Raw genomic sequence first — 72,089 nt, 5'->3', positions numbered from 1 at the left:
CTTTCTCCTCACCTCCAGCCTAAACTTCCTCTGGCACACCACTACCCCCTGGTTGGTAGTGGTGCTCTTCTTCAGTGCCATGATTTTGATAACAATCTTCATCAGTTTCATGGTACTGAAGATTGAAACTACTGAAGACCTTTTGGTCTTAAGTTTTGACACAGAATGGTTGTATGTCCTGCATGTGGCAAGAAAAGACTGACAAGTAGAGACAAGTAAGAACAGTAAAAATCTTTAATAAGGTATCTGGCTTATAGTAGAAATAGAGCTATTCGTTGACATTATGTCTATAAAAGACAGTTGAAACAAGTGTGGACCGTTTAGCTGTAAAGGTGAATGCCACAAGTGTTCACCTGTGGATAAAATGAAATCTCAAGATGGAAAGCTATAGTATTATTTTAAAGGAGAACTATCATGGTATAAGCTATTAATATTAAATTGGTGAAGATCTGTTAAAGGAAGTTGTCAGAATGTAATTTCCTTGAGGTAATTTTTATTATTTTTTTAAAAAGAGACCTTATTTAACAGATCAAAGGGGGTGATTCCACCCCCCTCTACTCCCTTCTGGTGAGACCCCACCTGGAGTACTGCATCCAGTTCTGGAGCCCCTATTTCGTGATGAATCTGTACATGCTGGAACATGTCCAGAGAAGGGCCGTGAGGATGATGAGAGGGCTGGAGCTCCTCTGCTATGAGGACAGACTGAGGGACTTGGGGCTGTTCAGTCTGGAGAAGAGAAGGCTCTGAAGAGACCTTGTTGTGGCCTTCCAGTATTTGAAGGGGGCCCTGGAGGCTCTGGAAGCTAAGCAAGGGAGATGACTCAATATGCCAATAACATGCAACCATTGCTGCTTCCACTCAGATGAGAAATGCATCACAATAACTTCAAGAAAGCTGGGGAGGAACTTTTTAGGGTGTCAGGTAAGGATAGGTCTAGGGGGAATGGAAAGAAAATAGAAATGGGTAGATTCACAGGGCTGAATAATAATTTTGACTTTCTCTTCCTGGCATTCTTCACTGCAAACTCGGCAGATACGTCTTTGTTCAAGTCAGAGTCAGAGGTAGATTTCTACTTTGGCATCCTGCGGGAAACTCAGATGTGAACATGTTAAGAGATGGACAGATGTCTTCTGTACAAGTCACAGATTCAAGACCTAGTGAAAGGTGATCCCATTGATATCGCCAAAAGAGCACATATTAAACTGAAAATCTGGTAAGTTACAAAGAAACAAAAAGCCTAAATAAATAGGCACTTTTTTTTTGTTTTAATGACTGAAATAGTCATCTAAAAAGTAAAAACTGACCACACACTCTTAATTGCTGGTGATGATTGGTGCCAAACACCAAATTTTGTGCATTTTGTGTCAGCTTGTCATTAAGCCATTTATTTGGTCACGATGAACTTGAGAATTAGAGGCAGACTGTTTCCAAACAGCGCACAGGCAAAGAATATGGAAACAGTTTATTTTAAGATTATCAATGTCTGGGTCAGCTTCCATAGAAAACTGTCCTCCTCATTATTCACTTAGAAATTATTTGGGTATAAAGTAGAGGTGCTTGAGGAGAGAAGGAATACGAGGCAATATTGAGTCAGTATTAGTCGTGAATGTAAAGTGGTCTTAGATACCTACTGTAATGGCTGTTAAATGAGTCTGAAGTTCTCTGCAAATCTGCTGCTGTTCTGCTTATTTGTACACTTGCCAGAAATCCCTATTCGAATGCACATGGTGTCTGAAGAGCGAGATAAGGTCAGGCTGAACAGTCGCTCCAAATTCTACTGAAACCTGATCTGTGTGGGAGAAGGAGATATCACAGTGCATAAAGAGCAGAGCTGATAACATCCTCTCTGAAAATGAGGCTGCCTGGATTTGCTCCTTAATAGAGATGGATGCAAATGAAAACTCCAGATTTGCCTCAGAGTTCAGAGCTCTAAGTAGGAAACTCAAGTTTATGTTAAAGGTTTTTGTTGCTGCTCATTATGAAAGTATGAAATTTAAAATGATCTGTAACATTTTCCCCTGTTCTGCATTCCTATTATTCATTCCACTTCCTTTTGTTTTTTATATATCTATTAAAGCTATTAAATCTATTGAGTTGGAACATTTTCCATCATTGTCTTTCATACTGCAGTAGATTACACTGAAGAGGAGGAAAGGGGGGGGGGGGGGGAAGAGAAAAAAGAAGTTTAAGCTTCTAGTTCTAATCCTGACTCCTTAAGCTCAGACACCAGTCAAAGATGCAATCCAAATAAAAATCTTGAGATTTCCTAGACTGAAAGAGTTCATTAAAAATACCTGATCTCAACTAAGTGCTCTAAAGAGGAATACTTAGTAGTAACTAAGTCATGGTTAAAATCTGTGCAGACAAAAGATGAATGCATTTTTCATGGAAGTCATGGCAACTTTGTTGGAATCTGTGGTTTTAGTTTGGGGATTTTGCTTCATTACCAATTATAGTCCACTGATGAACTCTAATATTATTTTCCTTTGCAGGTGAGGAGCTCTATTATATTCCACTGATGAACTCTAATATTAGTTTCATTTGCAGGTGAGGAGCTCTACAGTAGTAACATGAAAAGCAACAGATATAAGTAGACAACCCATTAATATTCCCTGTGTTAGTGGATGCTTTCTATGTGTTGCAGAGATGGAAAGATAAGAGGTAAGTTAAAGCAGAATACATAGCAGTGACCATACAAATTGCATTCTGATCGCTTGGCACATCATCATCAGTAAGATAAAGATAAATTATTTCAGTATAAATGAAGTAAATATTCAGTAGGTAAACAGCCTTCTAAATCTTAGCTACTGGTAATGCTCTCAAATGTGTTCTTTTTCTAGTCTTGACACTACTCCAAGCAAGTGTTTTCCCTGAAACACAATTACAATCTTGCCTACATGATTCGGTGCAATAATATCAATGAATGCTAGATGAGATTGTAATTTTCTGTTGCCTCTCTCACAAATATTTTGCACTCTTCAAAATCTGAATTTTTTTTTGCATATCCCTTTGCAATGAAATGCTGCTCTGCAAATTTACAAAGAGTGATTACTTCTTCGAAAAATATGTAATGAGAGACTTCCTAGGAAAAAGAGAAAAAGACTCTTCAAGTGGAAATGGAACTGTTTGCTCTTGAAATGTTTCCACACTAAATGGAATTTTCACAGGGCAGGAAGTTAAGCTTGTCTGTAATTTTTTTTGTCGGATTATAGTTCATAGATGCTGCTGGAGAAATTACTTTGGTGATATAGTACAGTTTTAATATGATATTTTGACTGTGAGAAAAGGACATTCTTTGAAAAAGCAGACTGAAAAGTGAGAATCTATAGCAGCTTATCCATTTGCAGCCATAATGAGTACATCATTTATTTGCCCTGAAGAGCTTCTGAGATGAGATGAACAAAAGAACGGAAAGTGACCTGTCGGTATTCATGCAGCAGGTCAATGCCAGAGAAGCAAAGAAAATTCAGAGTCCATTAGCCCGTGTTGCTTTGGAAAACCTTGTGTGTAATACATAAATGGACAAAGGATTAGGAATTTAAGGTGTCATTGTATGTTTTATATATATATATATATATATAAAATAAACGTAAGCCATTCTCTCTCTGTAGCACTAAAGATTTAACTTTTCTCTTTAAGTTTTGCCATAGTAGAAAATAGGCTGCAAGATGAACAGAACTTGTCATAAATCATTAAGGAAGCTATGCATTTTTGCCTCCTGAGAATTACAGCACATCTATATATAGAGAGAGGGAGAAAAAATAAGTAAATAGAATTTAGACTCTTAAAGGAAAAAAATACCACTATTACTTGAGTGTAGCTCCTGATGAAACTGTATCCGTAGATAACTTACATTTCAGTAGCAAAAATCATTTTCCACTTCTGTAGTTCAGCTTTGTTACCTGCTGCTTAAGAGTCTTAGGAGGGTTCTACAGGTCAGTGATTATCTCATGTCTGTCTGAAGTTTGTTTCCAGTCTGATCAGGTCCATAATGAAATGTTTCTTAACCTACCACATGTGAGGACATTCTTTGCAATAAATGTTCTCTCAGAACAATTAAAGGATCAGTTCCTTCACTAACAGTTAGTCACAACTTTTCTTGGGGAAAATGAAAAGAAAGGTGACACTTCTGTCTTTCTATTCCTTGAAAAAATAATAATAGTAAAACCCCACAATAATTCAGCTGTATTAACACTTACATAGGTAATAGGAATGGAGTAGATTGAATTTAGTGTATTTAGTCATACTCATTCCTAACTGAAACAACACGAAACTATATCCTCCATTTCTCTGGAGATTGCATCACATGCACAGTGCTCTATAAAAAGAGGTGCTTCTTATCAGTGGGATCCAGAGGGGGTTACTTGCTGAACTGGATAGAAGACCAAGCTCAGGCCTAGGTTCATTATGTGTCTTGAGACCCTCACAGTCCATATTTTGGAAGTCCTGTTGTCACTGTTCAACGCCGTAATGGCTCTGCATAACTTGTACTCAGGGAATACATCTGCAGGAAGCAAATCCTTGCTTCAGGGTTTCTTGCTGTAGAAATGTGCTTCCCTACTACTCAATGGTAAATAAGATGTGTTTGCAAAGCCGAACCCTTGCGGCACCAGCAGATAATCTCCTAATTCACATTGTTATTGAAGAATAAGATTCTATAGTGCTTCTTCAGCCAAATCATGGTCTACTCTCTGGACAAGCAGCTGAGGCAGAAAGCACTGTGGGGCCATACTGTCTGATGTTCCTGAACAGGAAATACTGTGATATGAAGTTTTAGTGCAAATCGCTGGTGTCCCCATTCTTCAGTGACAATTAGTGACTTAGTTCATTCACCTTAGCCTCTGTCAATGTCAGCCTCTGCAGTCTGGATGCTACTAATTCTTGTTGCTCAGTGGAAAATTGGTGCAAGTCCTTTAGGGGTAAGGATGAGAGAAATCAAAATAGACATCTGTCTTTGCCCCTGGAAACTTCTGCCCTTTATTTTTTTCCATCAGGAAAACTTTTACCCATCTCAACATATTGTAGGTTTTGCCTCCAGGTTGCAGAAAAGTCTTTTAAGAATGTCTAGGGACTGGGGTTTCTAAAACTTACTCTCTCTCTTTTGTTTGGTAACTCCTAGCCAGCCAAAAACCCAAAGTCAGATGATTAAGTAGAAGTTCTTAAAACTTAGTTCTGTAGCTTAATTCGGAACTTACATAGAACTGTACTTTTTCAGATGCACTCATGTGTTTCAGGAGCTTTCAGGTCTTCAGAGAAAAAACAAAACAAAACAAAAAACCCCAACAATTGTTTGGGGTGGTTGTTGTTGTTTTTACACACCTGTAGTTTATTATGTTGGCATAGAGATTCAAAAGAGTTCACCTTGTGTTTTTCATCTAAACCAGGATACTGCTCTGGAGTATCCAGCACCTTATGGGGATCCCCTCTTATGGGGATCCTCTTATGATATTTCCTTGTGATATTCTGTGCACAAAAACTTCATGTTTGTGTTTGCTTCTCTCACATGTTGGTGAACAACTGTGACTTCCTTGGCAGCTTGTGTAATTCTCAAGTAAGTTACTCCAAAATAATACTCCGTATTTTACAGTGGGGCAATGAGACATAACTCAGAAGTGCAGTAGCATGTCAAATGGTCTGCAAGGTTGTGAACTCTCCAAAGGTCAATTAGAATCTGAGTGACATATCTCAGGCTATCTAACTGCTGGTCATGTTCAAGGTATATAAGTGTAGAACCAAAACAAGTGGTTGTTCCTTCCATCTTCCTGCTCTGCTCTGTCCATATTCATTGAACATCACACAAAACACTCAGGCCATATGCATTCCATTCTCTTCTACATCAGTGCTTTTCACATTGCAATCCCTTCCAGAGTTTCTTTCACTGTACAGTCCTCACCTGTATGAAATATGTCTGTTCCCCTTCCAGACACCTTCTGCTCCTGTGTCTAAGTTGTGGAGGCAGCAATACCCCTGAAGTTTTGCATATTCTGCACTTGTATCCCAGTTTCACCTTGGCCTAAGGAAAACGGCTTGAAAAAATCAGAAATGCAGGCTGGAAATGGCAACACTCGGTCCTGGACTCTTATTTGAATAATTGGGAGTACAGGAACTAAGTGCTCGTTATTATGCAAATACTGTTCATTCTTAGCATAACCTTTGCATCCTCATGAGTGAATGAAACTCCCTATACCACATTTTAAAATGGATGATAATACATTCTCTGTGTGAATTGGATTATGAGGGTATATCATATTTCAAAAACAGTGTGTAGTTATGCAAAAAGATTAATTGGGGGAAATAAAAAAAACCAACAACTTTATAAACCAAGTATTGAACACTGAATCAAGCAGGTCATCTGAAATGTGAGCGGGTTTTCTGGCATGTAACACTACTATCTCCAAAAACACATACCCAAAATGATGGAAAATACCTCTCCAAGGTTGTACAATGACAATTTTGTATAACTCTCCATTTAAAAAAAACAAACCAAAACTCAAAAAATACCCAAAACAAAACCAAAACCAAGCAAACAACCCCCCAAAAACTTTCCAAAGATTTTCAAAACCAATTTCCTGATCTAGTGGCAGCCCGACTACCTTACTGCTAAGCTGCAAGTAGCAATCTGGTCTGCAGACAGAAAAACTGTCTACAAGTCAGCCTCTTCCCCCTCTCTCTTCCCCCTCTCTCTTCCCCCTCTCTCTTCCCCCTCTCTCTTCCCCCTCTCTCTTCCCCCTCTCTCTTCCCCCTCTCTCTTCCCCCTCTCTCTTCCCCCTCTCTCTTCCCCCTCTCTCTTCCCCCTCTCTCTTCCCCCTCTCTCTTCCCCCTCTCTCTTCCCCCTCTCTCTTCCCCCTCTCTCTTCCCCCTCTCTCTTCCCCCTCTCTCTTCCCCCTCTCTCTTCCCCCTCTCTCTTCCCCCTCTCTCTTCCCCCTCTCTCTTCCCCCTCTCTCTTCCCCCTCTCTCTTCCCCCTCTCTCTTCCCCCTCTCTCTTCCCCCTCTCTCTTCCCCCTCTCTCTTCCCCCTCTCTCTTCCCCCTCTCTCTTCCCCCCCTCTTCTTACATACACACGCCTTTTAATACCTTCATTTTGAAAGGTCAAAGCTGGGTTCAGCCTACCAGTGTTCTCTTATCAAAATAAATTCCCTAAGTCATGGTGAATGTTTTCAGACTAAACTGTTGAACTTATGATAAAAAATGTCAGTTGCCATCAACAATCAGGTACTCTGTACAAAGAGACAGGAGAATAAATGTTTGCAGCTTGACATGAGCTTGAAAACGCTGTGCACATCCCTTTCACAGCTCTAGAGTTCTGCACAGAGACAGACCTAAACAGGTGAATAAGCTGCTATTTTTATAGTGCATCATAGCAAAGAAGAAATGTTTTATAGGAAATAAACTACTTTTTAAAGTATTCAATAAGTAAAAGAAATTTTCAGGGAAAATATAATCAACTTTGCTCTGTCAGGCAAATAAATTTTACTTGGATGCCTGGAGAAAAAGCTTTAGGATATAGATGTTTTGCAGCAAATAGGAACACTTTAAATCAAAAAGTTGAAACAGAAAATGCAAATACTTCCCAACTAGATCACAGTGGATTTACCTGGACTCAGGCCTGCCTTTCCCATCTCAGCTGTAACATCACATTTTGCCGTTTGCTTTCCAATTTTGCTTTGAACGCAGCAAAGTTACTGAGAAAATGAAGTGTAGGATAGAAGAAATAACATTAGTGCAGTTCATGTCTTGACATTGCTACTACTTCTGGACACAACCTTCTAAACAATTACTCAAATATTGATTCAGTTACAAGGCTTAGCTCATACATCTTAAAAACCTTGGCCACAGATCCATAAAGGAATGTAGTGACTCACAGTGTTCTCCCTGAGCTTCTGCATCACAGCTGATTTCTTTGTGTATACCCTGTGAGAAGTACAGGGAATTAGTCACACCAGGGTGTGATGCACAATTTCCAGCATTTACATCAAGAGGTTGTGGGCTTAAAACATCATATATAGTACCAAGTCTAGTTGAGAAGTGTCCCTGCCCACAGCAGGGGGGTGGAACAGATGATGTCTGAGGTCCCTTCCAACCTAAGCTGTTCTGTGACACTTAAGAGCAGAGATCAAAACGCAGTCCAGCTCTTGGATGAGTGCCTTAATGGTAAGGCCTTTTTTCTCCCCATCCTTTAAAGTGAGAGACATATGAGGAAGTAATTGAAACATTCCCTGATGCTAAAACACGCTGACTAGTTTGTGTAGTGTGATGAGGATACATTCTATGCAGAAACAGGAAAGGAATGAAGTAGAGTCCCCCTCAGCCTTGTCTGAGTCCTTTCACTCCAGAGCTGCGGAAGAGAGGGCAATGGGTGCTGCCAGCAGCTTCCACTTGTGTAATGTCTTGGAAAGCTGTGTCCACCCTTGAGATCAGTGTGGATCTTGATCCAGCAGATGTGGTAGGAGAAGGACGACTGGAGCAGACGCGTTGGGCAAGGCAAGTGAAAGGCACAGTCTGTGCATTGCTGGGACACTGTGCTACTCAGATGACCAGATGTGTAGGCTCCTAATCAGAACTGTGCTGCTTAGAGAGATCTGAAGACACAGGAGTTTGATGTCTCCAGGCTTATGCAGCTGCAGAGAAGGGTTTAGGATATCTAATGATGGATTTGGTACCTAATGCCTTTGTGAGCAGGCCTCATTGCTAGCAATTAAATCTATATTGCATTTGATTTTTTTTAGATCCTTTTATTGTGATATCTTCCATGAAAATCAGGGATCTTTATGCTCTTTATGATACATATTCACCATGAAACTTTTTTCCTGGTGGATATGTATCACTTCTCTAGAAAAGTGCCTCCTTAGCATCAGACATCCTTAACCCTGGGTTATGAACCATCTGCTCTGATCATTTTTTCCATATTCTCACTATCTCTGAACAGACTGATTCTTTCCATAAAGAAATGTTATCTTCCACGTAGCTATGAGCATGACAGCAAATAAATATTCTGTCTAAGATCCCTTGTGAAATTTTGGGCTGGGAGAGTGCCAGGCATTTGATTCACTATTTTCTCCCAGTCCAGAGCTTTCATCTTCATGTTGACTTTGTCACATCAGTTGCTGAATACACGGCAGAATAGCTTTCTGAAATGCATCCAGAAGTTCCTATAATGGAGCAGATGCATATTTGATGCAACCAGCCACTTGAATTTCAGAGGTCCAGTTACCTGTATTCATTTGGTGAAAACAGTAAGATTCCACCAGTTTATTATATTCTTTTGAAAATTTTATACATCTGCCTGCTGGTTTTATTCTTTTTTTGTTTTAATTATTATTTTCAATGTTTCAGTCTTTAGCAGTCACTGGGAATTGCTTGGTGCTAAAGATTGCCCTAGAAATTGCCTGGGATTATTTTTACCATTAAAAAAAAATATCATCACAATTTTTAGCTAAAAGTCTGAATAGCTTTGACCAGTTATGATTCATAATCTTAGTGCTTTTCTCATAGAAAATATTATTTCTAGTAGAAATTCCGAGTTTTACAGAAATATGGAAATTTATCATGCCTGTGCTAGCTTTTCAGATGCTCTCATGAAAATATTTTCCTCACTGAATGCAGAGCACAAATGCCATCAAACATCGTGTCTTAGAAACAATAACAATAAAATAAACACCTTCTGTAATAGAGTTTCTCAAATATAAATGTAGCTTGTCAAGAAGTATAAATAGCCTATAGAAAATATAAAAATAGATGTGGTAAAGTACAAAGGAGAAACATCATCATAATAGAGGTAGCAGTACTCCTTTTTAATAGGGCCACAAGCGATGGGGAAAATATGATAAGAACAGAATACACAGAGGAGCAGGTGATGCAAAAGATAATTTAGAAAGGGAGATCAAAAAGTATCAAAATGGGTAGAACAGAGGAAATGATTGGGAGTAAATGAGTATTCTATAATTGTCACACATTGGAAAATATTTGAAGTGCTGATTGGAAACTTTATACACCTTCTCATAACGCTGAAGCATATGGCAATAGCTCTTGCTTCCCAATATGAATCTACAAATAGTGCAATTAGAGCAGAGTACAGTAGATGCTATATCACTGTATCTGAACCAGCTCAATGCTCTTGTTAACACTTCATAGGATCCTCTTTTGACACGTCCCAAAGAACAGTATCACAGTATAACTTAGGTTGGAAAGGACCTCGAGGATCATCAAGTCCAACCTATCAACACAGACCCCATGACTAGACCGTGGCACCAAGTGCCATGTCCAATCAGCTCTTGAACGCCTCCAGGGATGGTGACTCAACCACCTCCCTGGGCAACCCATTCCAATGACGAATGACTCGCTCGGTGAAGAACGTCCTCCTCACCTCAAGTCTAAACCTCCCCTGGCGCAGCTTGAGACTGTGTCCCCTTGTTCCGGTGCTGGTTACCTGGGAGAAGAGACCAACCCCTTCCCGGCCACAACCACCCCTCAGGTAGTTGTAGAGGGCAATGAGGTCACCCCTGAGCCTCCTCTTCTCCAGGCTAAACAATCCCAGCTCCCTCAGCCTCTCCTCATAGGGCTTGTGTTCAAGGCCTCTCCCCAGCCTTGTTGCCTTTCTCTGGACACCTTCAAGTGTTTCAATGTCCAACTTTGGCTTTTAAAACTCTAAGCAGTTTATGCAACACAGTTGCTTAATAGTCACAAATGCAATATACCACTGGTGCGTTTCAAGGATCTTGGGTGCAGATCTTCAACTAGAGGAAAGATGATTTTACCAAGTTTTCTGCCTAGGATGCATTCCTGTGAGGTCTGCTCTAGGTGATCCTGCTCTGGTAGTGGGGTTGGACTAGGTGATCTTTAAGGTCCCTTCCAACTCCTAACATTCTGTGAATTAGAACACAGCCCTGATAACAGGATCTGATACTACTAAACTGCTTACCGGAACTGGACAGCTTAACAACCCAAAAGGTCTTTAATTCTTTCAAACAGTTATTAAGGGAGTAATGACCTACTGACTGACCAGACCACACAGGGGGAATAGCAAATACTTTCATTCACAGAATGCAAGAAGCTTTAAATACATTTTATTACCATGCATTTTATGAATGTGGCTTTCCTGTGGATAACAATTCAAGCTTTGAATTTGCCTGTCAACGTTCATTTCAATCATGCACTCGGGGGGTAAATTGGCAAAATTGTATTGTCTCTGCAGTTTTAACAGTTGCTTCTAAATAGCTTGAAGCTGAATCAAATTTCAGTTTCATTAGTTTGATTTAAGTTATTTATGTTAATATATTTACACTGGAAACCAGCTTTATTACCCTTTTCTAAGATTATTCATATTCATGCTGCTGATGATGCTTAGGAATGCTGAGGAATCAATGTCTCCAGCCTTCTGCCCCACCCCCTCCCTTTTTGCCTTTTTCCTTAAGATATCATAAAACTGCTGACAGGACATCTGTTTGAATTATCTGGGAGAGAAGATTCTTATAGGTTTAATACAATTGGGTTTGGGCTTTATTTTATTACTTCTAGGTTGTACCTTGTGATCTCATATTGAAATTATCTGTAGCTATACTTATCAGATTTTATTTGACTCTTACCTTTATTAGTAATATCTTGTCATGTTCTGTGGCAACAGAAAAATCAGATTATTTAACTGAATTAAGCTTAGTTGAGATGGAATGTGGACAGAAGAGGCTTTTCAGAACAGTTATTGATTAGACTGGAATAACATTGGCTGCGTGCTGTCTCAGGCATTCTCCTTTAGGTTGTAATTACCATCTTATTTACAATCATTATCTGACATTTGAGCACCTATGTGTGTGTTATCATAATGGAATATAAAAAGCAACTGCAATGAAAGCAAGTACCTTGTGCAAGGTAATAGTCCCCCCTGCTAGTCCTTTTAGCAAGTTCAGTAAATTATATAAACAATGATATTTTACTGCTATGGATACAAGCTACCTGAATAGATTTCAGTTGGCATTATATCAGTCTTAATTGTCTTAAACACTTTTAATTGCATAGGTTATAGTCTCTAATATTTTTAAACTAAGGTCATAATATACATCTGTGTTTACCATTTCTGGCCCTGTTTCCTTTGTATAAGGATGACATTTATAAATCAAATTTATACAGAAGGGGAAAACAATCTAAAAATTTGAATTGTATCTTAGTTTGCCGAACACAATATGGAGAGAGAAGAGCAAAGAAAGTGACATTCTAGAGAGAAATATATGCCACTGAAAAAAGTCCCCTGGTTAGGACACAATTCTACAGGACCAGCTGAGAGCCCTGCTACTTTTCTGCCTATGATCTTTGGGTGAAAAACACCTGAAGAGACAAACTCATTTTGAAGCACTTACAAGCACTCAGGATTATAATGACTTGAAAGACCTGATGCCTTTTTAGCCCTAGGTAGCGCTATAAAATTGTACAAAATTTGTGTAAAGTTCCCTTATACTCAAACAGAATCATTACTTATGTATTTAAAATAGTAAGGTATCAAGTCTTAAACATTCATTGGGTCTGGAGAGAGATTGCAAGTTTCTGTCCTTCTTTCCAAGGGTCTTCACTTGGCAGTCCATCTCACTCTAAAAACTAGGAAGGAGAATTCAAAAAATGATAAAAAAATGTAGATGTAATTTCTTCAGTCAGAAGGTAGATTTGGATCAGCTGGGAGAAAACCAAGCCAAGAACACAAACAAAACCCAGAAAAACCCTCCATCCCACAAGTTTATTTGAAACTACAACAATCTTCACTATCTTTATAGTTTTACAAATCACTATATAATTTTAGTATTATGTTCTGGTAGCATTCTACAAGTCAGGTTTCTTTTAAAACGTCTTTGCTGCAAGGATGTGGCTTCATAGTCTGCTTTGACAAGCAGCAAATTTAGAATCACATTGTATTAACTACCCTAAAATGTTGATTCCACTCCAATATCCTATTCCTTATCTTCTATTCTCATCTAGATATGGTTGAAGTGACACTGAGATAAACTCTGTTACTAAACCACTTCCTCTATGATTCCATAGCATAAGAATTTCCAGGGTTTTTGTTTCTGCGGGGGCAGGAGGGTATTATTAGAGATCCTCTGCTTCATTTAGATTAAACAAAAAAACAACCAAACAAACAAACAAAAAAACCACTAAATAAGAAAAAAGAAAAATCTGATGGATTATCAGTTCTGTGGATTGATGTTATAATGTTGAATGATGAATTACTAGAGTTATCTAGATTGGTGATTTTGAGTAAGAACTTTTAGAAATCAGTTCTAAACCTTTTACAGATTTAACAGCAATACTTGGCTCTTCCTACAGAGTTGCAGTGGGAGAGAAAAATGATAAAAAGTGGGATCTGAGCTCCGAGGGGTTTTGCCATCATCCCTCAATCTACACACAAATGTTTTGCTCCAAGAAACATTTACATTTGTGCTGTGTTCTTCAAGGCAGGTATGACTGCAGAGTTCTGGGCTTTGCTTCTACTGGGAGGGCTTGTCTTTTTAAGATGTTTTCAGCTATCATTTTAAACCAGAGTTACCTTGTCTGTACAACTTCTCTTTCCTAAAGTAAATGGCAAATCCTTTATGACTGTGTTCAAGTTGAGTTTAATTCACTAGATCAAAAGGTATTTCTAGCTTTGCATATCACGAAGAATAGAGTGGCACCACTCCACAAACTGTGACAAGTAAGGAATATGTGCAACAGTAAAAGGAAGTGACAGCAAATGGCTCAGATTATTATGAGGAAGAAAGTGGTAAAGCAACAGATTTTTCTTTGTTGGTTTTTGGTTTGGTGTTTTTTATAATAATATGCAATTTAAACATTGTCAATATTGTCATTGTCATCTCAACATTACATATCCTATTGCACTTGGAAACAGAGATTTGCCAGATGTTATAACTAATTAGGCAGACACAGGGATTATTGATAACATCTAGAGGTTTGTTTTTTTCAACAGACAATTTCATTCCTTTCTCTCCCAGCTTCCTCCATTCTTTGTCCTGACCTTTATTCCTTCAACAAGGAAACAGCAGGGAACATTTTATTTACATATCTATCTTATTGATGTCAGGATCATTTAGTAGACTGGTAGCCACATGGACGTGAGAATAACTTTGCTTGATATTGTATTTGAAGTATATGAAAGTTCGGGGTATTTTTTATTGAAACAGAAAACGAGTTAAAACCCAAATCTATTGTCAGTCTAACTGAATCCATGGTTTCAATATAAAGATATTGCCCAAGTAAGACAAATTTCAAGCAAGAGAAATATAAAATTCCACCTTCACTGATACTGTGTCCAGTTCTGGAGCCCCTATTACAAGAGGGATGTGGAGGTGCTGGAACGTGTCCAGAGAAGGGCCACGAGGATGAGCAGAGGGCTGGAGCACCTCTCCTATGAGGACAGACTGAAGGAGTTGGGGCTGTTCAGTCTGCAGAAGAGAAGGCTCTGAGGTGACCTAATTGTGGCCTTCCAGTATCTGAAGGGGGCCTACAGGAAGGCTGGGGAAGGACTTCTCAGGATCTCAGGTAGTGATAGGACTAGCGGGAATGGAATGAAGCTGGAGGTGGGGAGATTCAGGCTGGATGTGAGGAGGAGGTTCTTCACCATGAGAGTGGTGAGACCCTGGAATGTGTTGTCCATGGAGGTGGTCGAGGCCCCATCCCTGGGGGTGTTTAAGCCCAGGCTGCATGAGGCTCTGGCCAGCCTGCTCTAGTGTGAGGTGTCCCTGCCCATGGCAGGGGTGTTGGAACTAGATGATCCTTGTGGTCCCCTTCCAACCCTGAATGAAACTATGAAACTATGATATGAGGATGCTCAGGCTCTGCACTTGTGATATTTGGTTCTCTGTTTCCAGTCTGTGTTTTCTTCTGTTGAGAAAACCAAGTAAGCTGACCGTAATTTTTTAGATAAAATGTACTTTCATGATGTGGATTTATGCACATTAAGAAATTAACCCAGACATAGAACTGCAACATCTCTGTTGCTATTACATAGCCTGAAGGAAAATTGGATGTTTTATTGACCTAAATATTGAATTTAACTCTGTCCTTGATTTACAAGGTAACCATTTCCAGTGGTAAAATGGGAGTAAATATGTTGATCTCAATTCTATAGTTCTGTGGTTCTTTTTTATATATGTATGAAGAGAATTACACTATGTAGGATTTGGCTGTGATTGGGAAAATATGTAGAAAAAAAGGATAAATTCTTTCCTGATCAGTTTTCATTATCTCCCTTCACCTTAAAACTGTAAGTAAGATGTCTTCATTTAGCAGGTCCTACAGTCTGCTGTCTGTTTCAAGCACTCTTATATTTGAATACCCTCCAACTGATTACAGCTTGGAGCTTCAGTGCCTGTTTGAGCAGATTTGTGTGTTCCATAACATACAAATGGTGATCCCTATGACAATTTATACAATAAGCTGCATCTCTGCATTTGAGAGTCCAATCCTATTGGTATCTCATTAGTGTGCCCTGAAAACACAAGCCATTAGTCATTTTTCAGAGATCCCTTCTGAGCCCTACCATTTTGTGATTCTGTAGTTTGTCCTAGGTCTGAGACCTGAGAATTCTGTGTCAGCATTGTCATATGTTAGATTCCTTTATCCTTCCTACCTTCTCCTTGTCTCACCTAGATCCTAACCTTAGAGGTTTATATTTGCTCTTCCTAGTGGGATCTGAAGTGATAGGTTAATATGAATGTTTCTCAGCTGACCTCACAAAAGTTTTTCGAAGTCTCAGACCTTTTGCGGGGCCTATTTGCATTCGGAATGCAAGTTTTGAGGCTAGCAAAGATAGCATTTGTCAGCTTTGAAGTTTAGAGTTGGTAATTCAAATTCCAGAGAATGCTTCCAATGTGACCTTCTCAAATTCCCTGCTCTCTTATTTTCCTCCCTCCCCTTAGACATTTGAAGCAGCATTTGCTGTGCAATTTTCTGTTCCTCTAGCTAACAGTAACTTAACTTGCCAGCACTGCATAGCCAGTTCCAACTTTTGCTGTAAATATTTTCTGAGCAAGTCAGTAATTAATGTTGCACTGATGACTGGTGGCATCTGCATGAGTTTATTGTCATCTGTGCTGAAGCACAATGCACAATGAAAACATGGGGACTCCAAAGAAAATGTCTAATAAATTTACATGAATTAACATTAGATTCAATTTGCCGCATGCCAACCAAACTGGTTCTAAAGCAGTTCTACGTCCTTTAAAATCTAAAATCTATAGATTTCTCCATTGTAGAATAGAACAGAACAGAATTAACCAGGTTGGAAAAAAACTTTAGCTTCTTCCCAGGCCTGACTGCTAGACTTATTGCAAGACTGTACTCTGTTTCTTTACCAAAAAACTTTCCACACATGGTGATTGGTTTATTGGGATTATTTCATTCTCATTGAGAAAAGGCAAACAAACAACACACAAGAGAAACAACCCACAAAAAAACCAAGCCAAAATCCCAAACCTAACCAAACCCCAGAGAACAGCAACAGATAATAATTTACCCACATGTATAACATAATAAAGAGAATAAATATGATGTCTTACTGCAATTTTCTCTCTTGCCCAAATATGAACAGGCACTGGAAAATTAATACTATGAAAGAAAAGTCTCATTTAATTTGTATTTATGTTAAAAACGTGACAGCACTGAAATTTAGAATCATAGAATCAATAAGGTTGGATAGTAATATTGGAATTGAACAGGGCACTGACAACTAGTAAAGAACTGTAAGGTTGACAGCCCCCCTGTAAAGGACTGTGTGGTGGCTTTTGCCATACTCCCAAAGCACTAAAGAGAGGAAATTAATAAAGATAATATGTTAGCACAGTTTGAATGATCATGGTGTCAATCAGTGTCCACATTTGACATGAAGTACATAGAATCAAAAGAAGATAGAGACAGAGAGCAGCAAGCATAACTTCTTATCAGAGAAGGTAGTTGTGTTTTAAAAGCTCGCAAGTGTATCTTTGCTGTTTATCAGACAAGTGGATGTGAAATTGAAGTCCAAACACAGGTCTCAGCATAGTCCATGCAGGCTTCCACTAAACTCTTGAAGTCTACTGGGTGTCTACTGGAAAAAAATACATCTAAAAAAATTTACATCGGTTTCCTGAACTTGCAGTTCTTTGGATAAAGGAACTTCTAGGAACCTGGCTTAAGTCAAATCTCCTATACCAGAGCATTAAAAACAATGGCATCAGGTTAATAGATTTTTTTTGTTTGTTTTTGAAGGATCTTTAGCTTGATCAACTGATCCCAGTGAAAAGCTGAGGAACTCACTCATATGTAGAAAAATATACTGACTGTAATCATCGGCTTTAAATCCTGGCAGGTACAGCTGGCTCCCTTCATGCACCTGGGGAGACACGCTCGGTGTAGCTGAGATGTCTCCTCACTAATGCCTAATGGTTTAGCTGCAGCTAGCGCTTCTGAGGCCATCTGAGTCTTTAGATCTCAAATACCAAGACTGTGCATAATCTCAGATAAAAAACTTTTTGGATGTAGTGTGTACCGAAACACTAGCTTGATTTTTACCATCTGTGCTGGAAGGGAGAGAGCATTTAAAAGCAGTTTTTCAGTGGTTACATTGGTTGCTACTCCTACTGGAGCTGATTTAGTAATTGAGAAAGAAAAATCAGCCAAAGAAAATATTTTCAAATACATACTATGCATTTACATAAAAGTGAACTGTTCACATTATTCTGGATCCACCATAGTTTGTGGCATATTTTGGTTGTCAGGTTGTTAACTCCATAGCGGCACACAGATGAAAGAAAAGTGGCTAGTCCAGCTATGTTAAAATTAATTTAACAATAAAATATAAAATTTCCTTTAACTCATGTTTATTTCACAGCTTGTCAAGGTATGTGGCTAAAAAGAAAATGATGAGATGATGACTGTTTATATAACACAAAAGGAAGGAAAGAGATTTCAAGAAAGGTGCGAGCAACACAACCTTTTCATCAGTCGTACGCCGTGTTATAGCAGATCACATTGGAAAGGAGACAAGCACTGTTGAGCCAGAAGTGTTTAGTGAGTATACTAAAATTGGATCTTCAATCTAAGAAACATGAGCAAAAGAGCAGAAAATGTAATTAATCACTTTTGTTTCTAAGGGTCTTAATTTACATAAGGATTTTCTAGTTTACCTATACTCTGTCCTTCCTTTTCTCCTTGCTTCTATCCCTTATTTTAAAAACTGAAGATGACAGTAAAGACTGGTTGGAAACAGGATGAGATTAATACAACCAACAAAGCATTTTAATGTGGTCATGAGCAAAGAGCACCTTTAGTAAGAAGAAATCTCCAATACTGAGAAGACGGAGCATCTGGGAAACTGGGTTTTGTTGTTTTGGTTTGGGTTTGATTTTTGTTTTGTTTGGGGTTTTGTTTGGGTTTTTTTGTAGTTGCTACCTTTTATTTTCATGTGTCTACAAGTACTTTGTTTCTGATGTATCAAGTAGCTGTATTGGAAAACAAGCATTTCAGAGTCTGGGGCAACTGCACCAGGGGAAGTATAGGCTCAAGGTGAGGAGAAAGTTCTTCACAGAGAGAGTTGTTAGCCAATGGAATGTGCTGCCCAGGGAGGTGGTGGAGTCCCCATCCCTGGAGGTGTTCAAGAGGGGATTGGACGTGGCACTTGGTGCCATGGTTTAGTAGTCATGAGGTGTTGGGTGACAGGTTGGACTTGATGGTCTTTGAGGTCTTTTCCAACCTCATGGATTCTATGATTCTATGCATACTGATTGCCAGTGTTCATTGTTTTGAAGTCCAGATTCTGACACCTGTGTGGAAAGAGATTTAACATGATTACTCCAGAAGTAAACATCTTTTTAGCACACAGACAGTTTTAACTCCCTGGATAGACTATAATTCTTCATATGAGTTTTATAGAGAAACTGTGATAATCTGGGGCTGACATAACAATGTTTCATGTTACTAAGTTGACTCTAGAGTAAAACCTGACCTTCTTCTCACCCTACATGTTCATTTCTTTCATGTTTAGTTTTATCTGTTACAAGTAAGCAGTGCTTTCTATTTAGATCTTCTGACCTTTGAGAAAGATTAAATGTTCCACCTGTTCTGTTGTCAGATTAAATAGCTTTAAGTAAATGGAGAGAAAGATGATTATACCTGAAGCTCTACTGAGCACATAGAGGTGATTATTATGTAAGGATATTGAGTCTTTCAGTCCATACAGGACTTTAGTTTTTTTTCCATAGCCTTACTCCACAAAACACAGCAGAAGTGCACTGTGTGAGGAAAAGCCTAAAGAGGATTAAGAGGGATCTCTGTGTTTCTGTATGGCTTGACTGGACAACTTTTTTAAAGCTTCTTCCAGAGTCACATTACACAACTCTCAACACTGCTTTATCTACAGCATTTAGAATAGCATAGATCCAGAACAAACCTGTTATCTACCTCCTGTCCTTCACTCCCTATTTTCTCTTGGAGATGCCTAACAAATAGGTAAAAGATCTGATTTCAAAGGTGGATGTTCTTTCTGCTCCTTAAAGCTGACACTTTCACGTATGTGTGCTGAGCTCTCAATGATCAGAGAATTTCACCAGCTAAAATCCCTAAAGCTGTACCTACAAAAGGTTTTAAATGCAGACTTACATGTCCAAATTCTTCTTATGTCTCATTACAAATATTTCAGTGATTTTTTTTTTTGAGGTGGATGTTTAACTTTATTTCTGAAATGGCTGGAAGCTTACTCTCCAAATAAGGAAACCTGGATTGTCTTAAGAAAATCTCAGTGTTCTAAGATATGGGTAGCATTACATTTCTGTTTTCTATGAAGGCTAATCCAAATGGACTTTGGGGAAAAGAAGTGAAATTTGAACCAAATAATAGTCAAGCAATTAAAAACCAAAGCCAAAAACCCAAGAGTAAAAAATAACAAAAGCTGTGTTTTTCTACTCGTTCATTAAGCAATATGACCTACTCAGTTGGAAAGTCTTGTGTCACTGGAAAATAAGCTGCAAGTTTTGAGGTTCTATGGATTATTTTACCATCAGAAAGTCAAAACATTTGTCATCCAGCCTAAATTTCGATGAAGAATACAAGTGGAACACTTTTTTTTCCTCACAGCACATGTGATTCCTGTGTATCCTAAATCACTTTAAAAATATTACTATTGTAATATTCTCCAGAGAAGAATGTCATCTGTCAGAAACCAAAGGCTTAAATATCAGCTAAGATGCTCCATTTGTCTCATAGCCCTGAAACAAGGGTTTGCAGAGATCTACAGGAATCAGTTTTAAGGCCAAGTCACACTCAGAATGCCCTTTTTTAGTTGCTTAATCTTAAGCATACAGAAGGCGTTGCTCCAGCCAGAGAAGACAAGAGCCTTTTGCTCTTGAAAACCACAAAGGAGGAAAAAGTTAAGAATTAAGATTATACACTGCATGAATTAATATAATTAAAGCTTTAAAGGTTGCTTTTTTGTTTCGTTTGGTTTTATGGTGTTTCGTTGGTTGGTTGTTTTTCATGTGTTTTTAGGTTTTGGTTGGTTTTTGTGGAGAGAAGGATGTGGAAAGAAAAGAGAGGACAAAGAAATGTTTGAACATATCTAGTTCTTTGGTTTCCTTTTTAAAGTGGATCATTATAAAAAAATGTATATTTCTTTTAGGTGATAAAGTTCTCTATTTATTAAAGGCTGCCTAATGTTTATTGAAGTAGCCAAATGAGCAAATGCAGTAATAATTTAATCACAGAAATTCAGTATCTGGTGAATAAAAAGCTAGTTTACTCAGTAGCTTCTCTTGTATTCTGACTCTGTAGTTTTCATCTTTGTTCATTTTCCTTAGGCCAGCTACAAACCTGTGTCCAATATTTTAAGTGTGTGTCCTTATGAGAAGGTCACAGATTGTGAGCTTCTTGATTTTCCTCAAATCCTTTCTTCACCTTCTAACCAAAAAAAAATGTCCTCCTCTCTTCCTAATGTTTTCAAAGTGACAAAATCACTTTGAGAAATGAGAAGTTTTCGTGAGGAGAATAGTTTGAAAAGAAGATATCTTATTTCAGTAAGGGGCAAATGCTTGTTTTTAATTGGTAACTATTGTTATTTGATATCCAAATAGAAGGCATCCAGCTATGGACATGAGCACTTAAACAGAGATATCTCTATCTTCACTTCCTTTTCTACTCATGTTTAGCTTTAGCCTTGGTGAAATAAAAGATATTTCCTCAGTCACCTCTTTTTCAGAAGTACTTGACTCCTTAATCTCCTCTTCACAGATGTTACTCACAGACACACAGCCTCCAGAAGTCTGTCTGTGTGCTATGTTTCTATGCTTCGCCACGCCTGAGAAACTGTAAGTCATCAAAACTTTCCTAAAACAACTTTCCTACCTAGTGATTGTTTGGTGGGTTTATGATTAAAAATGATTAAAAAATAATGGGAATTTTGAATCCCTAGAAGGTTGCACTTAAAGCCCAATAAAAACTCACCTCATTACTGAGTCTAATAATGTTAGATGCCATTTAGGAGGAATATTATTCAAAAGGCGCCATAGCAGAGGTTTGCAGGTAGTGTCTACATTATCGTTAATGCTGAACTGCTGTCACTGCCTTATACCATATACAGTCATTAAATATCTTACAGACTTATAATAATAATCTTACAGACTTTTATTACAGTCAGCAGGATTTTATTCTTCAGGTGTCCCCAGTGGGACATTAGGAAGCATGTAGGAAACCAGAGCATTTAAGCAAACCTTTTTCAGCTCTGCAGGATTCTGCTCTGATCCTACTGTGATTAGTCACCTTCGGGTAGAAATGAAAAACTCATTAAATCCTTTATTATTTATACCTGTTAGGATATTTGTGGTGCTGTGGTTCAAAACTTGCTAGTTTTGAGCATCTCTGGATTCCAAAGAAAGCCAAGTTTTGCTGGTTTCCCTCCACCCATTTCTTCCCTCTTCCCTGTTTCTGCTTCATTTTCTACTTCATGTCAATCATTAAGACCAATTTTTCTCTTGGAAGGTTTATGCCACTGCTGGATCCTTGCAAATGAACTATTAATGTGCAAGTGTCAGGATCCTTCATTCCCCCACTGTAGGCACTTCGTCCCTGAAGCTTAGCTTTCCACCACTCTGACGCACACCATTGGCAACCTCATGGCTTGGAAAAGTGATTTTTTTTTTCCATCTGAAGACTCTGTGTACACTACGTGGCCCATCTATCAATGACTTTCTGGTTATTAATTGCTCATAAATGTTCATGAATTTGTGTCACTCTGATGAACCTCTTAACTCGCATACAAGCTATTAATTATTCATTTGTAAGTAATTATGCTGATGATTTTTGCATCCTCTATAGCTGCTCATTATGTAAACTAACCATGTTAACAGTATCTGTACTGATTCAGATTTGAGATACAGCTTTCCCTGACAGCAGCTAAAGACTCTAAGGTTAAAAATTTTCATAACAAAGTAAAAATCAGTTACTGAGAGCTATTTGTCTTTGCCTTCATAATAGACAAATTTAAACTCTTTGTTCACAAAAATGCCTACAGATATCAAATTTTAATCATTAAAAAAACCCAAACAAAACCCAACCAAACAAAACCCCCAAACCCAGCAATCATTATCTTAGTCACAAAAAGGAAAGGTGAAGTACAGTTATTTTCTTTAAAGGACTTTTTTTTCCCTGAAGGAAAAACAGTTAGATGATTGGAGGGAGGGAGGAAAGAGTCCTTGGAGGTAAATATTGCAAAAGTATTTGGGAAGGATCACTGATGAAGAGTGTCTTGGGGTCTCCAGGGAGATATTTGAAGGAGGAGTTGAAGAAGTTACCACTCCATATTTCACCACAGTATTTTTCAGACCCTTTATTAATACCAATTTTGATAAGGTCAGCATGAAAAGATCCTGAGACTATGAGAATATTTTGATCCCTAGCAAAAAAAAAAATGAGCTTCTAAAAAAGATAGAGCATCTTTTAGAGAGAGCAGAAAATTGCTTTTTTGCAGAGTTAAAGGGTCATATGAGATGTACAATGCCCTGCAACAATCTCTTAATTGGGAGTGCTGATTGCAAAACAAATTTCAGGGTAGACCCCCAAAGTCACAACACCCAAGAATGAGCTATCAATACTGTGCTACGTAAATTCATGATTTACTGAAATGACAAAGCGTTTGTGAACCCAAAATTTAGTGAGTTGTGAAAAGTATACAAAATATTTTCAATCATTATGGAAATCTAAGAGGTTTCTTTTCTTCTTTTGCTTTCTTGAGAACAGAAAGCTAGAGAGACTTTATTGCCACTGAAATTCTGCCATTCTCGATTGGCGTTTCTGTCCCTGGGTTACTATTTGGGACTGACATGGAAAGATAAGCCAAAAAGAAACCCAAACAAACAAAAACCAACCAAACACCACCACCACCACCCCCCCAAAAAAAAACAAAAAACAACTGCAAATAACCCAAAACAAGACAACAAAACCAAACAAAACCACAACCAACCAAAACACCCCACAAAAACCCAACCTTATGAGTCTTGAGTCTGAATCTCCTGACAATCCCAACTTCAACTTCACAGAACTTGAGTCAAGGATATCTGCTAAACAGGGCTCCCAGTGACTTCAAAAACAGCTCTCTAGGGGCAGCCCACAAAATAGGGAAAATATTCAGCTGTAGTCTGCTCTCTTCTCTTTTTTCTTGTGAAGAACTGTTTCAGATCATACGAAAGAAAGGTAAGAAACACTTATTTGTTAATTCACTTGTATTATTTTTGTGTGTATGAGGTAGCAGAGCTTTTTGCCGTTTCACACATAGTCTTTACTGAAGATCTGGTGTGTTGCTATAATGGTAAGTCTTCGGCGTTCTACGCTCTTCTAATTTGCAGTAGAAGTCTTTTGGGTATCTTGCAGTGTATTTAAAGCCTTCCATGGATGTACTGAGGAATTTAGTAGTTTAAATTAGGTAACATGTCCAGTTTCTGCCTATTATCTCTGTTTTCTCTCTTTAAGAAAGAGACATTAACTTCAGCATATATTATTTTATTTTATGATAGAAATGCTTTGTAATATACTCAAGTTGACAGAGGAATAATGAATATTTGCTAATAATATTGTAGTACTACCTATAATTCCTAGATTAGTAATGCCCTTAGACAGGTTCTGCTCTGTTCCATGATCAGGGCAACCACCAAGCCAGTGTAATACATCAACTAAAAGGATTACTAAAAAAACAGGAAATTATTTTTGAACTTGCTATATTTTTGGCAGTGAGGATCAGAAGTACGATTTGAGTATTTAAAGCTCACATAGTTGCTTTCAGAAAGTGATCAACAGTGCCAATTCATCAGAGACTCATTACCAGCCAACACAGTACACCTATCAGTGCTCTTCCTTTCAACTGAGGTGTTCCAGCCTTATTAGTGACATGTATTAACCATCTTCATTTGGGATTTTGCATCAGCCGAGTAACTCTAAGATGGTTAGTTTATATAATGAGCATCAGCACAAGCAAAATCCTCAGTATAATTAATTGGAAATGAATAATTAATGCCTTATACATATACTGACAAGTTCATCCAGCTGTCATGTACTATAAATGCATGAACATTTTAGAAATCAACAGCCAAAGTTATCTGAATTCACCCTGATCCAATGCTGCTTTTATATGTGTTTTTTTTTATCACAATCCTCCTGTCAACATCACATTTCAAGTCCTGGAGAACTGAGTGGGAGATTTGCCTGTGACTGGTAAGCTACCAAAGGTAGACTTGGGCTCAACCTGTACTACACGATTCTCATGGAAATCAGTAAATGCTTGCAATCTGTAATCCAAAGTGTATCCATGTGTTGTTACACCCTAAAACAGTATCAGTACAAGAGCAAAGTGTTACTTTTTTTGTGTGTATTAAAGATCACACTGGTGTTCAAAATTCAGAAAATATCCAGATGCTGATCTTTTTTGATCAACAGATATGAGAAGATAAAGTGTAGAAGGTATACTTTCTGTAAGAGCCCATGTAAGATACTAATTATTTGTATTTTCTCTTATTTCTTCCAAGTTCCTTCTGTTTTCACACATATTTGTGACTGGGGTTTGATTTCTGAGGGGGAGGGAACAAACTCAGAGAAATATACTCTTCTATACATGTCTGATGAGCCCTTCTGACTGATAGAAATAGAATTTTCAAGGGCAGCTAACTCTTACATGTTAGTGAAAACAGGTATTTGGGATACACCTGATAAAAAAGTGCCCCAGGTGAGAGAAAAGCCAACGACCTCCCATTAGGAGAGGTTTCAATGAATTCTATGGAATACAGATCTTGTGAGTCTACTGCAGGGAAAGCTACAGTTTGTGCTCACACCTTTCTTGACACAAAAATAACCACAGGACACAAATGAGAGCACAGGCTTCATTAGTCCCAGTTCTGCACTTTCACTGAACTACTTGTTCATTTTTTTTTTCAACTGAAATCCATGATGGCTGATTCCACGTTGTCTAATTTATTGGGCAGTAATGGTAGCTATGTTTTAAGTTTCTGAATGTTTTATATTCTTTTAATTGACATTTCTGTGCTATTAAATTATTTCTGCATGGAACACGTTCTCAAATGGTTTAATTTGGTTCTGTGTAAGATTTGATGAACGAAGAGAGGAATGTGAAAGAACAAAAGCAAAGAGCGGGATAAAAATCTCACAACCCAGAAACAGCTCCCCAAAGGGAGATTCTTTCAAGCAGATCAGTGTCTTTCTGTGTTGAAGTCAATGGAGCTACACTGGTTTACACCTCCTGAGGATCTGGATACACACCATTAATACCTGATTCAAAGCCCATAGAAATAATTTGCTTTTAGTAATGTAACTTTATGGCTAGAATAATCTATTGGTATTTATGAGCCTCCTGCTTAATGAGTTCTGACATGTTTGTAAGGGAGCCTGTGATCATTCTTTGCCCAGGGTAAAATCTCTGAGGAACAGTTCCTTTCCCGGGATGCTCTTATCGCATTGCACACCTTAGTGATTGCTGGATATAAATGCGAAATCCAGCTATTGCATTTGAGATGTTGACTGCTTGGGGGTTTTACTCACTACTTTGACTTTTATTTTTCTATGAATCCCATCTCAGATGGGTTTTGGCCTCTAATAGTAGAAACTGAAGTTGTTAATTGTGAACCCCATCTGAGAATAGCACTGAAGCCTAATGCTTAAAAGAATTTGTTAAAATATACTCCCCATTCATTTACTACTAGCGGTATGTCTAGTAGGTAATTTGTTCTTCTAACTGCTTAGATACTTATGCAAAACCAGAATTTGTTCATGGATTTTCCCCTCAGGAACAGAGGGAGTTAGACACCTTGCATATATGCTTCTGGAGCTGTTTGAGTAAATGGTCCTGCTACTGTAAAAGAAAAAAAGTGATCCTGAATCTTGGCTGAACCAGGCTTCAGAGCAGCAGAGCTGTAGCATAAAATCAAGTGAGGGATGACTTAGTGTATGCTTGGTAGTGACTTTATTGGGTTTTATTATCTTAAAATATGAACATTTCACAGTTGTTCTTATTCCTTTTCTGCAGAACTCGCCTGAGAACCTCATGAGACCAATGAGTATTTTATTATGACACTTCTGTAGGCTGTGCTTTCCAGTAGGTTTCAGCAATAGTATTTTGGTATTTGTACTTCTAGTCCCAGAACAGTTAGGCCTGCATAACAGTAAACAGTAAGCAGCATGCCAGACAGAGAGAGCTTGAGAAAATGCAGATGGTTCTTCATATATTTTGTGGATTTGGGGTTTTTTTTTGTAAATTTCAAAATTATCTGGCAGTATGTGCCATTGCATGATGATGTTCAAACACCATGGAGATAAGGTTATATGGAAATTCCAAACTGTAATGACAGTCTCTGTGGAATAGCCAGAGAGTTTTTGAGGTGTTGTAGGTGTTCCCAGTATGCTGGCTCTATGCATCTGATTTAGCTAGACTTGATTACTTATTTTTCTGCTTTTAAACAGAAGTAAATAGGCTGACAGAATGAACACTGAGTCATCTTCAATCTGAGGAGCTAAATCAGGTGAATATGGAGGTTACCCCATACTTCATTGCCGCTCTGCCATATTTCACAACTCCAATCAGACCGAGGACTTCTGTATTATACAGAACTGTACCTTGATTTAATTTCAATACAATGCACGGACGTACACCTCTAATGAAGTCATACAGTTGGAAAGCAGAAAGTTACAGTAAGTAGGCTGTGTTCACATCTGCTTCAGACTTTCCTTACATCTTTTTAATAAGCAGATAATAGAGGCATCCATTGCTGTAGATACATCGGTAGAGTTTCATGGCTGTAATACCATTCCTCCTATAGGGAGCAAAAGAATGAAAACAGCAGTGTAATTTCATAGATGCACACAATGATGATGAATCACAAACCAGAAATAGTGACTTTTTTTTCACAGTATCACAGTGTAACTAAGGTTGGAAGAGACCTCGAGTATCATCGAGTCCAACCTATCAACACAGAACACATGACTAGACCATGGCACTAAGTGACACATCCAATCCCCTCTTGAACACCTCCAGGGATGGTGACTTCCTCAGCCTCTCCTCATAGGGCTTGTGTTCAAGGCCTCTCCCCAGCCTTGTTGCCCTTCTCTGGACACGTTCAAGTGTTTCGATGTCCTTCTTAAACTGAGGGGCCCAGAACTGGACACAGGATTCAAGATGTGGCCTAACCAATGCAAAGTACAGGGGCACAATGACTTCCCTGCTCCTGCTGGCCACACTATTCCTGATGCAGGCCAGGATGCCATTGGCCCTCTTGGCCACCTGGGCACACTGCTGGCTCATATTCAGGCGGCTGTCGATCAGCACCCCCAGGTCCCTCTCTGTTTGGGAGCTCTCCAGCCACTCTGACCCCAATATGGCTTGCTTTCTTTTCTTTTTAATAATGTGAAAACTTATGACCTTAAAAAAGTTAACAAAAAATATTTTAGCACTGCTGTTTATTTGAAAACACTCTCACCTCAGTGCTACATGTAAGTACTACTTGTGCCTTTTTAACAGAGAGAGAGCTTTTAGATGGAAACCTAGGCCTTTTGAAATTTGTAGGATATGTACAGTGCCTAAAATATTTAATATCTCCCTCCCTCCCTTCCCTTCTGAAGGTACTCACTCATTGGACAGCTAAGTTATTTTAAGAAAGCTATGAAAGATTATTACTCTTTGTATTGTCCTGGAAAATTACTTTGTTATAACATTTCATATACTTCTAAGAGGTTCTTTAGGGTGAGCAGAAACCACAACAACAACAATAACAAAAAGAAATATACCTTGTGGAGCTTACTGTAGATACAAAAGTAAACATCCAGTGTAAAGGCATGAGCTTACCAGAGAAATATAAATGATAGAGATAATATTCTGCAGAGATCAACAAAATCCCAAATCTGATAAATTTTGTATTAGAAGAAAGATTAAGGCAACAAAGGGCAAGAGTAGGGTGAAAAATCATTTCTTACATTTAAACTAATCAAAGAGTTTCATAAACAGTTTTTCATGACTGACTTTCAAGTGTCACAAATGGAAGTGAGTTCTAGACAAGGTTGGGGTAGAGGGCATTTATAAAAAGTTCTTCCCTTTCTAATGATCTTAGCATCCTCCATCTATTTTACGCCTCAAAAGAGATGAGACAAATTTCATTGTATGCTTTTCTCCAACGTTGCCAGAGGTCACCTGTAGCACTGCTCCTGGAAATAGCCCCTCAGTGGAATCATTTCCCACAGGCACAGATCTTGTTTAAATCAGAGTAAATTTAAGTTTTCTAACAGAACATGTCTTTAAATATACACCAGATCTATGTTATTTAGGCTTAAAAAGGTACTCTAAGATGGACATTTCCTCTCTTTTAGACTAAAATGAGGAATTCCTTTACTTCTTTTGCAGATTTCCCACTCAGAGAAGGTTTGAAAATATTTTCACAAGTATTTTCCTACTTCATTTACTTTTACTGTGAATAAGAGTGCAACAGTAAGAGCCAAGCCCCCTAGATGAATAACTCAAACTAACAAAGCATTGTGTCTTTGTGTGTAAACACAAGTATTACTTCAGTCAACTTGCATACCAACCTTCTTTACCTGCTTTGAATTGGTATGATTTCAGTCTCTATATATGTTTCCTTAAAAGCAAGTAGAAAAAGAAGGGGAAAACTATGTAGTTCTGATTCTAACAATCCAGATTCACTTGAAATTGCAGGCTGCTCTTCTCTACTTAGCTGTGATTAAAGGGAGCACTGACAAACACCATGTGTCTCTCCTGGACCCAGGCTGGCATGGGGAAGCAGGGTGAGTAATGGGTCTTGCGTATTTGGTTTTGTGAGGAAGGAGAAGTCACTCATAAAAGTGACTCAAAAGCTGAAAAGAAAGCCCAGCACCGAAATTTTCAAAATACTATTGGGATATAGAAGTCTGCAGACACTGATGTGGGTGTTGCATTATTTGATGGGCTTGTTGTGTTAGGATGAGGGTGTATGGCTTTAAACTGTAAGAAGGCAGGTTTAGACTGAATATTAGGAAGAAATTCCTCACAGTGAGAGTGGTGACACATTGGAACAGATTGCCCAGGGATGTTGTGGATTTTCTTTTGATGCTTACAAAAGTTTGGCATAACAACTGTGAGTAGAAGAGAAAAGGAGATTGATACTGTTATCTTGATATTGGTAATGCAGAGTTTTGCTTCAAAGGCAGAACTGGGGAGGAGAGCCAAATATTTCACCAGGACTTGGAGGTAAAGTTTCCAAAATAGCTAATAGAGTCTGTACTGTCATCTGCAACTGTGACTTTCCAGTAAAAGAACTGTAACTGAGAAAGGCACATTTCTTTTTATCTTCCAGTATTTTGTTCTCTTTCCCCCTTTATGTGTAGACTGTCTTATAAGACTAGACTAAACTGTAGCAAGAGAAGTAAAAGTGCCACCTGAAATATATTCCTTTCTTATCCCAGCAAGGGCTCTTAAAATTCCTGGAGCTGAAAGGAAGGAGGAACAGGAAAGATTATTCAATTGCAGATGGTGGTTTAGGGGAGGTTCACTAGGTGCCACTGTTTCATATAATCAAATACAAGTTTTTCACAATGAAGAACGTGCTTCCTGTTTGAGGGCTGCCTTAATGGTTTTAACACAGGTTCTTGGAGGCAGGGTTGAACGTGCCCTTTGCTCATGCTATCCAGGATGAAGCAAACTCTCAGAAAATGGATGTTACACAGTGTTCAGCTTCCTACAAGAAGAGCCTGGGTGGCTGGCTCTTCAAGGGCTGCTGCTCAAGGACTTGTTCAAGTAAGCAGGGGATAATAGCACCTTTAATGCTCTGACTCTCTGGAAAATATATCTTGCCCAAAGTGCTTCTTTCCACGATCATGGTTTTAAATGACAGGTATTACTGCATTAACACAGTAGACTTTGCCAGGATGCTTATTCCACATAACATCCTGATGATCAACAGCACCGTCTCGAGTCTGAATGACCCATATTAAGCAGGCTGAGATTGATTAGGCAATAGTGTGAAACATGGAGAATCATTACATTACAGATTGAAATGGGCCTCCAGAGGTGTGCCAAGGACAGACTTTTTCAAGTTTAGATGAGGATGCTGGGACACTGCTTCATGACTGGTGGTGTGCAAGAGAGGTTGAAGGGCCCTAGACTATTCTTTCCAACAAGTCCATACACAGGTGCCTGAAAGAGAAACTGCACTAAGATGGAATCTGTGGGACACTGACTAGGAAAGGTAAAAAGCCAACATTTCCCAACACCAAATCCCCCCTTGGATGGGCAGCAGGCCTGGTCCTGGTCCAAGCATATGCCAGCCCTGCAGTTTGGGCCTTGGGTAGCCCAAAGTTTTGGTACATGGGGTGCAGATTTTGGTTTCTATCAGCAGCTATTTAACTGCCTCCTGCCTCCATCATTTTGTGCTTGAAGAAATGGCTGAGGTGAAAGCTGTTCTGTAGCCAGGCAAACCCCTGATAATGTAGTAAGTAGTGACACAATATCTTTTGTACTGGAATTTCCTGGCAAAAGGTGTAGCATGCCTTCAGGGTGTCCTGTTGCCCTGCACACACCAGGGGAAGTCAAAATGCTGTGCTCTGAGTAGCAACATGTCTGGCTCATGTTGGCAGTGTGCACATCAGTATGAACACTTGTCATTTAAATGCCCTGCCCAATACCTGCGCCTGAAAGTAGCTGAGAGATTAAGTTAAAGAGCTTGACTGTCACAAACTGCAGGGAACTTGGGCCCTTTCATCTGTGGAGGGAGAAGAAAGAAGGGGAGAAAGAAATATTGCAGTTATTGCTTGTTGTTTAGCTGAGGGACAAACCATTACAGCTTGAGAAGTGTTCCATTTAGCTGTCTTCATCATAATTAGCTGTTATTCTTTATTTGCTAAATAGCTGGAATAGTGTTTTGGCAGAAGGTGCTGGGAGCATTTTTCAGCTGTTCCTTTTGCTATACCATATTCTTTGGGAATTAATTTTAGTCTTTCTGCACGTTGCAGCTAATATTACAGTATTACCAGAATAACAGTGCTTTCTCTGATATCTTTAGTAGTATAAAATTAAAAATGATTAGAACTGAAAAGGGCATTTTTCATTAAAGTCTTCATTATCTTTTGTAGAACCAAGTGAATTAGTTTTGAAATCCACTGCTGTTATTTCATGAATAAATACTTAATGTTGTCAGTAGCCAAATAGTTTTGTTTCTTCTGTTTTCCTATTAACTCCTAGAAATCTGCCTTTGAATTTTAAAGTGGGTGCTTAATTTTATTTACCATCTAAAATATTATTTTCACTTTAATTTTTGAATGTCCCTTAAATCTTCAGTTAAAATTGTGAGGAATATTTCCAAGTTGTTTGTGAATTTAGCTTATAAAATGGTATTACAGATACAAGCTCTTCTCATTGTGACTTTACGTGGTGAGCTTCCAGAAAATCAATTCTCCAGCTGCTCTTCTGGTGAGTAGAGTATGAAAACGTGCCTGATTTTCTAATGCTGCCAGGTTTAAATATTGCTATTGAGTAAACAGTCCTTCTAATTTTCCTTGAGACAGATGTGCATGTGTGTGTGTGTATATATATGCATGTGTGTGTAATATATATGTGTATGCACACATTGTTTTGACACTCTTTTCAACTGAAATTTTACCTATAGTCCAGATAATGTCACTAGAAAATACCAGAAAAATTAAATCTTAATAATTAATTGTTGGTTTCCTTTTCCTTTTCTTTTGCATATTTTTTGACTTTTGATTATACCTCACCCCACCCCAAAAAAAAAAAAGTGTACATATATATAATAATTTTATTTTCCCAATCTAAATTAGCTACTCCACTAAATTAATTATATGCTGAGAGCACTTGCAAATTGATAAATCTTGCTGGATTGGCACTGAAAGAATAAAAAGTATTTAACTATCCAGGCTTGACTTTCTTTGTTTTAAAAGATAAGACAACATGAATACATAGATTTATTACATTTTTAATTTGATCAAAGCTAGTCTGAGTTTTTAGTAGTCTTACTTTTCCTCCACGTATGGTCAAGAAACCTATTTTTTCTGAGGTATGGTTAAGTTCAGTACACTGTGGCCTAAGTAGGTGGTTGAGTTGCCAACTCTGGATGTGTTTAAAGGTGGTTTGGATGTGGTGATCTGGGACATGATTTAGGGGTGTACCTTGTAGAGCCAACTGTGGATGTGTTTAAAGGTGGTTTGAATGTGGTGATTTGGGATATGATTTAAGGGTGAACCTTGTAGAGCAGGGTGATTGGTTGGACTTGGTGATCCTGAGGCTCTTTTCCAACCTGAATGTTTCCGTGATTCTGTGAACCGACATTTGAGCTTGAGGGTTTGTCATAACTCAAAGAAAATTTTCAGAGGAACAAAGTATTCCACTTTTTTTCCCCACTATTTTCCCTTTGTGAGTGAGTTTGTTAATTCTAGAGTTCTGAATGATGTATTGTCCAATTTTTCTGACAGGAACACTCTCACATCATTCTTTCAAGTTTTCTGCAGAATTTTAGAAGGACAAGTGAACTGTAATAACTGTGCTTTCTTTGATTTGGCTTCTCTTGATATAAAGCATTACAATTCTTTGCTTACTCTTATGACAAGGTGTATGACCTTTCTCGTTTCTTGCATTATTATTCATTCTTCTTTGATATCATTGGCATGTTGTTTTCAGTGCTCTGACATTCCTGGCATTTTGCCGTGTTCTTCACACTTTTGACCGAGAAATGTTAGCAAAGGAGGCACATTTTTGAGGAAGTTTGTTCCTTCAGGAAAGATAAACACATAGTTTTAAAGAAACTACTTCTCTTCTGCTCTTTAGGCTCATGGTTTGCTTTGTTATTCTTTTCCCTGTGAAATATTAATCCCGATGCATGGGGTTGACTGGTTGATAGTAGTTTGAAAGTAGCTGTGTCAAACAGTGGAAAAAAAAAACATTTCAGATATTTTAGATAATCCTAAAATGAATTATCTTAGAGAAGGCTAAATGTCAAGCACACATTTTACATTAAACAATGAACAGGAAAGAAACAGCAACTCTGCCTCACAATTCTGTGTGTTTCCACATGTGAATGCAGCACGAAGGTCCCTATCTAAAGTATTGTTGCAGAGGAAGTATGAATATCTTTATAACAGATTTTATCTCTGTGAAGTGTAGATCACTACATGGTGATTACTAGCTATAACTTTACCTGTGCAATAGCCTCTTAATGAACAAATATTGGTTAGTTGTGTAGTTGTGGCTTGTTGAGTTTCTTTGGTTTGTTTGGGGTTTTTTTCCTGCTAATTAAAAAGGATGTATTCTTTAAGTAGGCTCTATATGCACTGATTATTAACTGCATACTCCAGAAAGGCTTGCTAACACATAAAATTAAATTATTATCACAGTATCACAGTATCACAGTATCACTTAGGTTGGAAAGGACCTCGAGGATCATCGAGTCCAACCTGACACCACAGACCCCATGACTAGACCATGGCACCAAGTGCCACGTCCAATCTCCTCTTGAACGCCTCCAGGGTCGATGACTCAACCACCTCCCTGGGCAACCCATTCCAATGCCGAATGACTCGCTCGGTGAAGAACTTCCTCCTCACCTCGAGTCTGAACCTCCCCTGGCGCAGCTTGAGACTGTGTCCCCTTGTTCTGGTGCTGGTTGCCTGGGAGAAGAGGCCAACTCCCTCCTGGCTACAACCACCTTTCAGGTAGTTGTAGAGGGCAATAAGGTCACCCCTGAGCCTCCTCTTCTCCAGGCTAAACAATCCCAGCTCCCAGTTCCTGGAAAGGGTTTTAAAACTCAACAGTCCAGTGTCCTTAATATATACACATGAAGCTGCGCAAAGAAGGCAATGCCATGAGCTCTGGTAGAGGCTTACATAGAGTTTCTCAAGGGAATGTCTGCATTTTTACCTTAGTCTGTGATTTAGGCATTTAAATTAGGTCTGCATCTATGTCCAGTCTATGCCTAGGAGTTAATGTCAGTGATAACCTATCACAGATGTGAAATGCAGCACTTAGGAGGAGCAGGAGATGATGTGTACTACTTGACTGTTTAAAAATCCAGAGGCTAGAGCATTGACTTTGCCAGTAGGGGGTTTACATTAAACTGCCTTCAGATAAAAATCTGAAGTAAATCTGAAAGAGGGATCTTCACTTAGATACATTACTTTCCCCTCTGTGTGACCTATGCTACATTTTCCATACTGTTTTTCTAACAAGGAGTCACCTTGGACAAAAAGACCATCCCCTCCTCCTAACCTCTGACTTGATAGCAAATTCCCTAGCAAGTTATATTCAATGAATTTAAATACACACGGGCTGAGATAGCACATCTTCCATTATCAGCTTGCTTCTGAGATTCTGAAGAAGGCAAAATGACAGCATCTCTTTTCACACTTATGTTAAAGACAGGGCGATGAAAATGTAGTTTGTCACTGACCTACACCTGCTCAGATGCTTTGAGTGTGCTCTAGCCTCAGGGGTTTAGGTTCTTGTCCATATAAAGCTGCATAGGTAGCACCTTAACCAGAGTTGTTGTGTGGGGCCTCTGTGAGTTAGGGATCTGCAGATACACAAGCAATAGCAGATTCATAAGGGCTTCCCTAACGGGTCACAATTCCTCTGTAACTTGTATGTAGTTTACCCTGAAAGTGTGTGAGCACTCCTCTTTTGATCAGTTAGTTTTGGCTATGTTTCAGTGCCACACCTCTCAATGCCAGAATGGTATTTCACTAGATTTCCTCGAGGCTTCAGTGGCTACATTAATTGTCAGAACAATGTGCACTGGACAGAAACTTCCAGTACCAAAAATACAACTCGAACATGTCCCAGTAGGAGGGCTTTTAATGGCTATTCAGTAGACAATTAGTATTGCTTGAAAAAGACCTAATGAAGTATGCCTTATGACTCTAAATACTGAGAGGGAGGATATAACAGAAATATGTGTCACTTTTTATAATCAATTGATTAGTTCACCCAAATTAATTCATTTAAACCAGTCAGATAATCCAGAGCAGTAAAATAGTATTCAGACTGTCATATATTGTGTGAAAAGCTTGTTACTCCTTGAGTCTGCTCTGTCTTTGCATCCCTGTTAGCCTAAGGACAATTATGACACTGCTACTGAATTTCTCTTTGTGTTTGGACCTTTTCTTCTTTTTTTTTCAAGCTCAGTAAATCTCAGATGGTTTTCAAATTGAATTATATTTTGTAATATTAACCAAAAAAATTCATGCCCATTTTTCATTCAACAGAAACAATATCAGTAAGATAAACCCAGGAGATTAATACTGGCCTTCTATGAAGCTGTTTTGCAATCCAGCCTTTGATTGATGGTTTAAAAAATACTTGTCTCAAGTTCCTTGCATTTGCAGATAAGATAACATGCATCCCTGTATTGAGAAGCCATAGAGGAAGATTGTGACATACAGTGTTACCAAATGTTCTGACAGTTATTAATTGTCCCAATAGTTATTTGCCTGTGTTTGGTTTGCTGTGAGCATATCACTCAGGACACTTTGATAATAAGGAGTCTACTGTAAGCAGTGTCCTTTAAGTACTATTAAATAGATTAAAGGATAATTAAAGATAATACTATTATCTTGTAAAAAACATTATTTAAATCCTGACCAGTTAAACTTTGTTTTCAACCTCTGGCAGTAATCTGACTGGAAAGTATCTTCAAGTCTAGTCTAGATATTGGAAATTGATGAGTTATTTCATGCTCTGTCGATGTATTGAAAGAAGGCTAGGTGGAGACTACAGCTTTTGATGTACATATTGGTGAAATGGAAAACAACCAACCAAACATTTGTAATCAATGTCACCTAGTGAATGAACTGGGTTTTTTTTCTTTCATGTTTTGCCTTTCCTTACTCTCATTATCTGTTTCAAGTGGAATATCTTGATTTAATTTTTAACTTTTCTACAGAAAATGCACTGTTTTGGACACTTGTCTTAATGTACACACAAAGAAAATAGTTAACTGTATTTGATTTTTAAGCTTTTATATTACCAAATACCTGAACATGAGCTCTCAGCGTGCACTTGCAGCCTGCAAAGCCAATCAGATCCTGGGCTGCATCAGGAGAAGTGTGGCCAGCAGGTCGAGGGAGGTGATCCTCCCCCTCTACTCAGCCCTGGTGAGACCCCACCTGGAGTACTGCGTCCAGTTCTGGAGCCCTTATTACAAGAGGGATCTGGAGGTGCTGGAACGTGTCCAGAGAAGGGCCACAAGGATGATCAGAGGGCTGGAGCACCTCTCCTATGAGGACAGACTGAAGGAGTTGGGGCTGTTCAGTCTGCAGAAGAGAAGGCTCCGAGGTGACCTAATTGTGGCCTTGCAGTATCTGAAGGGGGCCTACAGGAAGGCTGGGGAAGGACTTCTCAGGATCTCAGGTAGTGATAGGACTAGGGGGAGTGGAATGAAGCTGGAGGTGGGGAGATTCAGGCTAGATGTGAGGAGGAGGTTCTTCACCATGAGAGTGGTGAAATCCTGGAATGTGTTGTCCAGGGAGGTGGTCGAGGCCCCGTCCCTGGAGGTGTTTAAGAGCAGGCTGGATGAGGCTCTGTCCAGCCTGATCTAGTGTGAGGTGTCCCTGATACTATGATACTATGAAATGTGCTTCCTTTCTTCTGCATCATAGTTGGTGCTTTTTTTTTCAGGATTATTAAGGAAAGAATATAACAAAACAAAGAAAAAACAAACAAACAAAACAGCAACAACAGCAACCAAAAAAACCCCAAGCAAACTGTTTACATTCCTGAGAACAAGCTGACAAGGTCACTGAAGATTTCATACACAGCCAGTCATACAACAGAATCTAAACAGAATATATATATACATCTAAACAGAATGTATATATCACAGTATCACAGTATCACAGTATCACTTAGGTTGGAAAGGACCTCGAGGATCATCGAGTCCAACCTGACACCGCAGACCCCATGACTAGACCATGGCACCAAGTGCCACGTCCAATCTCCCCTTGAACGCCTCCAGGGTCGATGACTCAACCGCCTCCCTGGGCAACCCATTCCAATGACGAATGACTCGCTCAGTGAAGAACTTCCTCCTCACCTCGAGTCTGAACCTCCCCTGGCGCAGCTTGAGACTGTGTCCCCTTGTTCTGGTGCTGGTTGCCTGGGAGAAGAGGCCAACTCCCTCCTGGCTACAACCACCCTTCAGGTAGTTGTAGAGGGCAATAAGGTCACCCCTGAGCCTCCTCTTCTCCAGGCTAAACAATCCCAGCTCCCTCAGCCTCTCCTCATAGGGCTTGTGTTCAAGGCCTCTCACCAGCCTTGTTGCCCTTCTCTGGACACGCTCAAGTGTCTCAATGTCCTTCTTAAACTGAGGAGCCCAGAACTGGACACAGTACTCAAGGTGCGGCCTAACCAGAGCAGAGTACAGGGGCACTATGACCTCCCTGCTCCTGCTGGCCACACTATTCCTAATGCAGGCCAGAATGCTATTGGCCCTCCTGGCCACCTGAGCACACTGCTGGCTCAATATATATATATGCACACACACATATATATGCATATGATTGACACACAAGTAAAATGGTTTACAAGCCAGTGAGCTAGGAAAGTGAGAGAGAGGGAGAGAGGATACTCTCTGATACATAGATTACATTGGGTAGACAAATGACATTAGATTTTGGTTTCATAAGGCTCAGCTATGATTTCCATTACATCCTTCTGCAGCTCTGTGTTTGCAACGTGTCATTAGTGACGGCTTTATTGATGATGTTGTTTCTTTTTGCATGGGGGGGGTTGTATGTGTGATGATTATGGTGAAATTTTTCTATTTTATATCAGTGTCAAATTTAATCTCGAACGTAGCCGTTCTCAAAGTCAACACTGTGCAGCTTCAAAATGCACGACTGTAAATCCATTACACTTCTTTTTTTTTCCAGTCAGTTTGATCTCTCTGGGAAAGTGTGTCATGCATCTTTATAAACAACATGTTCTGCTCTGTGGAGATGTGTCTTAGTGAAAAAAAAAACCATCCAACTCAGAAACAAAACAAAAACCCAACATGGTTTCCCTGTGTAAAAATACTTTCCAGTTGGTGAGCTTTCTCCATAGTTATGCAAATTAAATTTGGCAACATTTTTGTGACAGCAGCAATGCACTCACGTTGACAGTCATGTCAAGACTAGAATTGTAGATAATTTCCTGTAGATTTTACTATATGGTGCCATGTCTTGATCTGAGACACGAAGTCACTCACAGCGAAATCCACCTGCTTATAAATATTGATGCTCCCAACATGACTTGTCAGATTGGTGATGAGTACAAGCTCCTTCTTATAATCCAGTGAATTACTGAACAACACAAGTTTGCTGTTGTTTATCTTACTAGCTTTGTCGTGATCAATTGCCATACACCAGATGTCAGCTGCCAAAGCAACACATTGAAGTCATCTGTGATGAACAGTTTGCCTGCCACAGGATCTGTGCCAGTGTTGCAATGAGGGCTGTTGAACTCTTTCTTCTCTTACTGTATCTTTCCTCTTCTGCATTTTCCAGTGGCAGCAATGCTGAACTTGCCATCTAATGGCAGTAGCATTGGCCTGAGATTCTTGCCTGGTGGTGTTTGGTCTTGGTTTGTTGGCTCGTTCTTTTTTATTAGCCTGCAGAACTTTGCAATTGAAGAACTGCTGTGTGGTCTTTGAGCCATTTGGTGACATAATTTATTGAAATAGAAATTCAGGCAGAGTTGCAGTAGTAGTTCAGGTGCTCTTCTCTAGACATATGTGTATGTTAGAAATTATTTTGAACCTGATAAATTGCTTATGCAGTAGCACGTACAGCTCCGTGATCAGTTAATTTTCATTACTTTCTCTGACACTTTCTGGGTAATGTGAAAGAGAAAAAAGTTTCTATTTACTGAACTAAGTTCAATAAGGCAAAGTTATTTAATCTGCCTTGTGAATTTATTTTGCAGAGTTTGAAAACAATATTTCTGTTGAAGTGTTTAGAGCTGAACTTGCAAGGAGAGGGGATCAAAGGCTCTTTACAGCCCTAGTAACTCTGCAGATACTCTGACAAGACTAAATTAATGGAAAACAAAAAAACAGATTCCCAGCTTCTAGTTTGCCTCTGTCTCATTTTTCCACTGGTGTCTTCAGATTCTTAGGAATCATAGAATCAACAAGGTTGGAAAAGACCTCAAAGATCATCAAGTCCAACCTGTCACTCAACACCCCATGACTACTAAACCATGGCACCAAGTGCCACATCCAATCCCCTCTTGAACACCTCCAGGGATGGGGACTCCACCACCTCCCTGGGCAGCACATTCCATTGGCTAACAACTCTCTCTGTGAAGAACTTTCTCCTCACCTCAAGCCTAAACTTCCCCTGGCACAGCTTGAGACTGTGTTCTGGTGGTGGTTGCCTGGGAGAAGAGACCAACCCCCACCTGGCCACAACCAGCCTTCAGGTAGTTGTAAACAGCAATAAGGTCTCCCCTGAATCTCCTCTTCTCCAGGTTAAACAATCCCAGCTCCTTCAGCCTCTCCTCGTAGGGCTTGTGCTCAAAGCCTCTCCCAGCCTTGTTGCCCTTCTCTAGACACGTTCAAGAGTCTCAATGTATATTTGCCTCAGAAATATAGACAAAACTTGCACAAATTTATTATTATATCATCTTTAATACCATAAGTTGAAAGGTAATAAAACTCAGGTAACTATTCCTACTCTATGGATTCAAGTTTGTAGAAAAACTCTCTCTCAGTACACTTTCAATGAAGGTTCTTAATAGTAGTAATTAATGTTCATTTTCTTAAATTTAATCCCCAACCATAACATTCTGAAAATCTGCATTGTAGAATTATTAGATGAATATCCTAAAGCTAATTTTGAATAAGATCTGATAGCACTTAATACAATAACAGGCAGCATCCCCTTTAAAATCCAGGTGCAATTAATCACTGCTGTGATAGCATAGTCAATGCTTTATGATCTCAAGACATTTTACAGTAAGGTAAGATGATCTCTACATTTTATGGAGATTTATCATCCTCATTTATAAAGCATATATGCAGAATTTTTTTCACCTGATTCAACTAAGCCAGCTGAGTGATCCTGAAATTTAGGTTAATTAAGTTACAAATGATTTTCTACTGACACATGGTTTCTTTGGAATTGTGAAACTAGGTGTAGTGTCAGCAGGTTTTCTTCGTGATTAAAAGGAGTTTCCCTAAATGAAGACAAACTGGTTCTTGCACAAACAATTACAACCATTGGTTTTTTTATTTGTGGTTGATGTGGTTTTGGGGTGTTTATTTCTGGTGGTTGTGGGTTTGGGGGGGTGTTTATTTCACAGTATCACTATCACAGTATAACTAAGGTTGGAAGAGACCTCGAGGATAAACCTTTATTAGAATAAACTTTTATTAGAATAAACCAAACCAGGTTGGAAGAGACCTTCAAGATCATCGTGTCCAACCCATCAACCAATCCAACCCACCCAAACAGCTAACCCATGGCACCAAGCACCCCATCAAGTCTCCTTCTGAACACCTTCAATGACGGCGACTCCACCACCTCCCCGGGCAACCCATTCCATAGTGCAATCACTCTTTCTGTATAGAACTTCTTCCTAACATCCAACCTGAACCTCCCCTGGCGCAGCCTGAGACTGTGTCCTCTTGTTCTGGTACTGGGTGCCTGGGAGAAGAGACCATCATCAGCCTGTCTACAACCTCCCTTCAGGTAGTTGTAGAGAGTGATAAGGTCACCCCTGAGTCTCCTCTTCTCCAGGCTGAGCAACCCCAGCTCCCTCAGTCTCTCCTCATAGGGCTTGTGTTCCAAACCCCTCACCAACTTTGTTGCTCTTCTCTGGACTCGTTCCAGCAAGTCAACATCCTTCCTAAACTGAGGGGCCCATCGAGATCATCGAGTCCAACCTATATGTGGTGGTTGTGGTTTTGGGAAGGGTTTATTTGTGCTGGTTGTGGGTTGGGGAGGGGTTTATTTGTGCTGGCTGTGGTTTGGGGAGGGGTTTATTTGTGGTGGTTGTGGTTTGGGGAGGGGTTTATTTGTGCTGGTTGTGGTTTGGGGAGGGGTTTATTTGTGCAGGTTGTGGTTTGGGGAGGGGTTTATTTGTGGTTGTTCTTTTTTATTTTATTTGTGGTTGTGGTTTCATTTTTTTCATTTGTGGTTGTTGGAGTTTGGGGTTTCTAGTAGGGTTTTTTTTAGTTCCTTTCCAATTGAAGATATCTGAAGATTTTAATTTTATCTCATAACCAAGTTAAAAAGATTCATGGTAACCTTGGGTAAAAAGCCCAAACAACCAAAGCAGAAAGGACCAAAGGGAATATTAACAACCAGAGTATCTGCCTGGTTGTGACAAAGAGGCACAGGAGTATTCTTTTCCCTACTAATATCAGTTTGCACTGACAGATGTTTGTCTCATTTGAAATAGTTATGACATTTCATATGCTCTGTAATCCTTGTTTATATAGTTTGCTTTTGCTCTGTGCACTATTTCCTTTGAGCAGGAAAAAATTGTGACCAAACTCACTTGTTATTCAGAAGATAGTACAGAAACTTTCCATCTTAGGCTGTTAATATGAGATCTTACAAGGATGTGAATAATTTTATTCACAGAAACAATAGAACTTGCTTGCTACAAGAGACTTTAAGTCCCTCAAAATAATTTTTTGGTTTGCTCTGAAATAGAATTTAGTACATTTGTATCATTTCATGGCCACAAAATTTTGTAGATTTCAAACAATGCAATCACCTAGGAGGTAGCATTGTTTAAAAGAGAATTTGTTTTATTTTGTGGTTTATTAATTTGTTCCAGAATTCTTTTGCTGTCTATTCTTTGTTCAAATCTGACCTGACATTTACAGCAATCAACCACTACCTCCTGTGCAAAAGGAAGCCATATTATCAGTGTGTTTATCATATTATTCTACTTTTGGAATACAAACTGGATCTTCTTGGTGTCCTTAGGAGTGTTTCCAGTATGTCAGTATGAAGGATATAATAATATGTAATGGATTAGCCTTGGCTAGCAGCCAAACATTCACTTACCTGCTTGCTCACTCACCCTCAGCAGGACAGAGTGAGGGAAATTGGAAGAACAAGAGTAAGAAAACTTGTGGGTTGAAATAAAGACAGGGAGGTCACCTATTAATTACCATCACAGGTAAACCTGACTCAACTTGGGGAAATTAATTTAATTGAGAATAGAATAGAATAGAATAGAATAGAATAGAATAGAATAGAATAGAATAGAATAGAATAGAATAGACCAGACCAGACCAGACCAGACCAGGTTGGAAGAGACCTTCAAGATCATCGCGTCCAACCTATCATCCAACACCACCTAATCAACTAACCCATGTAACCAAGCACCCTGTCAAGTCTCCTCCTGAACACCTCCAGTGACAGCGACTCCACCGGGCAGTTCATTCCAATGGGCAATCACTCTGTGTAAAACTTCCTCCTGACCTCCAGCCTGAACTTCCCCTGGCGCAGCCTGAGACTGTGTCCTCTTGCTCTGGTGCTGGCTGCCTGGGAGAAGAGACCAACCTCTGCCTGTTTACAACCCCCCTTCAGGTAAAGCAGTGACAAACAAAACCTAAACACACATTTTTACACTTAAGGAAAACCTCTTTTTTCCGTTTTTCACAGGCTCAAAATCACTTCCATGCTCATCACCACTCCAAGAACCTCTGCTTACCCTCATCATCTGCTCTATCCCCTCAGTGAGGCAAGAGGCAGAACAAGGGTAGGAAAAGTGGTCAGGAATAGTAGTTTCTGTTTGCTGTTGCTTTTTTCTCTCCCTTCTGCTCCAGAGCAGCTCCCCCACAGGCTTCAGTGCCTTCAGGGAGTACTTACTCCAGTGTGGGTTCTCCATGGGCTCCAATTCCATCAGGAAGTATGTGCTCTGATGTGGGTTTGTCCATGCACTGCAGTCTCCTCAGAGGTGTACCTGCTCCAGCGTGGACTTTCCTCAGGCCACAGTACCTTTGTGGTCTGTTCTGACACAACCTACTTCCTCCCGTGACCTTGGTGTTCCCTCTGCTGTTTCTCACACTTTCTTGCTCCTTCTCCTTTGTCCATTAATTTCTGCCCTTTCTTAAATATTTTTCACAGAGACACCATCAGCACAGCTGACAGGGCCATACTGAAGACATTCTTTTTCCAAAACTTTGCCATCTGCACCCTCTGCAAACATCTTTAGAAAAACAACCAACCAACCAACCAAACAAAAAAACTTAGCAAGAAGGTTTGCATACATAAAGCACATTCTAAAACTCTTCCCTAAGGCTCTAAATGAAACTGAGTAAGTTTCTTCTGCTTTCCACATGAGCACCATAACCACTAGCCTGAGGGAAGGTGAGTGTTTTGCTTTCAGAGGTATTTTCAGTGCTGCACTTCCAATATGGAATCATTCTTTCAAAGTCTATTTTTAGTAGATGGTTCAATGCTATAAATTCTGGTTTCGAGATGGCAGCAAAATGCTCCCACAATACATATTTCTTCTCTAGACCAGCTTAGATGATTTAAATGTGATTTTTCTGGCACGTCTTACCTGAAGTGGGAAGGCAAACAAGCTAACCGTATTTGCCTCAGTAAAAGAGCTGTGCAGTGGCCTGAGAGGGCAGAAGGAAGACTGGGTTTGATTCTGTGAATTCATCAAAGCAGGAAAAGGCACAGTTATTCACAGTTCAAAACTACCAACACAACATATTTTCTTAACCCAGGAAGGAAAACATGCTTTCTTTCCTATAGAAAAATGATTTTGTGTATATTTGTTGGATCAAAATTGATCATGTGGTATCTTTAACGGTTGTTTTGGAGACGTCACTAGTATTTTTGCCTGTACTAATATGGCTTGCTTCATTTATTCCACATTTCTGATATTTTTAATTTGTGAATAAAACTTAAAAGGCTGTTAAGCCCCATAGACTTTTTTAGCAGAATTAAAATCAAGATCAAGTTCTCTATAGATTGTTTCAGCTTCATTGATGTGCCAGGCACAGTGCCAATTTCTGTCAGCAGAGGATTTCTCCTCATTTAACGTTCTATCAGCTAGTTGTATTCTGCCCTTTTCCCTGTGCCTTTTCTTAAATACACTTTCATTATGTCATCATGGAACGTTATGTTACCTAGCATAGATTAAGGCATTAATATCAAGGAATCACCCTTTTCTCTGACTGCAAATGTCCATAGATATGCTTTGTTTCTCTGTTCATAGTCATTTCAATGACAAAACAACCCTAGAGTGAACATAGATATTTCAGAAAGCAATAAAGTTTGTGTTTCCTTAGCTGAATCAGCTTCACTAATACACTACTATTGTGCCAGTTCCTGAATGTGCTCGCCTTTATCTCTGTTTTTCATGTCTCCTTTGCTCAGTTTCTGATTTTGACTTGATGAGGGTTTGAAACCTATTATTAACCTTTCCCTGTTGGTTTTTTATTCTATTCCTTCTTGATAATCTAGTACATGTGGAATAGAGGGAGTCAGAGGCGTGAAATCTCATAAAGATTTGTGTTCTTCATAGTCTGCTCTCTCTGTGACCTTTCCTCCTTTACTACAGTTTGTTCTACTCCTCAGCAAGATAGAAAGATACCATTGCAGTGGGACATGTTGAAATTAGATTCACTTTTATATCCTGTCATCCATATATGTAAAGCTTCTTGAACTTCAATTTCCAAATTTTCTTGTGTCTGACAATGTGGTTTGCTGCATCTGTGCTTGCTCAATAGCTGTGAATTAAGGCATGCTACCCTAAAGGGATTTGGTCTAAGCTCTGATGTTTTTTTAATATTCCCCTTACATACAATTCTTTCTCAGCCTCACCATCACTTTCAGTGTACTACACCCCAAGGCCAATTTGGGTTGCTTTGGAAAGCCTTGAAAGACAACAGTTAAACATGAGCAATTCATGTGAACAAAACCTACTAATAGCTATACTGGAAATTTTGGAGCATTTACTGTAGAACAATGGAGGCAAAACATGTCCTTAATGATTCAGTGCCAAAAGGAAAATTGGTAAGCTGGTACAGAGAAAGTCTTTTGGGAAAAAATCTAAACCGCATTGTTTAGGTTTTTGTGCTGTTTGTACTAGAACAACAATTAGAGACTGATAAAAAGAAAGGAGAAAGCAAGTCTGAAATGAAGTCTTTTCAGTGTTTTATTCCAAATGAGTTTAAATAGGAAGCCTTAAAAAAATCTATAAGCAAAACATGTAAGTGAAAAAATACATTCATTTTAGCCAATCTTATGCAGCCAGTTCGTAATTCAAAGTATAAGTGACTGGGAAAATACCAAGGCTCTACTTTCTGTTTGTGTTATTCACAATTGCAGATCATGTTACTTGCAGGCTGATATTTCCCCTATTTCTATGTAATTGCTGGTTGTTCTGTGTAAAGTTGATACCTTTTCCTACCCCCAGCCTCTCCTCATCAGCATGGAAAGTTACTCTGCCTCAGCTAACTGCTTACCATTTCCTGCAGCAAATGCTGCAGGGGGGTTAAAAAGACACAAATGAAGAAATAACCCAAACCAGTCAGTGATATTTGACAGGACTTCCAGAGCCAAGATTTGATATCATGCTGTCAGTGAATAAGTAGGATATCATCACGAATCAGTACCTTATCAAAGCTATCTACAATCAAATAGTATACAGAGATTGCAGAATGTAAACTAGGATACTGGGTTTCCAACACAGTGTTTTGTACTGCATCAACTGGCATTGGAGGTTTAAATGTGTTCTTACAGAGGGATTATTATAACAATGGTAACTACCAAGCAACATAGAAAACTATCAAGTTAAGTGTCATGTCAGTTCAGTTTTACATAGGCAGAGCCTGGTAATATTCTTCCTACAGATTCAATTGAAATAACATCTGGACCATTAACAATTATCTGACAGTTTTTGTGGGACAAAGGGAGGGTCCCTGAAGAGTGAAGAAGGGAAAAGATAAATTGCTACCTTAGAAAGGTAGGAGAGGAGGTATAAGCCTGCAAGTCACTTGGTTAACAAGAAAGGTTCCAAAGCTTTGTAAACACCTCGAGGGGAATAAGTTCAAGTTGATAAGAAACAGCCTTGTTTGTTAGTCACTGTAGAACTGATTCAGGGCACCAGCAGAAGATAAAATAGTTCTTATTTAACAAGCCCTTCTGAATTCCTCAGGCATTCAGAAAGTTGTTATAAACTGACAGTGATCAATTCCCCCCAGAGGCAGGAAAGGAAGAATGATCAAACTAATTTGACCACCGGCTATCTGTATGCAGGTTGATATTAGGATAATTGTCTCCACTTCTGAAGACTTTTAGTTGCTTAACAAAGGCTCTTGAGATTTCCAAGAATTGATAGACAGAACTTCCAGAAATAGTTGTAGCAGTCTGTCCTGCAGTATATTCAGGAAGAAGATTATATGACTCATAGCTTTCATAGCATTATATATCTCTGTCTCCAGAGGAAATGATTTTTTACATAGTTAGGCCTCACTAATTTACAATTAAATCAAGGAGCTCTAGTTCCCACCCTCTGTTTCTAAATTCTGGATGGGAAGAAAAAAAATATTTAATTGCTAAGTACATTTTTAGCAAATAATTATTTGTGAGAATAATAAATGAAACAATCAGGCTTTCTTATAGGCTGCATTTATTGATTTTTTTTTTTTAAGGATAATCAATCATTTCCATTATTTGGAATTTCCATTACCCTTGGATTTGAAGAGTAGAGTTGTAAAAATTTGTCTCTAAGGGACTTAGTTGTTCAGGTGCTATTATACTTCTCTCAACTATACTAGTGTTCATATCTGCAAGGCATTTTTGTGTGTGCCCTCATGACTGCTGCTCTGCTGCTCTTCCTGTAGCCTGGAATATCCATTTCACACTCTGTGGATTGAAGTGGCAGCTGCTATTTTGCTCATTATGCATCAGGCAGGCTTATTCCATTACTTCAAAAACTCTGATGTGTCACCAGCTGTCAACGGAGAACGGGCGTGATTTATCTATTGGCAAATTGTCTTGCTCGGGCCTGACTGTGTAGGAGCAACTAATTTCTTCCTTGTGTCTTACAGACTCTTTTACCACGTGCTCATCTCTACACTCTTGAATATGCTGTTATTGAATTTCATTGAGTAGAAATCATTGCAATCAAAATAACTATTCAAGTCACTCCCCAGCAAAAGTGTATTACCAGAATCCACCTTATAGCTAATTGGCCACCGGAAAACTTCAGTGCTGTGTGAAATTGTTGCTTGAAAAAATAATATTTTCTTTGCATGTTGAAAAGTAGACCCATCAGTTTCAGGTAAATGCAAATGCTGCCTGCTCTAAGACCAATTATGTTGAATATAATGGATAAACTAAAAGGAAAAAGTTCTCAAATTATAAAAGCTAACATTAAAAAAGCATAAAAGGGAAAATACTGAAGCATAAAAAGACAGATGCAGAAAGATAAAATGAAAATGAAATTGTGTGGATTCCAGCTGGCTGTTGCAACACCTGCTAATAGGTGTGCAAAAGTTTCTCAAATTTCAATTGGAATACATTTTTTTTGATATATAAATAGAAGCATAAGAAAATTACGTAGCAGATCATTTAAATGTATAGCTCCAAAATGAATAAACATGGGTTTCATGTTCATAAAACATTTTATCCTATTCTTTTGATATTTCAGTGCTCATACTTCTAGTTTTCACAATCTTTGAATGTTTGTGCTGGATAATATATCATGTTACTATTATTTCCATTGGATTTTGTTTGCTTTATTAATGAAGGTCAATTTTTAAGGCAGTAATTCAATTGGAAAGTCAACAGTAGGAGAAATGCTGGAATGATAAACTCACTGCAACTCATTGAATTTTTGGATTCCTTGGAGTTGCAGTTGACAGTGAAGAACAAATTCTTTTTTGTAGGTATCAGCTAGTCATATACCTTTTTTTCAGACTTGATAGGGTGCTTGAGACTTGATAGGGCCCCTCAGTTTAGGAAAGATGTTGAGTTGCTGGAACATGTCCAGAGAAGGGCAACTAAACTGGTGAGGGATTTGGAGCACAAACCCTATGAGGAGAGGCTGAGGGAGCTGGGGTTGCTTATCCTGGAGAAGAGGAGGCTCAGGGGAGACCTTATTGCTGTCTACAACTAAATAAAGGAAAGTTATAGCCAGGTGGGGGCTGGTCTCTTCTCCCAGCCAACCAGCACCAGAACAACAGGACACAGTATCAAGCTGCACAGGGGAGGTTTAGGATGGATGTTAGGAAGAAGTTCTTCACAGAAAAAGTGATTTGCCATTGGAATGGGCTGCCCAGGGAGGTGGTGGATTCACCATCACTGGAAGTGTTTAAGAAGAGTCTGGATGAGTCTCTTGGTGCCATGGTTTAGTTGATTAGATAGTGTTGTATGATAGGTTGGAATTGATGATCTCAAAGATCTTTTCCAACCTAGTTAGTTCTGTTCTATTCTATTCTAATATACTCTGTCATCACTGAAATGTCAGCAGTGAAGTAACATTATTTCTTCTTCACTTCTGGATGTTTAAATTTAATGTTGAAAAACTACAGTGAAAGTGAAAAATAAAAAGGTTTGTATTTATAATAACCTCCAAGTTCAACATTTAAAGCAATCGCAGTAGCCAGACTTTATGATTTGGGTATCCAGTTCTGAACACTTTTACATGGTCTGACTTTTTTGTTCTGCAATGGTTTATGATGATACTTTAAGGAAAGCTCTGACTGAGAGATTGTAGTAGTCAAGTGTGGAAAAAAATAGTCAAAGCCTGGTACTGTTAACTTAGTATTTTTGAGTGTATAGTGATTATCAAACTTCATCAATGACCGAGTCAACATTGATAAGGTCAGCACAGACTGCCTTGCATCTTTCACCAATTGTTATAATTTATGCAAGATTTATTCTCCTTTTTTTGATGTTAAAAAATAATTTGGATTGGTTTGAATGTTTCTGTTTAATTTCATTGTACTCTAGGAATGCAAATCCCTTTTGTATGCAATGCAGTTGTCATCTTTGTGACCACAAAGATTTTCTAGTGAAAATTTCTGTTGCACTTGATCACCTCTCAAGGTAGTGATTTATTTCTGCCCTCCCTGAATATGAAAGAGTTTGAAAGTGTCAGACCGGTCTGAAAAGTTTAGATAACATTCATATGGCCAAACTACAAGCAGATAAAGGCTGCTTAGGATTGCTCTTCATTGCACTGTGGTTCCATCCCAAAACAACCTTCTGTTCATGATGTCAGAAACTTTCATTTGCTTGGAGAGCTCCCAGTGTGACTGTCAAATCACAGACAAAGGCATCCTTTGAGCTTTGTTCTCTAATCATTATTATCTACTCGTGAATTCCTTGTCCTCCTCTTGCTTGTAATAGTACAAAGATACTCTGAAGGTCAACAGACAGTGCCAAGAAAACTTTGGAATTGATTTTGATAAATGTTACTGTTGCAATATATCCCTCTTATGTTCCTCTCTGAAGTCTACTGTGGGACCAGTTACAGTGATAAAAATCTATCTCAAGCACACTGTATGATTACTTTGCATTTTCTCTAGAGTTTGCTGAAGAGAGCTTATTCTTTGCCCTTGCTTAAATTGCAGTTCTCAGTCAAGTAGAGATATCTTTGCTGAGTTTTGTTCATGTGATGCTTCTTACAGTCTATTTATTCTATTTAATGTAAGAATTCTGATTTTTCTTTCTGCTGCTTTCTTGTAATTTTGGTATTAATTTCAAAGAGGACATACACGTATGAGGCAACAGCTGTAAAAATGGCTGTTGAAAGCTTGCTGGTAACAACTCTGATAGCAACATAACTCCAGCATTATGGTGTATTAATCACCAGAAACATTTACATTGTCTTGTGTGTGTATTGTTATATCTGTGTTAGGGTTGTTAAAATATAGTAACTGATGGCTGTAAGTACACTTTCCTTTTTATCTAATACGTATAGTTTTAAGGCTTGTGAACAGTAAAGGGGCCTGGGGATTTTTAAGATGGCTTGTCTTGTATAGAGTATTTATCGTATCAAAAAACACCTATAGTTTCCAATTCCAGGTAACTTGAGACCCATGTGCTGCTGGCATAAGAATTCTTAATCTTAAAGAAGTAGAGTTTTGTTGCAAGATAGTGAAATGTGATTGATTCTTAAAAATGAAAAGCACATTCTGTACCCCACACATCCTGTTGTTATCCACTATTGGAAAAAAGTTTGCTGTTCAACTATTTCCTTTCTATGTATAATGCAAGCAGATCAATAGTGGATAATTGAAGTAGTGAGAGAGAAAAAAGTTTATTCAACTGGAGTATCCTAGCAACTGAGAAACACTGGGGGTTTAGGTTGAGAAATGATACTCATTGGGATACCAATAGATTATTTTTTTAATGTACTACAAATACATTCTTCTGCCTGTCTCTGTCTCTCTCTTTCTGTCTCTCTCTTTGTCTTTCTCTCTCTGTCTCTGTCTCTCTGTCTCTGTCTCTCCGTCTCTCTCTCTGTCTCTGTCTCTCTCTGTCTCTCTCTCTGTCTCTCTCTGTCTCTCTCTCTGTCTCTCTCTCTGTCTCTCTCTCTTTCTCTCTCTCTTTCTTTCTCTCTCTCTCTCTCTCTCTCTCTCTCTCTCTCTCTCTCTCTCTCTCTCTCTCTCTCTCTGTCTCTGTCTCTCTCTGTCTCTCTCTGTCTCTGTCTCTCTCTGTCTCTCTGTTTCTCTCTCTCTCTCTCTCTTTAGACATAAGGGAAAATTTGTTATTACATTATTTCTTTTTTACTTGGGGGGGAGGTTGGTAGCTTGTTTTGGATTTTGTTTGTGGGGGTTTTGACCTTGTTGCTGTTTCAGACCTGGAAACTATATGTCATTATCTCACTGCTTTGGAATTATTCTAGGGGTACTCACTAAAGCATTGGGCACAACTTTGGTATGGTCCTAACTCATATAAAGATACCTTGAAGCAAAGAATATTTTCATAGCACATTATATAATAGACTAGATGTGAAATTAGTTTCATAGTGAATGGACACCCTGAAGGCTGTTAGCCTTTTATTATGCACAATTTCTCACATAGAGATATATTACTATTTTTTTTCCCACAGATAATAAAGTAAGCTTCAATAATTAATTAAAACATATATAGAAGTTCCTAAATACTTCCTCAGTTATTTACACACTGATATTCATAACAACTTGGAAATTTGCATAATCTAATTTGTTTACAAAGGTTAAGATGTCAAGCAAAACACAAAAACTTGTTTTGCTTGGTTAAAGTTTTGTATTTATGTCAGCTCATGGTTAGAATTTCTCAACCTCTCTCTGGCACATCATTTCAGTTATGCTGAAAAGTGATTAGGAAGAATTTTCTAAGAGTGTTCTAATGTTACAGAATTTTTCCAACCTAACCAGTGCTGCTGCAAGTTTTGAACAGATCTTTCCAAGCTTCTCAATACCAGTAGAAGTGACTTTCCTATCAGGTTGTTCTGTAAAGTTGAATTTGAGTTGTAGATCCACATAAGAAGTCAGTACAGTTTTAAGTTGCTTAAACTGGGCGTTCACATACAAGGTTGTTTCAGATAAAATTATTTAATCTAAATATTCTGATTATATAGATGAAGAATGTTCCTCTCTAGACAAAGACCAAATTGATAGGACTGCTTTTGGCTGAAAAATGTGTTTGCTAGGATAGAACAATTTCCTGTAATTGCACTAAGTTTGGTCTAACTTTCTTAGCTCTAGCGGTAAAATCCTGTAACACATCCAGCAGTTCAGTAATTGGAAATTAATCAGTTATGTAAGGCTTTTTTTTTCTTCTCCACTTGATTTATAACCAGGTTTTAAACCATAGCTCATCCTGGCATTTTCTACCTAATTTTGTTCTTCTTCCACTTCTGTTACACCAGCAGAACTGTTGTTTGGTCACAGATTAAGCCCTGTAATAAAAGGGATTTGGAATACTTGTGTATATATAAGCAATATATTTATATGTATGTGTTCATATATGTATAGTTTGTGTGACCACAGCACCAGTTGTGCTGAAAGAAGGACACCTTAGAGAATGAGATAGGTTGGCAAGGTGAGTGATGCTGTGGTTGACAGAGGATCTGAAAGCAAGGCTTGTCAAACTACTGCTTCTGGTCTCCATACGTTTAAGCATTGGACCAACCATTGTGTGATGGCACATGAAATGGTTTGATACTGCTGAAATGGGAACACTTAAAAGCCCAAGTTTGACAGCTAGACAATCATTTGTCATTGATTTCTGTTACACATTTTAGCTCCTTGACCTAGGTTTATATTCAATTTTCAAGTGACATCAAAGCAAGTTCTGCCTGAAGAGTATGGAGAGTACTCATTCAGCATTTCACTACAGATTGGTAGCTAGACATTAAGTTTGCCTTAGCAGTTGCAAAATAGGTCATAGGTAATAACTATAAACCATAACCATTTCTATTTAGGCCATGTAATATCTTATTAAGATGCTGGTTGAGTAGTTTCATGACATGCCTAATCTTTAATTGAAATATTTATTGTTAATTTGGGAGCATCTCTTGCTATAAGGCATTTCATATTATTTCTGTAATTTCCCCTATACTGATATAAACCTGATTATAGGAAAGTCCTGTAGAAAGTCCTCTGGGGAAGACTGAAACAGTCAAAAGCAGCACACTTCTCTATCTTGAGAAAAATTCCAAAAGGCAGTGCTGGCCAGAAAGCAGGAATGGTTTGGGTTTGTACTCAGTGCATGCCTTTTGACAGTCTTTGCCTCAAGGACTGTTCTCGAGGCTTCAGTGGTAATTAAAACTGACCCTGACCAGTGGAACTCCTAAGAAAGGATAGACAAATTTGTCTTTTCTGTCATGGGAGTGATTTAGGATTGAACTGCATTTGAAACTCCCTGTACAAACTACACGAAAATTCACTCCAGAGTTGTAAACTTCTCAATTGAAACACCTAAACCCAAATCAGCTGAATCAAATTTCCCCTTTGTGAAGACATTTTCCTGGTGTCTAAGGCACCCCAGCAAATTAGATATGGGCAAAAATTGTGTTTTATATTAACCTTTTTTCATCACCTTACATATGAGGGTTAAAAAAAAACTCCAAGAACAAGCAAACAAAATCTTTTCTAGGGATTTGGATATTTTTCTCTGTAGGAGTGTTTGTCTCTTAGAGAAGGCAGTAAAAAAATCACAGGACTAGAGAGCACATATTATTATTTTTGTGTTTTAGAAGTAGATATCTTCATAAGAGAAGAGGAAGAAAAAATATTGGTTTTGCCTGGTGCATTTGGAGGGACTGTAGAGTATACTATGTAAAGATGAGTTCTCATAATTAAAAAGGTCTGATGACATGGAGAGAAGAGGTAGGGGAGATTATTTTCATTGGTAGTGTAGGAGCTGAAGTTGCCTTTTGGAGATTTAAAAATCTCTAGTCAGAATCTTAAAAGGGGATAAAAAAAAGAACTAAAACAAAATGCCTGCAGAGACATGAAAGTTATTTATGCAACATCTTTCAGAAAAGAAATGGTTGTACAGATAACAGTAATTTTTAAGTAGGCTGTGAGATATGGCAAGTGTATAACAAAGTCCTGTTGCACTGATGCATTTGGGCAGCTGAAAAACTGCAGTGGTGTTTGTAGGTTGGGTTCCAAAAGATTGTGCAAACTTGGAGAGAGAAACTGACGCAGTAATTTTCAAGGGTCTGGAAAAATATTCTGTAGTTTTCTGATGTTTCAGAACAGATTGAGACACCCTCAGCAAGTGTGTGTATGACAAAGCTGTGTGTTCTTGTTGACATGATGGAGGGAAGGCATGCCATCTAGAGGGGCTTGGACAGGCTTGAGAGGTGGGCCCCAGGCAACCTCATGAAATTCAACAAGGCCAAATGCAAGATCCTACACCAGTTTTGGGGCGATCCCCAGCACAAATATAGGCTGGGTGAAGAGAGGCTCAGGAGGAGAAGTACTTGGAGGTGTCAGCTGATGAAAAACTCAACATGAGCTGTCAATGTGCACCTGCAACCCAGAAAGACAACTGTGTCCTGGGCTGCATCAGAAGAAGTGTGACCAGCAGGGTGCGGGAGGTGATTCTGCCCCTCTATTCTGCTCTTGTGAGACACCCTCCTGGAGTATGTTGAGAGAGTTGTGGCTGGTCAGCCTGGAGAAAAGATGGTTCAGGGGCACTTCATAAGAGCCTTCCTGTAGCTGAAGGAGGCCTATGAGAAAGCTGGGAAGGGACTTTTTACAATAACTTGTGATAGGATGAGAGGGAATGGCTTTAAGCTTGAGGAGAGGAGATTTAGACTGGATATTAGGAAGAAATTCTTTACAGTGAGAGTGGTGAGACTGGAAGAGGTTGCCCAAGGAGGCTGTGGATGCCCTCTCCCTAGAGGTGTTCCAGGCCAAGTTGGATGAGACCTTGAGCAACCTGGGCTGCTGGAAAGTGTCCCTGCCCATGACAGGGGTTTTAGAACTCAACGGTTCTTTAAGATTCCTTCCAACCTAAACCATTCTCTGAATCTGTGAGCTAAGATAAAACAGGAAATTGTATTACCAGCTGCTACAGAGTTCTTTACTTTCTGCTTACTTTAAAGCTGATAAATTTTCAAACTAAGCTTGAATTACAAAGCTTGAAGGATTCACTCGTGATACAAGCCTATCAGCCACGTATCTGTGATCCGTGGCAAGTTTTCCACTTCACTGCAAGCTGTGTCAACCCATTAGTTAAGAGACTTTCTCTCCACACAAAATATGCAGCATTGTGTACTGTTAACACTTCTGAAAGAGAAGAATTATATGGGGGGGGGGGGGGGGGGGGGGGGGGGGGGAAGTCCATGCATAGACAGTATTGGAAGGGGAACATGAGTATATTTGTAAGCAGTTTTGTGTCATATTGCTTAAGACAGACTTAAAAATAGCCAGACCAACCAAACAACAAACCAACCAACAGGCCACATCTTTTTAATTGGTTTAGTTTGGTTTTTTGTGGTTTGTTGGTTTTTTTTTTTTGGGGGGGGGTGGTGTTGTTTATTTGTTTTTCAAATGTAGACTGTTAAAACAGGGTATAGGGTGGGGTTTCATGAGATTGCCTTTCTGTTGCAGAGTTTGCCACTGATTACTGAAGGATTTTAAGATATAAGATGTGAATTTATGAACTCCTGCTAATAAAGAATAAAAAACCTCATGCTTTATACATTTTCAAGACATACACTGTTCTCTGAAGTACTTTTTACTTTTTTTGAGTTGGATACCCACATACTGTGTTCATTTCTTTGAACTCATCCATTGCAGTGAGTTTAAAACTAGATTATAAATCATTAACTTTCACATCCAGCAGTCAATGCTTAGGATTTTGGAGCATTAGGGAAGATTCTCACTTGCCTAAGGATGTCATTTAAGGCAACTGTTAAAAGGCAGAGAATTATACTATGGGGAAGTGAATGATAAAAACTTAATAGACTCAAGCATCACTGCAGAACTCAACTCCTCACTGAAAAACTCACATATGCTTCCAGGTGTTGACCTAAGTGATAGAAAGTTTCAGTGCACGATTCATTATACTTTAAGGTACTTTATATAATGTCTCTTTTTTTCATAGTTTCATTCAGGGTTGGAAGGGACCCACAAGGATCATCTAGTTCCAACCCCCCTGCCATGGGCAGGGACACCCCACACTAGATCAGGCTGGACAGAGCCTCATCCAGCCTGCTCTTAAACACCCCCAGGGACGGGGCCTCAACCACCTCCCTGGACAACCACATTCCAGGGTTTCACCACTCTCATGGGGAAGAACCTCCTCCTCACGTCCAGCCTGAATCTCCCCACCTCCAGCTTCATTCCATTCCCCCTAGTCCTGTCACTACCTGAGATCCTGAGAAGTCCTTCCCCAGCCTTCCTGTAGGCCCCCTTCAGATACTGGAAGGCCACAATTAGGTCATCTCGGAGCCTTCTCTTCTGCAGACTGAACAGCATTTGTGTTATTTTTGGCATGAAAAAGACCAGGTATAGAGGGGAAAACGAGCACCAGATCTTCTAACTGTCTTTGATAATTAGACTGATGGCTCTGTTTTTCCTAGGAGAATGTTCACAACATTTAGATTGGAAAATGCAATTCAAAATCGGAGCAGTTTTTTTAGAATGACAACATTTATTAAATAAAATATCTGATAGTATTTGTATTTCAATGTGTTTATGAATCAGTGTGCCCTCAGGGAGAATCCTATCTCTAAAAGAAATGGTAATAAAATAGCTGAAATTTAAATTCTGATTCTATCCATATCGTTTTCATACCAAGATGGCAAATTTTGGTTTCCATTTTGGATATGATTTTTTTCTTTTTTATGTAATAAACTGAAATATATGTTTCACTCAGAGCCTTGTAGGACACCCTGAAAGCCAGTCCAGAAGAAGTTAGGCTTGTAGAAAACCCTGGCAATTTAAACTGTAGGTATTGGGTACTTAGATGTTGAGATCTACAGCTCAGCCTTTTTAAAGGTTCACTGTGATCATCCCACAATTGGATGTTCGATTGACCCAACCTACTGTGGGGCAACATAAGCTACTAGTAAGTGAATACTGTGCTCGTGCCCTTGCTAACTGATAAACAGGAGCAACTAGAAAGCCTTGTTCATTACATTAAGTGAAGTGTCACACTGAGCATTGCTGTTCCTGGTCTAACCAAGCAGTAAGCTTTTGCACGCTCACTCTTTTGATGGGCTCTACAGAGATTGCTATTGTGGAGAAACACAGGGTGCTTTCTGGCCAACTTGCGCTCTTTCTTTGGTGTCATTTGGGTGTAAAAGGTTATTCAGACTGAAATTCTTTGTTCTCTGTGTATGAAGAAGCCAGAATCTAAACTAGGAACTTCTAATAATATCTAAGAACACATACTGTGAGACAGTGAAGCCAGTCATGGGAGACTAAATATTTCAATAAAAATGCAGCACAGAATTCTCAGTAGTGCATCGAGCATAGGAGAGAGCAGAGAGAGCTGTGTTCTCTGGTATAGGAAATAATAATGATTAAGGTGACTGTTCTGCTAATAAATAATAAATCAACAAGAGAGTTCACTGATAATAATACTATTAAAGAGCAGAAAAGAGACACTATCCCGCTGTAAAGTAAGAATTTTACACAATGTGAACAACTTAACACACCTCTGAAGACTTTGCTGTAGTTGATCAAAGAGAATTTTGTGATCAAAGGTGCTTTTTAGAGATGTAAAGGAGCAGTGAGAAAATAACCTTTATTGAGTGAGCATAAACTCAATATGTAATTCATGACCTCTAACAGCATAAAATCCTATATTATGGACAAAAAGTCAGTCTGTAGTACATACTTAGGGAAGAGCTGTTTCATAGGCAGTAAAAGGAATTGCACAGCTTTGGGAGAAATGTGCAAGGAAATGTATTTGAAAAGACTGTCAGGGGATTCTGGATAGGAAAAAAAAAGGGGGATGAGTGGGTTTTGCTGGGTTAGTTTTTGTTGGTTGAGCATTTTGCTTTGTTGCTGCTGCAGTTGTTTTGTTTGGTTAGGGGAGGGAGGGTAACGATGGGGATTTTTTTGTTTCTTTTTTTTACCACAATAGATGATCCAAACAATTCAAAAGAAGTAAAGCTGGAATTTTTTCAAAAGCACCAATTCTCCTAGAAATTTAAAGAAGAACTCACTGATTTAGAGGGGATGCTGTTTGCACATAAAGGGTCTCTTCCAACCTGGTCCTCTCCTCTCCTCTCCTCTCCTCTCCTCTCCTCTCCTCTCCTCTCCTCTCCTCTCCTCTCCTCTCCTCTCCTCTCCTCTCCTCTCCTCTCCTCTCCTCTCCTCTCCGAACCTCTCCGAACCTCTCCGAACCTCTCCGAACCTCTCCGAACCTCTCCGAACCTCTCCTCTCCGAACCTCTCCTCTCCGAACCTCTCCTCTCCGAACCTCTCCTCTCCTCTCCGAACCTCTCCTCTCCGAACCTCTCCTCTCCGAACCTCTCCTCTCCGAACCTCTCCTCTCCTCTCCGAACCTCTCCTCTCCGAACCTCTCCTCTCCGAACCTCTCCTCTCCGAACCTCTCCTCTCCTCTCCTCTCCGAACCTCTCCTCTCCGAACCTCTCCTCTCCGAACCTCTCCTCTCCTCTCCTCTCCGAACCTCTCCTCTCCTCTCCGAACCTCTCCTCTCCTCTCCGAACCTCTCCTCTCCTCTCCGAACCTCTCCTCTCCGAACCTCTCCTCTCCGAACCTCTCCTCTCCGAACCTCTCCTCTCCTCTCCGAACCTCTCCTCTCCGAACCTCTCCTCTCCGAACCTCTCCTCTCCTCTCCGAACCTCTCCTCTCCTCTCCGAACCTCTCCTCTCCTCCCCTCCCCTCCCCTCCCCTCCCCTCCCCTCCCCTCCCCTCCCCTCCCCTCCCCTCCCCTCCCCTCCCCTCCCCTCCCCTCCCCTCCCCTCCCCTCCCCTCATTGGAGTTTTTTTCCAAAGCTAGTATAGTAACTAGAACAAAAATAATACTTAAGAAAAGCTGCTGGCTCTCTCATCATCAGAAGGATTTTAGGAATTTTGGTGTTTTAATGATTTAGTGTCTTACTAGGTCAACATCACAAATTATCTAGCAAAGGAACAATGAGTATTCTGATCTGTGGAAGGTCATCAAGTGCCAAAAATTCTACTGCAACTTCATGACTCAATAAATTACAAGAAGATATTTGGATCACCTCTTTTCATTAATATATCCTTTTTTTTTAAACCTAAATACCCTGAAATTAGAAGTCAGTATTTGTACATTTCTTTATGAAAAGATGTGTTCCTCTCTTTTTCCTCTTTGTTATTCTATCTGTGGGTACATAACTCTTCAGTAGTCCCTAAAAAGGTAAATAATATATTGTTAATGAAATAGGCAGAGTAGTTACTCTATGCACTTCTTCTGAAATATCTTAAGATCATATCTGTATTATACAGGAATGGAATAACAAGGTACAACAACTTGCAGTTAAAACAAAATTGCCTGATGATGTAAACAGAATCACAGATTCTGTGAACCTTGTCTAGTTTGTGTGCTGAGCATGCTCTGGAAACAGCCCAGTGTAATGGCCAAGGAGAATCTGTTTTCCAGATCTCAATCTGAGGATCTGAGGCCTTTAATGTGTTCTTTGGTCAGTGCAACAGTGAGATTTTGCATTACTGAATAGCTACTCTCTAGTGGGTGTTCAATTTCTAAGAGTAGCTTAAGCTTTGAGTTGCTCTATTTCCATCTACATAAGGTCCTATAAGTTGTGTGATGCTGAATATGTATCCTGCTTTGGATTCTAATTGCATCTCTTTTTGCTTAAACTCAGGCAAGCAACAGCATCAGAGGCAAGTCATTGACTTATTTTCAGTAGAGTCTATTGTATTCTAACGTAGAGAGAAACATGTCTGAGCAAGAAGAAACCATTCACAATGCTAGTCAAAAGTCTCATCTGAGTACCAGGTCTCAAATGAATCTGGCACCTGCTTGTGTCAAAGTTTTTTCCCCTGTTCCCCCATCAATCCTCTTTGACTCTCAGTGGAGTAGTAGAGAAGTGCTTGAACAGTGTATACTGGTCTTAGGTGAGAGGTGGCAAATGTCAGATTTTGCTTGGAGGCATTGCTCTTAACTGTCACTTCTCAGCCCAGACCAATACCTGGCTATATAATTACCTCCAATTTGTTCAAAACCCAGGTGAAACAGGTTAGCTTAAGCTACAGCTCCAAAACAAGTAGGAAAGGCACTTGACAGCTGGCATGAGTCACAGTGATGATGTGGCAACTTAGAGCCTTATTTCTTGAAGGCTTGTTCACAGACCTGAGCTATAAGCTTCTTGGCTCCACTTCTAAGTGAATGCCTTAATCTCTGGCAGCATTACTGAGAAAGAAAAATGTGAGCAGTTGGAAGACTAACATGGAAGACCCATGCACATCAGGAGTGTAACTAAGGATCTTCCTTGCAAACTGCATTTGCTGAAAGCCCTTCTGTCCTATACATGTTAACAGGATATCAGCCCAAGAGGTTTGTTGATAATCAGTTTCTCTAACATTTTTATTTTGTAGGCTCCAGACCTCTGTGTGTAAATGCTTGGTTTTTACCATGTGCTGCAGTAAGTGAGTAAGTTTGCAGGACTTGCTTCATGGAACCCTATGAAGGATTTGTTTGTTAGTTTGTGTCACCTTTATCATTTTCATCTCAGGTTTTAGGACAATGTAAAAGAGCTGATTTGATACTGAGTTTGATTCTGGAACTATTGAAAAACAGGGACTTGGCACTGTAGCAGATACTTGAAAGACTGTGGTAAGTGGACATGGAAAATGGACTAGTTGGAAGTTTAGAGGAATAAAAAAAGCCTGTGAATTGATCAGTGATCAGCACCTTAAAGGAAGCTGTAAGAGAGGATCAGATGAGAAATTAATGAAAAAGAAACTTGTGAGTTTGTTCTTTTCTGCTTTTTTTTTCAGGTTTTGCCTTCTCATCTCCCCCTACTAATTTTAATCTTAAAAGGTGTAAATTATTCCAGTTTATAGTTTGCTCATATTTATACAGAAATAGATCTCATTGTATCAGTTCCTTGAGTTCTAGACAGAAATGTGTTTGTAAAACCATTTATCAAGATGAATATTGGTATATATCCAAACCCTCTAGAGACTTATGGACTGGGATTCAGATTTAATATTTTTATTCCAGAAGAAGAAAATTTTAAGTATATGGTTGTAAGGGGAAAGCAATGACTGTAATTAAACTTCAGGATTAGAAAGAGGGCTGAAGGTATTAAACAAATTTGAATGTATTACTGAAATGTCTACTTGAATTTGGCTCAATCCTTGAGTTTGTTCCCAGAGATATTTTCATACTGTAACTGGCAATGGGAGATTTGGAGTAGCAACAGTAATAGAGAAGCTCTATATGAAAAAACAATATGAAAAGACCCAGCAGCCAATATGATACTTCAGAAGAGAAAGTCTACCTGCTTAAAATTAAAGATATGCAACTATGGCAGTACTGGGAAGAACACATTTCCATTTAGCTCAAGGCTTAATATTAACATGCAAAGAAGCTGAGAGTTGTCTTTTCAATGCATAAGGATTTATGAAGTAGGTGGAAATGACTCACAAAGGGTCAAATCCTGCAAATGCTTCAGCTCAATAAAATTACAGGGGGGACTGATATTTCTCAGGGGTGTATTAGATGACTGAGCCTATCAAGTGGATAGGCAAAGGACAGACAAGATTACAGTGGTCACAGAAGTTTATCTTGCCACTGCCCCCAACATTACTATAATTTTATTTTGATTTCCAGAAAGCAGGATGGAAATGTAGCATTTTGTTAAACATCAGCAGAACAGGAATAAGGCTGCATATTGATCAGTGAATTAATCCACAACTTGGAGCTGAGCACTTCTGGATTCATAATACCAATTTTAATTGCAGAGATTATGGTTGAAGTTTTAGTTGTAATATTTCTTTTACAGAATTGTGACTTTTGAGTCCTAGGTGTCTACTTTCAAAAGAGATAATTTCATTATTTTGGTCAGACACAAAGATTCTTAATGGTAGATACTTGCAGAAAATCACTCCATTTTGTTGAGGTGACTGTGGGTGTTATTGAACACCCTTCTGAGAGTTGCTCTGGTGTCTGGTTTATAACAGTTTTTAACCTACCAAAGAGTTTACTCCAAAGGATGTAAAAACAAGACAACAGATTACAAACCCTACATAATGCAGGTGCTGTGCTTATGTACAGATAACTGCAGTTGAATTCAGGCTGATTACTCAGTGAGCTGGTCACCTGTAAAAAATGAATGTGTTTAATTGCTCTGAAAGATAAACTGTTTCCTCCTTTTTCCACCACTCAGGAATGGGAAGGAGAAAGAAATTGCTAAATTTGGGAGCTTGAAAGAAAAGACAATGTCATTAATGCATACATTTTATTTTCTTTTGCTTTTTAAACAGGTAAGAAGTGTTGAAAAGATGAAGGGATATAATTATTAATACTTTAATTAGCAGTTACTAATGAATAGATCTCTTGTTTTTCTGTTGTAAACCCAGAATTTGTTAGATAGTATTTTCACCTACCTATCCAATGTAAATAAGTTGATAAGAAGTTTTATGAGTTATATATAAATGCAACAGGAAGTGGAAAGGAGTGAAAAAGTACGACGACAAAACTAACAGTAAAATGAAATGTTTTAAAGTTTGCTGAAGGAAGAATGTGCCTGAAGTTAGGCAGTGGGGAAAGTAAAGGCTGCAGAAATAATACATTACATATAACTCTACTCTAATAGAATGTAAAGGGTAAGATTTCAAAACATTGATTGGAAATCAAGGGTTATGATTGTCAAAAATGCAAATTCTCAGTTGCATGAACTTTTTACCTGAAGATGCTAGATCTCTTACCTCTGGCTCATATACATAGGAGGAGTTCCTCAGCTTGTCACAAATTTATAGGTGCATATCATCCATCAAAATGTATTAATGCTGATCTCTGTAATCTGAATCTTCTAAAATCAGCTTCTGTGTGGATGCTTTGTAGGTGAAAGGGGATGGAAATACTCAAAATATCATTTTTACTGATCTTGAAACATTTAGCTGAGATTACTCTTATTTGCTGTAGGTGGAAACACCTGAGGGAGATGTATTTTCACTCTGGCATAACTTTTGTGCACACCTTTACTGAGATAGAAACTTTAGTATTTGTTCCTGCTGTGATGCTGTACTGTATAAGTGCAAACCTGTGCTGATGCTAGATCGATGGCTACAGAGACAATACTTTACAGCTCAACCTGGTAGTACCCTTCCTGTAACGTTACCATGTTAGGATGGACCTTTCAAAACTTCCTTAGCTGAGGCAAATATCATTTTTGTAAATAATAAAATAAGCTTAAACTTTATGAAAAAAAAAAACAACCAGAGGAGTGACCTTTAAATGTTCCAAACATCAGTAGTTCTATGGCATTACAATTTATTTAACCTTTGAGAGAGTGTTCATTTAAGTCATTCCAGCTTTTATTATTATTATTATTATTAACCGTAGGAAAATGGATTTATGCCACACAAGGTGCTTTTATTCCTGTTGTATAACAAATCTCACTGATCTGTATATTTTCAGTCGTTCCTTTACAATATGTTAATGAGTCACTTGGTATGCCCATCTCAATGTTTAATTTAATTTTATTCAAAATACTGGTTTTAAGGCTATATTTACAATATTTTCTATTCCTTTTTTCCTCCTTCACAGCACTACCTATTAAGATTTCTAATCCAGCAATACAGGGTGTTGAGAGACCAAATGCCTTTGCTATATCTCAGTGCTTGCTTCATCTTTTAAATGTAAAATTAAACACGCATTTCAATTGTGGCAATGCTGCATATCCAAACATTAAAGCAACAAACAATTGCCATAAGAATAGAGGACTCCTGAGTCAATCTGCTGACTCCTTTTTTTCTTCTCAATCCTTATTTCTAGAGTGATGTTTCAAAGGTCTCATTTCATGCAGAGTATTGAGCTAGTCCTTTGTTGTGTCTGGGAAATATTCCTCCCCAGAAGGCAAGAGGGGTCTATTTACTGGAGAGCAAGCTTTTGACCTGAGAAATTAGTTGAGAAAGAGAGTAAAATGCTGCTGATTTGTCGTGAATGTATCATCCATTCCTTCTGAACAGGAACAGTTGGACTTCACTGGTGAGCAGCATAATCATGAGTATTTAGGAATAATACAGTGAAATTTCAGTTACTGTAGGGGCTTTAAAATGGGAAGACCCAACAGCCACAGGATGGCGTTATAGGTACTTTGTGCCCAAGAATTTGCTTCCGAGTCTTCCAGAAAAGGCATTTAATGCATTCTTGAGAGCATCTAATTTGTGGAAGCATGTTTTCTGCAACTTCAGCAAGATTTGAAACTGAGACAGACCATTACTTTTCATATTAAAGGCCACTGAGAGCCACATAAATTTGAGTCAGCGGCATTTAATAGTAAAAATGAGATAGATCACCAAAGATGTGAAATCTCAAGGTAAGTGCTGAAGTACTCTTCTGCCATTTTACATGAGTGCTTGGCTCTCAAAGTCATGAGGCAGAGCATTGCTCGACTATCCCTGAGCTGTTTTATCAGTCTGTGTGGCTGGCCTATTGTTTGACAAGCTCCACTGAAAACACTGGAGAATTTGAAGCCAGCTGGGTCAACAGCTTCAGCATATCTTTTCCATCCATCTTTTCATGAGCAGAAAAAATGCTGTGGAGGTTTGCTGTGTACTGAGAAATATGAAAGCCTGTGTAGGGAAGAGGATATTACCCTTTCCCTTAAAATAAGTACTACTTTTTGTGGGTTTGGTTTTGTTTTGGATTTTTTTTTTAGCTAAGGAACTTTCTGGTTTCTCCTTCACAGGTGCTGGTTGAAGGATGGTGAATGTCACAATGGTAGAGAAGTCTGCATAAATGTGGATTGCAGTATTCCTGAAAAGAGCAATGCGCATGCAACAAAGAGAAGCTCAACTGTGGTACAAAAAGGGCTCAAAGGTGACTCAGGATTACTTTGAAAGTGCCTTCTGCCCTATCTAAATTCAATCAGGTAGGCCACTTCAAGACAGCAGTAAGAGATGAACTGATTTCTGTAGTGCTTCTGCTTTATTTGTCCTTTGAGCAAATCTAAAATCCATGCATCTAATCAGTGTAGGTGCCTGTGTGTAGCTAAATGTCATTGCCTGCATTACTGCTTCGTCCCTCTGTTGTCTGGTGTTAGGATGGAGGGTATGGAGGGATTCCCTTTAACACTTTCAATTTTAATCTCAGTGAGACTGTTCCACAAAAAATCTTTGCTACTTTTTCTTCCTTACCTGTCTAACATCTACAGATAAGGATTAATTCCAGCGTCAGGCTGTAGCTGTCTCTGCAGGGACAATGTTTTGCTTAGGAAATACAGGTCACATTTGTAAGAACCACAGAAGGGACCTCCAGAGATCATCCAATCCAACCCCCTACCAAAGCAGTATTACCTAGAGTAGGCCACACAGGAACACATCCAGGTGGGTTTTGAAAGTCTCCAGAAAAGGAGATTTAACAATCTCACTTGGCAGCCTCCTGCAGTGCTCTGTCACCCTGACTGCAAAGAATTGTTGAGATGGAACCCCGTGTTCTAGCTTGTACCCATTGTTCCTTGTCTTATCACAGGGCGCCACTGAAGAGAGACCATCTCCTTCATCTTGACACCCACCACTCAGATGCTTTCTCTCTTATCCCTCTATTTCTTTATCTTCTCAGCCTTTTTATTCCTTGTAGTTTTGCATAACTCGTGCAGTCTTACCCCACCCTAAAATTATCAGCCTCTCCAGTCCCCCATGATATCTGGGGAGGAGAGATGCTTGATCTAGTGGAGCAATATGGCTAAGAAAGTTAAGTATTTTTGGGGAGCAAATAACTTATTTTCTGCAAATGAGCCTTATCAGTTAAGGGAAGCAATAACAGGTCTTCACTAACACAATTAAAATTAGGTGGCTAATATATAGAGAGAATTCCATCTGGTATCCTATTATTAGAAGAAAAACAACAGCAATAAACAATTTCACTGGACTGATGCTTTCTTCCCTTCTTTGACTCTCAATACTAAATGTAATTAGGGTCCCTGAGCTTCAATGACTGGTATAAATTTCTGTCTTCAGCTTTTCTTTGTGCAGAATAATGAAGTAAGTAAAATATTATCTTTCTTGTCTGCTAGAGAGTATTCGAGACGTTAGCTTCATGTCAGGCATAAATCAACTCGCAGAGTACTTTATATCTTCTGAATATCTTGAGGAAAGAGATTCATCAAGAATAATACCATTAGTGAATGCCTGGAGGGCGGCCATCTTATTCTCCTAAAACAGTGAATAAACTGCAAGTGTACAATCGGGGGTTGAATTGATCAGTATTTGCATGGAAAACAAAAATACTGTCATTTGCTTTTCAAAGTTTGAAAAATATCCTGACTCCAAGGGTTTATTATTTATTTTTTTAGTCTTGCTGGGATTGATAAGTATTTTGTTTGCAATTTCAGGTGTTCATGTACTTTACAAAAACAGACATAGAAAGAAAAACAAAAGGAGAAAAGTCCTTGCAGAAAAGATAAATTGTTCCAATTTATTTTAGGACCTAAAATCACAATATAGGGTTTAGGTTTGAATGTTTTGCATCTGGGGTAGGACTTGACTTTACCTTTCCGTTTCCTTCCTTTACTACGTTTCCTTCCTTTACTACGTTTCCTTCCTTTACTACGTTTCCTTCCTTTACTACGTTTCCTTCCTTTACTACGTTTCCTTCCTTTACTACGTTTCCTTCCTTTACTACGTTTCCTTCCTTTACTACGTTTCCTTCCTTTACTACGTTTCCTTCCTTTACTACGTTTCCTTCCTTTACTACGTTTCCTTCCTTTACTACGTTTCCTTCCTTTACTACGTTTCCTTCCTTTACTACGTTTCCTTCCTTTACTACGTTTCCTTCCTTTACTACGTTTCCTTCCTTTACTACGTTTCCTTCCTTTACTACGTTTCCTTCCTTTACTACGTTTCCTTCCTTTACTACGTTTCCTTCCTTTACTACGTTTCCTTCCTTTACTACGTTTCCTTCCTTTACTACGTTTCCTTCCTTTACTACGTTTCCTTCCTTTACTACGTTTCCTTCCTTTACTACGTTTCCTTCCTTTACTACGTTTCCTTCCTTTACTACGTTTCCTTCCTTTACTACGTTTCCTTCCTTTACTACGTTTCCTTCCTTTACTACGTTTCCTTCCTTTACTACGTTTCCTTCCTTTACTACGTTTCCTTCCTTTACTACGTTTCCTTCCTTTACTACGTTTCCTTCCTTTACTACGTTTCCTTCCTTTACTACGTTTCCTTCCTTTACTACGTTTCCTTCCTTTACTACGTTTCCTTCCCATTTTTTCACAAGGAATACTTCTATAACCTGTAACTAAAATGGCTCCAAGAAACTTTTGAACAAACTATGATGGTTCATGTGCTTGCACTTGTTCACACTTTGTTTCAGCATCATGAGCTGTGTTGTTGGCTCTTATTTGTCGATATTCTGGATCATATCTTAATTTTACCTGAGATTCTGACTTCCATCATCCTAAATACACATTTTTACTTGGATACATCCATGTGTTTATGTGAGCTTTTTCTCATTCCATGATGAAAAATTTAAGTACATACAATTGTTAGCACTAAAAGCTGCTGCAACTTTGTGTCCAAGTTAGCACTGAAAAGTCTTGTAATACATTTATTACTATTTCAATTAATCTATTTAAGCAGCCAGAAAATAATAAATTGGCTCATTTGAGGTATTTGTCTGTAGCATTTCAGGAAGAAATTGAAGTTTACAGTCAGATCAATTTCTTGCAGTATTATTATTCTACCTTCTACAAGATCATTCTGTTATTTCATCCACATTACTTGGGTGAAAACATATTATTTACTTTTCCAAGAGAACTCAGACCTATTAATAATTCAGACTTACCTCATAAAACATTGAGAAATATGTGGTGGGTTTTTTTCCTCTGTTTTGATTAAAGGAACCACATGACTTTAAGGGACTTAAACATTATTTTGGTAAAAATCATTGCAACAATATATTGTAAAGGGATTTGAAGACCCATGTTGCAAGACCCAGATCTGCTTTAAAGTAATTTTAAAGCATGAGGACTGATTAAAAATTGAGACTACCTAAAACCACAGAAATCAGAACTAAAAAATGAAGAAAAATATAACTCATCCACAAGCAAACAAAATTGTGGGAGAAAAAGTTACATAAAGAGCCCATTTCAGGTGTTAAACTTGCATGACTGATCAGTTTGGTAAAATTAACATAGGAAAGATCATCACCTTTAAAACAAGATTGTTATACTACTTTATGAAGTAATTAAAATGAGCCCTTGATTTTCTTTGCCATCTTGAAAATAAAATACAGAAGGACTTTGGTATTTATTTACTGCCCATAATAAATCTAAATGCTGTCACAGACACTTGAAGTTTTAAAAGGTGTGTGGCAGTGGTCAGGTCAAAATGAGAACTCTTATGGTGTAATTATTTCTTATTATTTCTTCTTCTGCGACTAATGTACCTTCACAAACACAACACTGAAGTTCTTCCCCTGATCTGTGGGACATCCGGCAATCAAGCTTCAAGAAGGGATGTGATTTTAATGGATACCCTTTCCCATCAAATGACATCTAAATACAGTATTTCTTTCTTTAATTTCAGTATGTTCTCACTGTGTCTGTAATTAGGCTGTTCAACCCTTTGGTTTCACTGTGAAAACTAAATAGATATAATACACAAGATTCTTGGTGATTAAGTAATTTGGAGGAGGAAATTCAGAGAACTTACAAAATCTAAGTGATAATAGTCAAAGCAAGTTAAACCTGTATTTCATAGTTTCATAGTTTCATTCAGGGTTGGAAGGCACCACAAGGATCATCTAGTTCCAACCCCCCTGCCATGGGCAGGGACACCTCACACTAGATCAGGATGCAAAGAGCCTCATCCAGCCTGCTCTTAAACACCCCCAGGGACGGGGTCCCAACCACCTCCCTGGACAACCCATTCCAGGGTTTCACCACTCTCATGGTGAAGAACTTCCTCCTCACATCTAGCCTGAATCTCCCCACCTCCAGCTTCATTCCATTCCCCCTAGTCCTATCACTACCTGAGATCCTGAGAAGTCCTTCCCCAGCCTTCCTGTAGGCCCCCTTCAGATACTGCAAGGCCACAATTAGGTCACCTCGGAGCCTTCTCTTCTGCAGACTGAACAGCCCCAACTCCTTCAGTCTGTCCTCATAGGAGAGGTGCTCCAGCCCTCTGATCATCCTTGTGGCCCTTCTCTGGACATGTTCCAGCACCTCCACATCCCTCTTGTAATAGGGGCTCCAGAACTGGACGCAGTACTCCAGGTGGGGTCTCACCAGGGCTGAGTAGAGGGGGAGGATCACCTCCCTCGACCTGCTGGCCACACTTCTCCTGATGCAGCCCAGGATTTGTACACAGGCTTTGCAAAAAAATGGATTTGTTGGTTTTGTGAATGCAGTTTCCTTTGGCTATGAAAAATGGCAGTATCTTGTCAAAGGGTAAAGTTATGTTTGGGGCTTTTTGTTTAGGACCATTACTTAAAACATAAATTTGTATGTGGTAATACTAGAAAAATAGCATGGTGACTTTTTATTGCCCTTAGTATTATTGAAAAGATCATTTATGCTTTTCAAGAAAAAAAAAATAAAGCAGTCAAACCTTTTAAATAAATTGGTTAAAAATTACACTGCATTGATTACTCAACCTTACTTACCCAAGACAGGATTATGTGGAAGAGGGTAACCTGTTCATTCCCTGGCTGCAACTTAGCTAATAAAGTATCTAACAGGAGTTGCCATGGTAATCAAAGTTAGAGAATTGGTTTTTTTTTCAGAAAGGAATTCAGAAAGTGGAGCACTCCCTCATCTTGTGATTTTTCTGGAGTAGAGGTCTTCTTCCAATGATTTTAGAAGCTTGTCAAAAAGAGATGTGAATCTTAAAAGCTTCACATTGAATGTGTTCTGTCCAGGAATACTAAATTTCATAGTAGTTACTGTCACTCCTAATTTAAACTCGTGTTCTTCTGTGTTTCAGTTATCCTGAGTTGCAGGCTTTTGCTTGGCATAGAGGAACTACAAAATTACATAAAATGAAACCAGGAGACTATGAAGACACCTAAAATTAGGGCACTGCATTTCTTACTCCTTTTATTTAAGAAGCAGGAACATTGAATTGAGCAATCTTAGCTTTTTACTTAGTATAAAATGCAGGGTCTGTGGTAGCATCTCTCTGGATGGTAAGATATGGACAAATATTTTCATCTACTTTAAAGTTTAGATTGTAAATAGCAGGGGCAGTAATGTCTGTATCTCACTCAGGGTCACAGGGAGCTATCTCAACCTGTTGGAAATCCCCAATGACTGTAACTCTCCTGAAGATATTGTATTCCATATTTTTATGACATCTGACTTACAGTTAGTATGATGATATATAATAATAGTGCAAAAATACAGACCTAAATGAACTGTATTTCATCAACAAGAAAGCTCAGAAGATTTGCACCAGAAAAGTAGATGTCAGGCAAGAAGTTTAACCTCTTTATTTAGAGAGAGAGAGAGAAAGTTCAGGAAACATCAGCTTCAAGAAAAACATGATTATGAGACCAGTGATTTGAATGCACATATGTAATTCTGTTTGGATAGATACCACTTAGTGAGCTCATTAAATGTGAAGAAAAAGATGATGATTTTCAATTAGAGAGAGGCTCTGGTGCTTTGTGGACAAATGAGGTGTGGCAGAGCCCACGCTGTAGAGTTGTTATCAATCTAGGATAGCAATAATTCCTGAAAGGAAACACAGAAAACAAAGGAAGAACATCAGCCAAGAGTTCTAGACTGTATGCCATCACACAGTGGAGGGATGCTATCCACTAATTCTGAAGGTAAATAATGACTTCTCAACATTCTAAGCATTGAAAAAAAAAAAATATTTATGGACTATGATGAGGATTGTATGATTAAAAATAGGTAAGAAATATTTGCTGTAGTTGCACAATGTGTGCAATGCATATAATATTTTGCATTCATTTGTGTCAATCACAGAATGGAAGGTGTTGGAAGAGACCTCTGAAGATCTAAGACTAGCCCCCTGTTGGAGCATTTCTGTGCAATATAAGAGACAATTGGCAATAAGCAATTTCATAGTATCATAGTATCAGTCAGGGTTGGAAGGGACCACAAGGATCATCTAGCTCCAATCCCCCTGCCATGGGTAGGGACACCCCACACTAGAGCAGGCTGGCCAGAGCCTCATCCAGCCTGCTCTTAAACACCTCCAGGGATGGGGCCTCAACCACCTCCCTGCACAACCCATTCCAGGGCTTCACCTCCTCACATCCAGCCTGAATCTCCCCACCTCCAGCTTCATTCCATTCCCCCTAGTCCTATCACTACCTGATATCCTGAGAAGTCCCTCCCCAGCCTTCCTGTAGGCCCCCTTCAGAGACTGGGAAAAGGATATCAATATATCAATGAATGATCAATCAGTGTTAACTGTTTCTCAATCTTCATCTTTCTCTTAAAAATAAAAAAAATAAAAAAAATAAAAAGTCCTGCTTCAGAAATATTTTAATTTAGATATCCAACCTCACAGCACTCACAGCAATAATAAAGAGTGAATAGGAAAGGGAATAATTCATCAAGAATTCACCGGTGGAAATTTGTTTGCCAACATGATTTAAGCAAATATTAATAAAATTCAAAATCTGTTCACATCTGGTCTTGGGCAGAAAGTTGGACCAATTTCATCAGACTTTATAAGCAGTAATTTGTCCAATTCTAATTAAACTCCACTGAAGTAGTGATCACAGAGCAGGGTTGGATTGGAATTAAATAGAAAAACAATAATTTAAAACATGAATTGTAGGCATCTCTTTTCCCATTTTGCTGTACCAATAAACTGACTTTTATTTGAAATAGATTAATATTGCTATTTCATTTCTAGGATTTCTTTAAGTGAAGGAATGATAAACACATCTTTGATAAATCACAGGAGAGAGAGCTTATGAGTGAAGGGCTCAATATTCCAGACACAATTCCACTG

The sequence above is a fragment of the Melanerpes formicivorus genome, unplaced genomic scaffold (genome assembly GCF_026170545.1).
Source record: "Melanerpes formicivorus ecotype bairdi unplaced genomic scaffold, bMelFor1.0.p_v2 SCAF_27, whole genome shotgun sequence".
Taxonomy (NCBI): domain Eukaryota; kingdom Metazoa; phylum Chordata; class Aves; order Piciformes; family Picidae; genus Melanerpes; species Melanerpes formicivorus.
The sequence above is the reverse complement of the archived record's forward strand: the minus strand, read 5'-3'. Positions refer to the sequence as shown.